The sequence below is a fragment of the Aythya ferina genome (assembly GCF_964211825.1).
Source record: "Aythya ferina genome assembly, chromosome: 2".
Lineage (NCBI taxonomy): Eukaryota > Metazoa > Chordata > Aves > Anseriformes > Anatidae > Aythya > Aythya ferina.
The window spans coordinates 68432401-68503954 of record NC_140297.1 but is presented as its reverse complement, the minus strand read 5'-3'; the positions used below and the strand labels follow the sequence as shown (position 1 = coordinate 68503954).

Sequence of the window (71554 nt, the reverse complement as noted above, 5' to 3'; positions counted from 1 at the left end):
TGGTTTCCTTTACCAATGGATGTAAATGTCCTCTGAAGAATTTGCTGAAATCTATTTGAAAACCACCTGATTAAATGAGAAAGGAGGGCCTTTAGAACGATTTAAATTGAATTCAACTAACTACCCAAAGCTTGACCTCAGTTGACAGCTGGTGTTACCCTAACCATTGACCTTCTGAGTTCCAGTCACAGTCTCTCTTTCAGCTGCCATCAGTTCCATGCAGAAAGGTGGGTGCCTTTCTAGGAAACTGTCTTGGACAAACCAGGCAGCTAACAGCTTGGTTCTCTGGAAGTCATGCTGATTTTCTCTTTTGCTTTATTTAAGAGACTTAGCTCTAATTCTTTGTGTCCTATATACTAGACTTTTCTCAGTGTGCCTGTGCTATGCAAGCAATGGTCATGCCTGAGATAGTGTGACTTGGAGCAGTGAAGTCTATGTGGAATGGTGCAGTGATGTGTCATATTTTAAACTGGTGCTGAAATACGTATGTCTATGCTTTCATATTGGTACCTTCAACAGTTCCTTGCTTCGGGTGTTGCACCAGAAGGGTACAGTTGCATTATTTTAGGAACAAGGATGGTCCAAACTAGCTCCAAGGTCTTTGCTGTGATCTCACTTTGCAGTTTAAGTGTGTTCTTCATGATCTGGATGAAATCTTCAAACTGTGGTGGTCCTTTGGGCAAGCCCATGGGCTTGTCTCCTAATTATACTTTGAGAGGAATTGTGGTAAACTTAAGCCCTGATTTCTGATTAGCTTCTCCCACTTTAATCTAGAACCACCCATGACATGCAAACAAAAGCATGGGGAAATTTTTCAATTTCCTTGTGAGTATTGGGATTCACTGGAGCTAACAGACAACTCAGGGATGAGGTTGTTCTGCTGAAGTGCTGTTGCTCTGACTGCTGGATGCATGAGGGCCTATCTCATTTTTGGGTCTCAGAATACTGCAATGAAAAGTGTATCCTCAAAATGACAGGTCTCTAAAATATTAAGTCTTTATATGTTTGCTGCTGTCCTCAGCTCACCCAGCCAGCTGGCAGAGAAAAACTGACGGAAAATTTTAGACTCCCTCTCTCTCCCTTCACTGAGGAAGGATTTATATAAGTGCATATTGGCACGTATTCATGTATGAGCACATATACAAGAGGTTGCTTGAAAATACACTTACTGTATTAGTTGGTTAAAAAAAAAAAAAAAAAAAAAAGCTCCTGGGATTGTAAATCTGTTTTTCTGTGTTTGTATGAATATTCAAAATACCAGCTATTCACTAATACAGTTAGGTGCTCATAAAGTTATTGTTTTGCATGGAACAGCACCTACCTCAAAAAGATCCAGTAACTTCTTATTTTTAAAACAAATGGTGATTGAAGCAAGGGCTATAAATTACCCAGAAAAGTAGCTAGACTTTTTTGCAGATACAAAAGGTGGTCAATAATATTGTATTATTCAATACCATGCTCCGTAGCTCTCACTAATTAGGAAAGATGTGTTATGTCACTTGCAGTACTGTGATTAGCCTGCACATTTAAAATGTTTTCAAGGAGCTTATTTCATTTTCCAAAGTGATGTTTATTAGATGCATAGGATGATTAATCTAATTGTTTCTCATGACATATGGACTCCTAAATTAGTGATATCTAGTTGAATAGAGCATGAAGTAGTGTTTGTTTTTCTGGAGGCAGGAGGGAGGAAGGGAATATAGAGCTAGGAATCCTAATGTGGAAATAAGTGGTGAATTTGGAAGAGAAAATGGAAAATGTCAGGAAATCCACGTGATACACGTGCTCAGAGCAGCATGAGGTATGACAGTGTAAAAGAGACACTGTGCAAGTACAGGACAGATGTGAAGTGGAGGCAGATGGAGCTGTGGCAATGAGAACAAAGCAAAGTATCTAATTCAATCTGAGATTAGAGAAGCATGGAGGAGGGAAAAAACAGTTAAAAGTCCACAAAGGCAGCACCAAAAATCCTGCTTTGCATGACAATTTAAAGAAGTCGAGTTGCATCAATATCAGCAGTAAGAATAAAGAAAAGATATATAAAGCTCTTGACTAGATTTCATGTAAGAAATTGAGAAAAGCTGTCTGAGGATAGAATGCCATATTCTTACTTACAGATAGAAACTTCAAAGTATGTTCCACCATAAATACCTCCTTGTTTTTAGTAATTATTTCCTATAAATTTTAATTTTAAATTGTACCTCTCATTGCTTTCTATTGATAATAAAATGGCAAGATTTTTCCTTTTTTAAAGGATGCTGGGAGAAAAAAAATCCTAGATGTATACACCTGATTTCACTGTTACTCATAGTTCTTTCTCTTGTGACAGTCTTTCTAAAGAATACACTCATCCTCATGGATCAGGATCTTTCTGTAAGTTTCAATATCTTTTCCTTGTCATACCTTCTGGCAAATTTAAAGGGAAGCAAATTGGATGTAATAGAGATCGAGTTCTTTTTATAACCTTTTAAATAATTAAGTCCCCTCTACATCTGTACTGTCCAAGAAAGCCTAATCCTCTCTCTCAATTAACAAAACTTATAATTTCCCCATGTGCCAAGTATTCCTTCAAGAACTTTTCCTTATAACAGCCTTGGCAATAGATGTGTGTACTTTTCTGAATTATATTTTTGCAGGTTACACCAGGTGAATGTCTAATTCTTACAATTTAAGATTGTACAGTGAGAGTTTTTTTTTCCTTAGAAACAATACTCCAAGAAATGTAATTTCTTATTTGTTTGTTTTGAAATCAGTAGAATTTCAATTTTAATTGCAGGCTTTATTGTAATGAAAGGTAACAAATATGTTTAGTTGCTGACCATTGAAAGGGTTATTGGATGTCAGGAACAGAAAGTCAGTCAGGTATTTTAGTAGAAGCCACAGGAGACAACCTTCAATATATTTGAATTATGTATTTCAAATATTGCTTTTTCACATAAGGCATTATTGCAACATGAATCTTTTTTTATTAAAATAAAAAAATCTAGGCTTTATAAAAGCATAACTTTTTAAGACTGAAAAAATGTGAGCCTGCTTGAATAGGTGACAGCATTTATAGCAGGGAAGGCAGATGTGATTCATGTATGAAAGCTGGCTGTGAAAACAGAGCTTTCTCCAAGGTCTTATAATAAGTGAGAGGGGCTTCTATGCAAGTCTTATAATATTAAAGGAAAACATTCAGCTGGAGAGAAGTCATTTATCAGGACATGACTCTTGTAATTCTGCTTTCCCCAAAGTACTAAGTTTCTGGTGAAAATGATCATGTTTCATTCTTTTCTAGGGGCTGCCATAGAAATAAACCAGCAGTGTGCTGCACTTTTGTACCTAGTTCTGCATCATTATAAAATTAGCTGTAGATCTATGTGATTTCTTTTTTTTTTTTTCTTTGTGAATAAGTTGAACACAGAAGTAGCACTGATGGACATTCTGCTGCTTTTATTATTTTTATTTTAGAATATGGGTGGTATTTTTGTCTTTTGTGTGTCTTAGACTTTCATCATAGGCTTAATAAAAAGCAGTCAGTTCAGCTAGATTACCATAACTCCTAAGAAATTTCTAGTGCAGTGAGAGACTGTCCTGTTCGAAGGTCCCATATATTCCCTGTATTTGGTCCTGTACTATGCAGAAAGGATTGTACTCTGCAACTTTCTTTCTGATAAATATGTACCCCAGAAGGCAATTAGCCATCGGGGAGGGCATGATCATCTTTGTAGATGGAAAGACATTAATAGGTGATAAACAATAGAGAACACTGAGGGGGAGGAAAAAAAATACGAGGGGAAGAATGTAGAAAGGAGGCACCACTTTAATTAAGGCAGCAATTTTCAGGTTGAGGGTGTGGACACTTAGGACTAAGTAACCCGTATTCAGATACTTCAGAGCTGTGAAAGGAAAAGAATTGCAAGTCAAAACAAATGGCTTTATGACTGAATGGACGGTGAATGTTCCTCCCATCTTCAGAAAAGGCAAGAAGGACTACAGGCCAATTGGCCTCACCTCTATCCCATTAAATGTTATGGATTTGTGATGGACATGCTGACTATAAACAGCTAGTATGGATTTACCAAGGGAAGATTGTACATGACCAGTCTAAATACTTACTGTGGTGCCATGACTGGCTCTAAGAACAAGATAAGAAGAGAGGATGTTGCATACCTTGACTTTTGCAAGACTTTTGATGTAGTTTCTCTTGATATATTTGAAGCCAAACTGAGAAAGTATGGACCATAAGATGGCTGAATAAAAATGGAGGATTGTCAGCCTCAAGAATAGTAGTTACTCAGAGACTAACTAGTGGCCAGTTATAAGTAACATCTTTGAATTGTTGATACTGGGATACAATTTGTTTTCAGCAACAGCCTGGATAAGGGGCTAGAAAATGCTTAAGCAAGGTCACAGGTGGCTGTGAACCAACATGACCAATGTGAAAGCAGGCAGGGCTGCCCTTAAGTGTGACCTTGACAAGCAGCAGTAATCTCACAAAGTTCACAATGTAAATATGTTTCTTCATGTAAGATTGGAATAACCACTAAAGCAGTTGGAAAAACAGCTTTCCAGAAAAGGACTAGATGGGTATTGTTATAAATTCCGAGTCAATTTAGCTTTATAAGGTTTATTTATGGGGTTAATAAAAGGCAAGTAAACAGTACTGGGTGTGCGGGGAGTCTGGGCTCCTCCAACACGCACACACGTTACATCAGATGTCTGGTTTTTATGCTCCTAGGCTAATACATATTCATTACTACTTCTAGAAAAGGCAGGGTTATTATAATTAGTTCCTGGAATCCGAACCCTCCCATTGGCGTATGTGTATCAGTCTCCAGTGGTCCCTCTGGGGGTCTCTCGTGCTGAAGGCTTGTAGTCTTCCTCTCAGGCTTTGTCCTTTGTAGTGGGTTTATGTGGCAAGGTTTTGGTAGCAGGAGGCCATAGGGGTGGCTTCTATGAGATGGATCTAGAAGCTGCCCCATGTTTGGTAAGAGCCCCACTGCTGACCAGACCGAGCCAATACGCAATGTTGTTTTGCGCCTCTGTGAGAGTATATTTAAGACAGGAAAAAAATGCTGTGATACACAACAGCTGGGAGAGTGAGAGGAGTGAGGAACAGCCTTGCAGGCGCCAAGGTCAGTGAAGAAGGAAGGGGAGAGGTGCTCCAGGCACCGGAGCAGAAGTCCCCTGCGGCCTGTGGTGAGGACCATGGTGAAGCAGGATGTCCCCCTGCAGCCCATGGAGTACCGCGGTGGAGCAGTGTTCCACGCTGCAGCCCGTGGAGGACACCATGGAGGTGCAGGTGGACCTGCACTGATGGAGGCTGTGGCCTGTGGAAGACCCCTGCCAGAGCAGATTCTGGGCCAGACTTGTAGCCCGTGGAGAGGAGCCCATGCAGGAGCAGGTGACCTGGCAGGAGCTGCTGCCTCTGGGGGATCCAGGTTGGAGCAGTTTTCTCCTGAGGGATGGACCCTATGATACGGACCCATATCTGGAACAGTTCTGGAAGACCTGCTGCCTGTGGGAAGCCCATGCCGGATCAGTTCATCAAGGACTGCATCCCGTGGGAGGGACCCCACAGCACAGGGGACAAGAGTAACCAAGAAGGAGAGGCAGAGAAGAAGCGCTATAGACTGACTATAACCCCCTGTCCTCCTCCTCGCTCAGGGGGAGGAGGTGGAAGAGGGTGGGTGGGTGGGGGGAAAGGTGCTTTTTGTTTCTTTCCTTTGTTTCTCACTTCTCTAGCTTGTTAGTACTAAGAATAAATCTTACTGTCTCCCTATGTGGAGTCTGTTTTGCCCGTCACAATAATTACTGCGTGATCTCCTTGTCCTTATCTCAACCCTTGAGCCCTTTTCATTGCATTTTCTCCCTGTTCCTCTTTGAGGAGGGGGAGTGAGAGAGCAGTTGTGGTGGAGCTCGGTTACCCACTCGAGTAAAAACTACCACATCCTTGTCCTTCTCCTGTGTATCTTGTCTGAATGTCAGAGACTTGCACAGCATCCCTTGCAAACTTTGTCTTTTAGTCGTCCTTCAGCTTCCCCTGTCTCCTTAAACTCTTGGCCAGGTATCAGAGACTTGCATAGCGTCCCAAGCAATAGCTAGCAGTTATTCTGAAACCCCTTTGTTCTCTTATTCCCGGATATCGGAGACTCAAGGTTTACTCTTCAATCCCTCTATTGACACAAATTGCTGGAACATTCCTTACAATCCCTCATCTTCTTTTTAATATTCTCAATTCATGTCTCTTCTTCAACTTTTGCCAGTAACAACTGGATTTCATCAGTCGATTCTTGGGGGGGTCCATTTCTTAAGCATCACCTTTCTTCTCTACTGAAGTCATCACAAATTGGGTGCTATTTATTATTCGGTGTATCAGTGATGTAAAAAGCAAGGTATCATACAAGGTATAAACAGTAATGTCATTAAACCACATAAAAATAAAAATAACATCCTTTTAATCCATGGTCCACCAGGCAGCCATGAAAACAAATCCCAATCCATACCCTTCCAAGTTTGTACTGGGACGTGGGCTAGTTTTCTAATTTCCTTTGATATCTGTTTAACCACTTTTCCATTATCCTCAATTTGTAAACAACAATTAGAATCGTTCAGCTTTCTGCACACTCCCCCTTCTTCTGCTAGTAAATAGTCTAAAACCATTCTATGTTGAAAGATAGCATTCCTCATCTGGGTGGATTGATCAGCCAAAAGATCCAAAGCCATCACTGTTTGATTGGTTACAATTTTGAGGACAGCTTGCAACCTAATTATTTGATTCAAATTATAAATAGGTTCTCAGGCCCCTGATACTACCTCATTTGGGTTCCAGGTAGCTGGTCCATAATGCTGTATGATTCTTTCAGGAGGCCATTCATTCTCTCCCCATTTTTGGGCACTACTCCTGGCTAAGGAAGCATCAATAGATCGTTTTACTCTATTCAGATCATCATATAATCTTATTCCTAAATGATTTCCTTGTATTTGTGACAATAAAAGAACAAGGGTCTTATATACCCCACATAGCATATTCCTGACCAGTTTTTGGGTAGCCTCTTGTAGGCATGTTTGCCACTCACCCAGTAACGTCCCTTTAGGGCCCACGTCCCGTTTGGAAAAGGACCATCCCATCCTTCTTTATTCTTTGGAGCATGAAAATACAGTGTTCTTGTTTCTGAGTCTGCCCCATTTGTACCCGTATATGCACACCTCCAAACTCCCGCATTGGATTCCCACTTACAATTACAATCAAGTTTTCCTTGGCAGCCTGCCATATTATGAGCTGACCAGAAAATTTTAAAGAACACTCATCTCCCATTTTCATCTTGCCATCTCCAGCAAGATCCTTACCACATGCTAGTGTTATTATGCTGACAGCTCAAGATCTGACCGTCAAATTGTCCCCCCGCTTGTGCTCTTGCCATGGTTTCACATCTAGATCCAAAAAATTCCCTATATGAGCATTTCAGCCAAGTCCCATTTCTCATCTGGACATGTGTGGTGTTCCATTTCCCACTACATGCAGTTTATAACTACAGTTTATAGGTCTACATTCAGGATCGGTACAATCATATCCAGGAGACAGAGTCCAATTACAAATGCTTTTTCCTACCGCTACTGTTCTTGTTCTGTTTGAACAGTATATACCCCAATCTGACAAGTGCAATTACCATGGGCTTCTTTCCAAAACTGTGTCCCATTATGAACTTCACTCAAATTACTAACCCACCACTTGGGTTTGACCGGGCCAGCTTTCCAGGGCCAACTTTCAGTTTCCCCCCAGTCCTCCACAAACCCAGCAGTTACTAAGGTTAAAGGCCTTGGCCACTTCCTCCCCCAAAATGAAAAAGTTATTCCTCCATTCTTGCCCATGGCTCAGTTGCCCCTGTAAAAACAATACCAGGAAGTATAGCATTTCTTATCCTTTGCGCCGTCCAATCTTGAGGGTGTGGGAAATGCCTTCAATCAAGGGGTTGGGCCCACTTTCAGGATCGATTTGAGCTTGTGTTACCGTTCAGTCTTTCGGGGTGATCCAGCTCCTGGAAAATGAATCACAATTTTATATGGGTTTAAAAAAAAAAAGGTTCTTATGTTATTTTCTCGGGACAACCTAACCTTAGTGTGGTAGAAGTCCAGTCAAGGCCCTCTCACTTGGCAGTCAATACACATAGGGGTTGCCTCCCTTGGTACACCATACACACCGCAATAGAGGGTCCTGCCCCGGTCTTGACTTCTCCCTTTCCTCCCTTCAGGCTTGTCTCCTTTATCTGGTGCCCTTAATTCATGCAGAGCCTTGTTGCCAGAATATTAGTCCCTCTTTAGCCTTAGTTTCAGTTCCCCAGGAGTGGACTCAACCCTCCAAGCTTCAGTAGTTATTAGTCCCTTTACTCTGGATGCGTGGGTCCAACCCCTTTCTGCTGTTCTCAGTAGTAAGTAAACAGCTGTTTCAGTAGTAAGCAAAGCAAGGTACAGTCCCTCCCATTGGGGTTTCAATGATTCTTCCCTCCATGTTTTTATTAAGGTCTTGTCTCCTGGTTGTGTCTTATGAATAGCAAACCCCAGGCGTTTTGGGCTAAAATTCCCTTTTTCCTTAATTGTTGTAGTTGTTTCCCTATCATGATAACATATTTCAGGCTTTCATAATTCTCTTTCAAAGAATAGTCCTATGGCATTCCTTGGGAATACAGAATTCCATATAACATCTCATAAGGTGAGATACCTGTTTCACTATGGGGCATAGCCCTAATATTCAGTAATGCCAATGGCAAACATCTTATCCAAGACAGTTGGGTTTCAGTCATTCATTTAGCCAATTGTTGTTTAATTGTTTGATTCATTCTCTCAACTTGTCCTGAACTTTGTGGATGCCATGGAGTATGGTATTCCCATTTAATGCCTAAGGCTGTGGTTAAGTCCCGTAACACCTTAGATGTGAAATGTGTCCCCTGGTTAGAGTCAATACTCCCTACTAACCCAAAACGTGGTATTATATTTTCCATCTAAATTTTAGCTACCATAGCAGCAGTTGCCCTTGCTACAGGGTAGACCTCTACCCAATGGGTTAGTTGATCCACTATCACCAACGAATATTTATATCGTCCTATTTTTGGTAGCTCAGTGAAATCAACCTGTACTCTTTCAAATCGCCTATATGCAATCCTCTGTCCCCCAGTAGGTGCTTGCCTCACACTTTTCTTATTTATCTTCTGACATGTTAGACACCCTTGAGTAATTTGCTGAGCAATCTCATACATCCCAATGCACCTGTAAAATTTTAAGAACTGATCACTTAATGCTCGAGTTCCCCAATGGGTTTCCAAATGCATCCGAAATAGCAGCTTCTTTGCTTGACTCTTAGGCAGCACCTCTCTGCCATCTGGCAGGATCCGCTTTTCTTCCTCCTGCTCAAAAGATTGTAATAATTTTTCCAAAGTTTTTTCAAACTGATTAGGAGACTCAGTAAACCCCTGTGGTAGTACTATCCATCATAACTGCTGCCTCCTTCCTGTTGCTGGGTCCTCCCATTCAAAAGCAAAATAATTCCTAGATTTTCTTCTAATGGACATGCCCAGAAAGTATCCTTCAGGTGTATTACACTATATCAAATATGTTGTAGGGTCAAATGATTTAATAGTGTATATGGATTTGCCACTACCAGGAATTTAGTCACGGTTCTTTGATTTACCACTCTTAGATCTTGGACCAATCGGCATGTCCCATCAGCATTTTTTTTCTTTTCTTTTTTTTTTTTTTTTTTATGGGTAATATAGGTGTATTAATGGGGAACATACATGGTTCTGAAGTCCCTCCTTGTAATAGCCAATCTATGACTGGTTTTACTCCCTTCCTTCCTTCTAATGGAGTGGGATACTGGTTTACTCTTATAGATTTCTGGGGTGCTGTTATTTCTGCCATTAGGGGTTCCATTTCTAACTTTCCCAGTTCCCTTTTGTTATACCATACCGGGGATCTATATTGCCCTCATCTTCTTTTGTTAATGTACATAACCAGATTTTCCCATTCTCCCCTACAACTTTAAGCCCATTTTGATAATCAAATCCCTCCCTAATAGGTTATATTCTGCTTCTGGAACAAGCAAGAGATCATTAAGACCCACATAGGTCTCAGATTCCAACTCAATGTTTTCTAGTGTTGACACAGGGAAGGACTCCCTTTTTGCCCCTACCACAGACATTTGCTTTTTCCCTTTTTTGAGTCCCCTTGGTATATTCTGAATAGTCAATCTTTTGGCCCCTGTATCTACCAGAAACCAAACTTCTTCTTTGTGGGGACTTTATCAAAGGCTCTGTAGATGTTTGGGTCCCCAGAAGGTATAGCCCCTGACTCCCCTAATCTTCTTTAAACATTTTCTAAGGTTGGTTATGTGGAGGAGGCAAATTATCAAGGGGTTTCCTCTCCTCCTTATCTTCTTCATCCTCCTTTTTGTAGTTAAATGAAATATACGAGTGGCAGGCGACTCTGTTAGTTCCAACCAGGCTGCAGCATACTTATTCTCTTCCAGATCCATGGCTATTCTACTAGTAACATAAATGTTCAAAGCCTTACAGACCCAGTCCTCCATGGACCTAAATATCGGCCAAGATACATGGGGTCTTAAGGGTTCTTTTGGTCATTTAACCATACAAAATTGAATCATTCTCACCTTATCCTTCTGATTAACACTTCTAAAACCATCCCAATATCTTAACATTAGCCCTAAGGGACTATCCGGTGAAATATTTGGTAATTTTCCCCCCTTTTTAAACCAGAGGCCCCTCCTCAAACCTCCCAAGTCTAAGGATCTGCTTTGTCCCTGACCCATTCCTGGAACTTTTTTTTATACAAAAAAAAAAGTTCCAAAACAAAAAAAAGTTCCAAACTCCTGGCTGTGCCTGTATCTAAAGGTGTCTTGTGAGTGTTATCCCACCCATAAATACTTAGAACGATCACTTCGGTCCTTCACTGGCTGAGTCCCTCGCGGGATGTCAGAACTGTGGTTAGAAGACCTCCACACTCATTTCAGAACTGAGTTCGGTCTCAATCACACCCTTACACACGGTCACACAACCGAATCCACCCAACCGAATGGCATACTCACGAAACGATAAATCTTCGGATCTTTGCGCGCAGAATTACGGGTTTAAACCAGAGGATAGGAGAGCTCTTTGTTCTTTACGTGCCTCTTATGTTTGTAATCCTGCTGGGCTCTGTACTGCTCCCAGCAAAGGGCCACAACGAAACAAGGGTGGGGGTGCCTCCCTTAGCCGTTCACAGCCTCGGGACCCAAGAGGATCATGTCAGGGTCACCAAATTGTTATAAATTGCGAGTCAACTTAGCTTTATAAGGTTTATTTATGGGGTTAATAAAAGGCAAGTAAACAGCGCTGGGTGCGCAGGGAGTCTGGGCTCCTCCAACACACACACACACGTTACATCAGGTGTCTGGTTTTTATGCTCCTAGGCTAATACATATTCATTACTACTTCTAGAAAAGGCAGGGTTATTATAATTAGTTCCCGGAATCTGAACCCTCCCACTGGCGTATGCGTATCAGTCTCCGGTAGTCCCTCTGGGGATCTCTCGTGCTGAAGGCTCGTAGTCTTCCTCCCAGGCTTTGTCTTTGTCCTTCTCCTTTGTCCATCTTGGCCCGATGTCACAGACCTGCGCAGCGTCCCTTGCAATAGTCGCAATAGTTAGCAGTTATTCTGAAGCCCCTTTGTTCTCTTATTCCCAGATATCAGAGACTCAACGTTTACCCTTCAAGCCCTTTATTGACATGAATTGCTGGAACATTCCTTACAGGTATGAATCCATAGTGCTCCTTTGGGAGTGACAGATAACTGAATACTGGGCTGAGTTGATGGAAGCAATTGTTTCCCTCTCTCTGGCAATGAAACTCATGAAACAGTATCTAGAAATGAAACAGTAGCTAGAAAATCATCTGTCCATTTCCTTCCAGTCCTTTCTAGCACAAAGCAGTTGTTGATGTACTGGTGCAAGTTCACTGGAGGATCACTGAGGTGATTGGGACTGGAACATACGAAGAAAGGCTGAGGGAGCTCAGTTTGTTCAGCCAGAAAGAGAAGGTAATGGAAGATCACTTTGCTCTTTGCAGCTACCTAATGTGAAATTGTAGATAAGATGGTGCCAGACTCTTCTCAGCAATGCAAGTCCAAAACACATCACATGATGCAACAAGGTTGCATATGTAAGGTCTAAAAAGATATATTAAATATCCACCATGAGACTGGTTAAGTGCTGGAGCAGGACCCAGAGAGACTGTGAAATCTGAACACTTGAAGATTTTCAAAATGTTACTAGACAAGTTTCTGAGCAGCACAATCAGACTTTTAAGCTGGCCTTGCTTTGAGCACAAGGCTGAATTAGATGCCTGTGGATGTCTATTCCAAGTTAAAATTATTCTGCACTTTTGAGTCCTCTGAATACAGTACTTTCAATAGTTACAAAAAATGGCTGCTCATTGAGTTTTGTCATGTCCATCCACTGCATGTACCTCTCTGTTCGCCAGGAAAAAATATCAGAGGCAGGTAACCACTTCAGCACTTAATATGCATGCTGAACACATTATTAGTAACTACATCATTAAATATGTAAAAAGCCTTGCTAATCACTGACCATTGTTAAAGATTCACATAACCTAAATACTTCCCCAGAATTTTAACCTTGACTATTCAATTAAAAAAAAAAAAAAAGAAAGAAAAAAAAAAAGCATCAGAACACAGAGAATGATCAAGTGCAGAAAAGTACAATTGAAAACAGGCATTCTTACTTGTTTGGAAAAGTCACCTAATCAGTGGAATCATTGTGATGTATAATCAGATACTGGGGCATGTTCAATAGCTTTTATATGCATGGAAATTTTGAATGAATGTAATTGTTTCTGGACTGATATCTTGTCCCGAAATCAAAGTGTTTATGTAATAATTTTCTTTAAACACTTTGGCTTGTGTTTCAGCTACACCATTATGTGAAGGGACAGACACATGAACTTTGAGTTCTTGCTAGCAATCAGCCTACAAAAAGGTTTGCTGAAGCCTGTAGAGAAGTTCTTCAAGAAGCAAACAAGAGATGTACATTTCATATGTGTATATAAAGTTGCTTGTGTTCAGAGCTCAGAAAATTTTCATAAGAACTAAAAGGTAATGCCTTAAAGCCATCAAACTCAGGAATATCAGGTGGGGAAGTATATGATTGAATGTTTATTCTTCATGCTGGATCACAGCAGTATTTAAGAGCCTTATAAGGGAATTTAATGGAGAACATCTTCTGTTGGAACCCATTAAGCTGTGGTTCAAATACGGTGCTCTTGGTAAATGCTGCTATTGCTAGTCAATGGCTCTGGTATTGCTTTTCTAGATAATTTTTTGTTAAAGTAGGATATACATTCATTTATGTTGTGTTGAATCCTACCTTTGGTCTAAACTCTCTGGAACCAATTCTAGTATTTTGCATAATGGTGACAGTGGCTTGGATGGGATTTTTTGATCTGCGTTAAATATAGGATTGGTAACAAAGGGACCTTTTTATTTCTGTGAAGTCCTATTTTCTATAATGGGTAGAGAAGATAATATCAATACTATCCTTCTTATTTGTTCTGTTGGGTAAGCTTTTTTTTTTTTTTTTTTTAATTGCCCTGTGTTTTTAACATTGAAGTTAGCAAAACTTTTGAGACTTTTAACAGTGGTTTCAGTGTATGTTCATTCTGTGAAGCTCTGTTGATTCTCTAGTATAAGCATTGATAGCTGTGAAATAAATAGATGCTGTGATTCTAAAGACTGAGAATTTGGAATTGGAGTTCTAGGACAAGGAGCATGTTTTTTAATGAAAAAAAAAAAAAACACATGCAAAATTGTAAGTGGCAGACAGTCACAACTGGGGATTACTCACAAGGAAAAGATTTATGCATTTAACAGGATGATTTTTTTTTTTTTTTTTTTTTCTTCAAAGTAATTATCAGGGCTTTTACAAGAGATTTTCAGATATGGAAATGGAACTGGGTATTAGTGGATGTTATAATTTGGCATTAGGTCATGTCTTTTTGCCTCTGAAAAATCACATCTCAATAAGGTTTTAACTTTGTCATATCTAGCCTTTATTATGAATTCATCTAGCAAAGGCTAACACTACTCAGTTTTGTTTAATCATAATGTTTCTCCTCAATATTGGAAGTATGAGTAGGCACAGATAGGTGCTTCAGAATTTACTTCTGCGTTGAAAAGTAAACTGTAGCCATCTCAATTTTCAGTGTGAAAGATCTGATAGTTAGGGAACATGTTATCTAAAAGAAAAGAGTTTTTGGCTATCATGGCTAGATTGTTATAGAAAAGTATCATAACATGCAATGCAGAATTTTCTTAAATGCTAAAGCAGCTTAAGAATGCCACTGGATAGTTGGTTATAGATGTTCTCCAATTAGAAGTTATTACTCTCCAGTTTTACGTTGGCTTTGGACCAAATTCCTTAGAAACATTACTCATTTGATTCTTTAAAATTCATCTAGTCTTCTCTGTAACAGGAGTGAAAGACCCCAAGGGGCCTGAACTTACTCTTGGCTGCTATTTTTACCCTATTGGAGACTTCATTTGAGTAAAGTATGGTGTCATGTACTGAGAATGAAATCTGTCAAACAGTTTGGAAAAACGTGGCTAATTTAGCAATGTTAGATGAAACAACTCCTTTTGCTTTTTCCTCTGAGAGTAATAGCCTATATTTTCAGCACAATTGGCCTTTGGCAATTGTTGGTAACTTTGGAGGGTATTTTTGGAAAAGGAAGGAAAGAAAAAAGGATTAAACCATGGGGAATTATAGGAGAAACCGAATGCTGAAGAGAACTATAGTGCTGAAGAAGAAATAACTTTACAGCACGTTCTGGGGCTATAGATTTTTATTGGTCACATCCTCCTTATAAGAGATCAAAATAGTTTTGTCAGACACAAGAATGCTTGCTTGGTCTTGCATATACATTCATAGATAATATAGATTTTAAGGTATGTATCTATACACAATCACTCAAAGAATGTATCCAAGTACACTGTAAGAATATACTCCAGCCTTCAAATGAACTGACTATGATGTTCTCCGTTCCATTTCTCTTCATATGTGCCTTTTAAAATTTGTTCAGGCAAAAATTTCTTAGTCATCTGAGCCCTGTGCACATAAAGTGGATGGGTACTTCTTCATTCACAGACACTTTTAACTGGTCACTAAGAACTGGCATATCTCAAGACGTAAATGCATGTAGACTGCTGTTTCCAATCCATGGATTTGTTATGTACATGTGTGTATATATATACATTTATGTACTTACTTGCCACAGTGGTTACTTTGAATAATGAATATGCTTAGAAAAAGAGCGGCATGCTCTGCTGAACAGTAGATGTTCTGGTAGCTGGAAAAGGATGTTTTTATTTGTACAATAAGCTACTTATTGTGAAATCTTTCCTCAATTTGCCAGTTATACAGTAGTAAAAAGTGACTGCCAGACCACTTACTAGTAGATTCAGTTATCTATACTAGGATTTTCATATAGTACACTGTCCCTAGTAAGGGAAGGATTGAACGAGACAAATTTTAGAAGTATTTCTAGAAGCCAGTTTGACAGAAGTTAATATATTGACACCAACTTTCACAATGGGGAAAAAAAAAAGCAAACACAACTTGTGTAGTTAAAGCCAGGTTTTAATCCTTTTTCAAGCTTTCCCAACAGACGTCTAAGAAACTCTTGCTACTCTTGTACCTTAAGCAGCAGACTTAAAATGATTTCTCTTTGAATAGATTCAACTGTATAAGTATGAAATAGCAAACTTGAACATTGACTTAGCTATAAATAGACAAAGACTTGAGAGACCTCCTCCATTTTATGGACTGTTTCAATGCACACTTTTCGTGATAAATTTATTTTCTGCCAGAGAATTAGTGAAAAACTTTAACAGATATCTAAAAATTTAGTTAACTATATCCCTTTAAGTGTAGTCATTTTTAATGAACAGAATCTGGAGACAGAGGAAATAGAAGAGCAAATTAAGAGAAAAGAATCTTATTTTTGTGAAGTATGCAACTAGGTTGCCTTGAATTTCTTGTGGACTTCTGGCATAATTCAGTGTTGTGTATATTTTTCTGATCTTCAAAAATATAATCTGATTTAGTAACCCTATTGAGATTTGAAAAGAATATTCATAAATAATTAAATTCTGCTCTCAGTTTTATCAGCATGAGTCCAAAATAACTCCCTTGATTTCTTACAGTATTTGTCCAACAGATCAGTTGTATGATGATTTGAAGGTACTTCATGGTGTACTGCCTGAACTTTTCAAATAACTGATTTGTAAGGTTAGATTACTTTGTTTCCATCTAAATTGTTATTAACTGTTATTAACTACACTGAAGTTCTTACAAACAGTGATTAGATTGAGCATTCAACCAGAATGGCTCTTTCCAGTTCCATACAGTAACTGTGGCTGAATTTGGAAATCAGACAGTCTGCAGATTGATGGCTTAGGAACATATCTACTAAGATACTCTCCTGCCTCTCTGCAGAAATGAGGTATGGAACTTGACTGATGCCAGGTAAACTAGGATCCTGATTAAGGAGGTATTGGGGAGGCATTGGGGAGGCAAGGACAATCCCCAGACATGGACTGTATATCTCGAAACACGACACTGGAACTCATGATAAGGAAGCGGCAGACGGACAGAGAAACAAACGTAAGGACTATAAATCTCAAAACTGGACATTGGAATTCATTATAAAGATACAACAAATGGAAGAATTAGCAACAACCAGCTCTTGCAATTAAGAAACCTGCCAATTCAGCAGATTCCTGACCAAAGGTGAAAAGTACACTGTGAGGAAGACTCGGGGTCTTCCTCCCAAAGACCCCTGCCCATGTCCCAAAGACCCCTGCCCACAATTCTTGGAAGGCTCTACGCAGGCGCAAGGTGCCAAAAGGCTAATTAGCATGAGAAGCGAGGGAAGGTGGGGATAGGTAATGCATATGTATAGGTGCTTGTAGAATATTGATAGATTGATTGTATAAATTCAAGACTGCTTTTTGCTTTGGGTATGCACGATAGGTGGAGAGATCCCCCGTGCATCCAGCGCTGCAATAAAGAATATACCACTTAAAGGAATTACGGCTTCGATCTTTGAATCAATCCTTATGAGATTACTTTCATGTTAGCATTAAGTTCTTAGCCTTTTGACGGGTAGGAAGGGTCTTTCATAAAACCACTGTGGGAGACACCTTTTCTTTTTATTTTTCTTTCATTCATTATCAGTAGCAAGATGTTCTCCCTCATTAGTTGACAGCACCTGAGTGTATCCAAGTGTGTAAGCTGTCCCTGGAGTTCCACTGACTAATTTTTCATCTTGATTTACTAGTAGCTTTTAGGCCTTTTTGCTTAAGCTTGCTTATTCTGCAAAGTTGAGTTACAGAATTAGAGCTGAAAAACTACAGGAGAAGAGCTACAAATAAATGGCTTTGTGGAGTCAGGCCCATTTGCCCTGTATGTATTATATAAACACAACTGGAAATAGACCTGCATAGCAGCCCAGTGCTTGGCTGCTCTGAGAAACACCTTTTTTTTTTTTTTTGTACATTCACTGTATATTGTCCTCAGTCTCCACTAAAATTAACAACTTAAATGACTGATTTTGGAGTCAATGTTTTATGATTTAGAGAATATCTGTTTTAGACTACAGATTAACAAGCAGCATGCCCTCAAAAAGATATGCTTTTTAGGTAAGATATGCTTTCTTAGGTTATTCTATAGCACCTGCACAACTGGCCACTTGTTTTCTCTTCAGATAAAAGGCATTTTTCCAAAGTAAACATTAAATATCTAATGATTAAGAATTTTGTAGCCTAGGAAAGCTGGAAAACTAGGTATGAACTGAATTTTTGCTGTTTGTCTTCCGTCTTTTAGTGAGACAGGACTATCGTGACTTAAACTAGGCTACTCTGTTTAGTGAATAGAGGCAGAGTTATTTTCATTAGGAAATAACGATGTTAAGTATCATTAGTGCAGAGCTGGCTTTCAGTAAGAAATCCTAGTGAGGTGAAGTGATATTTGTGTATGATCTTCACCAAAATCTGCTGACAGTCACCTACTATTGCTAGCTATTAAAATAAATTCAAAATAATGATAAATGAGTTGTAAGATTTTTGATGTGTTCTTGCCATCTGTCACAATTATTTGTAAGACGGAAATGCACTGATCCCTGATCTGGACTCAATGCTACTACCTGAGCCTGATTTTAAAACAGGATGATAGCATAGCAAACTTTCTCTTGATTAGCAGAAGAAAATTGCATTCCCCAAATAGCCATTAAACTGGGTTTATTTTTTTTCCCTCCACTTATTAGAGGCTGTCCTAGCAGTTAACTTTCCAGGGCTTTGCCTAAGGCTGAAGTAGTTTCTAACAATCCATCATTAACTTCTATGATGACCATGGGTAGGCTGTGAGTGTTGGAATTAGTCATGACATTCTGTAGACCACCTACTGTCATTCTAAAAAATGCAGTTACACCATATTTTGCACCATTGCTAAGTGACTGGGTATGACAATAAACGTGGAACTAGTTTATTTTACATATTCTTCAAGGCAATTCTACTCTGTATTTGTTCAAGCCCATGCTTAATGTCTTGAAAGTCTAATAGTAGAATCACCCATTCTTCATTATCAATGTCACATTGTCATGCACACATCACAAGTGTTCCCTTTTCTGCCTGCAGCCACATGCAAGTCACTAGAGGGGAGTCAGAATCTGCAAACAAACTTGATCAACTGGAAGCAATTATAATGCACGGGGTGAATTGTTGATCTCCTACTGAGAAGGAAATATAGATATGCAGCTTTAGCTACTCAAATTTCAACTTCATTTTTAAGCATATGCTGCTAATAACACAACTCATAGTGCATTGCTCTAGCTGCTAGTAACTTCAGTGCTGACTGTGTTATATGTTGTATCCAGGACAGGGTTAGAACCTCACAGCTAGGAATTCCCTCTCTTCTCTGGAACGAGTTCAAAACAAAACTCCAGTGCACTCCTTACAACCCCTCCATACAAAGCCCAGACACGACATAACACAACTGGTAATCTAGATGTTTGTGTTACCAACAGGTAACCCTCTCCAATGATGTAAAGCATACGATGTAATATCAAAAGTGTAGATCTAATGTTAGCCATTTGTATAGGAATCTTGTCTAAGCAGAATGTTTGTGTACAGTTGAAGAAAAGTTTTGAATTTCTGTGAACGTATGTTGATATTTCAACATTTTATTTTAGGTTGAGAATGTCCTAGAGGCAGAAAACTTGCTGCTTCTGTTTCTATATTTATTCATGATTGATAGGAAGATGATGTCTTTCTACTCTGCTAGGATGCAAAACTTGTAGTTATTGTTTGGGCCAGTCATGTATGCCAAACGGAAAATAGCAGAATGATAAAGAAATATGATAAACTGAAGGACTTGGCTTGCAACCAATACTTTTGTTTATGGATCTCAAGATAACTGGCTTTTTCTAAATGGCATAACAGTCTTGCTTTACATTAGCTTGTAATTGATAATCGCTCACATCTACTCCATCCCTTCTGCAAAACTATTACTTGGCCACTTTTCCTGTCTTCTGTATGTAGTTTGATTACTTCTTAAAACAATTGCCTTTACTGATTAGTATATTGTATTTTTTAATATCATCTGTATCTTGTCATTACTTTTGAACTGTGATCATGTTTCAAACATGCTTAAATCTCCACTATACTGCTGTTATTTACATGTTGTGAATAAGCTTCCTTACTGCATCATGGAAGTCATCAATGGCAATCTTTAGATCAAGGCTAGTATCTTGTGGAGTTCATCTTGTTGTACTTGCTAGATTAATGGCAAGCCACCAATAAGTATTCAAAGCATGGTTTTGTGTTGTATGCCATTTTTAACAGGCTCATTTAATCAATTTTTTAGCCACATAATATGGAAATGTCATGTGAGAGTGTCAAAAATCCTGCTAATGGACAGTTGATGTTTGCTGGTTCTCCCTATTTGTCCTATACTCAGACATGTTTCTATCTATATAGGTATATACATAATAAGATGGTATTACACATTTATAAAGAAATAGCATAAAACAGGGAAAGTAGCATTCCAAAGGGAATTCTGGAATTGATCTGTTTGTGGGAAAGCAGTTCTGATAGCCTATTAGAAATGCTGTTTTATTTTTTCAAGAAGTAAAGGAATGTAATTCAAGTTCACACATCCTGCTGTGTGGAGAGGGGGCAGCAATGTGATAAATAATAGCAGTGCTACTTCCATGAAAGAGATCTTTCTGTCTTGTTTTCTCTCTGTTTGGAACTCCTGATCAAATAAGGAACTCCTAATCAAATAAGAGTGCCTTATAATAATTTAATAAGTTACGGGTTAGATCTAGGAACCCTTTTCAATTAGTGGAGCAGAAGATAAGTAACCTACACAGAAAAATTTTAAAAGCTCTGCTTTTTAAGCTTGGAACAGTTTTAATGAAATATATACAATAAGTGCTTTTGAAAAGTGAGAAAAATTGAGTATGATGAGGTAACAGACTTTTCACATTTGTACCTTTAGAAATAGTACTGCTTGCACTCTGCATGTGGTGTCATGGGCTTTAAGCTGTGCTGGGTAGATGTGGTCCTATATGCACAGCTACTCAGAAATGCTCCAGGAAGGGGATGTCTAGCCATGCTTGCTATCTGCTTGTGGCTGCTAATCCATGCAGAGGCTGCTTCTTGGTTTCTCTGAGTGCTCCAAGGGACCCCCACCCAAATCACAGAATCACAGAACTGAAGGGGTTAGAAGGGACCTCGAAAGATCATCAGGTCCAACCCCCCTGCCAAAGCAGGTTCCTCAGAGCAGGCTGCCCAGGTAGGCATCCAGAAGGGCCTTACATATCTCCAGAGGAGACTCCACAACCTTCCTGGGCAGCCTGTTCCAATGCTCCACCACCCTCACTGTGAAGAAGTACTGTTGCATGTTGATGCAGAACTTCCTGTGCTCTATCTTGTGACCATTACTTCTTGTCCTGTCCCTGCAAACCACTGAAAAGAAGTTGGTCAAATCCCTCTGTCTCCCACACCTCAGGTATTTATACACATCGATGTGATCCCCTCTCAGTCTTCTTTTCTCCAGGCTGAACAGAGCCAGCTCTCTCAGCCTGTCCTCATAGGGAACATGCTCCAGGCCCAGTATCATCTTTGTGGCCCTCCACTGGACTCCTTCCAGGAGATCTCTGTCTTTTTTGTAACGGGGGGCCCAGAACTGGACACAGTACTCCAGGTGAGGCCTGACCAGGGCAGAATAGAGGGGGAGGATCACCTCCCTTGACCTGCTGGCCACGCTCCTTTTAATGTGTGCCAGGATCCCATTGGCCCTCTTGGCCATGAGGGTACACTGCTGGCTCATGGTCAACCTGCCATCCACCAGGACCCCCAGGTCCTTCTCCTCAGAGCTCCTCTCCAGCAGGTCATCCCCCAGCCTGTACTGATACATGCAGTTGTTCCTTCCCACATGCAGGACTCTACACTTGCTCTTATTAAACCTCATTTAGTTTCTTCCTGCCCATCTCACCAGCCTGTCCAGGTCTTGCTGAATGGCAGCACAGCCTTCTGGCATGTCAGCCACTCCTCCCAGCTTTGTGTCATCAGTGTACTTGCTGAGGGCAGACACTATTCCCTCATCAAGGTCGTCAATGAAGATGTTGAACAAGACTGGACGCAGCAATGACCCCTAGGGAACACTGCTAGTCACAGGTTTCCAGCCAGACTCTGAGCTCGGCCAGTCAGCCAGTTCTCAACCCACCTTACTGTCCACTCCTCTATCCCATGCTTTCTCAGCTTTGCTATCAGGCTGTCATGGGAGACAGTATCGAAAGCCTTGCTAAAGTCAAAGTAGATGACATTCACTGCTCTCCCCTCATCTACCCAGCTGGTGATGCCACCATAGAAGGCAACAAGGTTGGTTGAGCACGACTTCCCCTTGGTGAATCCATGCTGACTACTCCTCATAACCTTCTTCTGTTCCAATTGCTTGGAGATGGCATCCAGAACAAGCTGTTCCAACACCTTTCCAGGGACAGAGGTGAGACTGACTGGCTTGTAGTTTCCCAGATCCTCCTTCTTGCAGACCAGAGTGACATTGGCTATCCTCCAGTCTTCAGGCACCTCTCCTATTCTCCAGGACCTTTCAAAGATGATAGAGAGCGGTTCGGCAATCACCTCTGCCAACTCCCTTAGCACACATGGATGCATCCCATTGGGACCCCTGGATTTGTGTGTGTTGAGCCCACTCAGATGCTCCCGAACCACTCCCTTGCCAACAAGGGGGGAGATCTCCACTTCCCAGACTCTTTCTCCTCCCTCCAGAGTTGAGGAGTCCCAGGGAGGAAGTCCTTGAAGCAAAGACTGAAGCAAAGAAAGCATTCTGTATCTCTGCCTTCTCAGTGTCTCCTGTTACCAGGACACCCCCCTAGTTCAGCAAGGGACCCACATTATCCCTAGTCTTCCTTTTACTGTTTACGTACTTGAAAAAAAAAAACACACACACCCTTCTTATTATCTTTTATCTCTTTTGCAAGCCTCATCTCTAGGTGGGTTTTAGCCTTCCTTGTCATGTCCCTGCAGGCCCTGACAACACTTCTATACTCCTCCCAAGAGGTCAGGCCCTTTTCCACATTTCGTAAACCATCCTCTTCCTTTTGATCTTATCGATGAGCTCCTTGCTCATCCATGATCCACGCAGGTTTCCTGCCCCCTGTGGGAATAGAAATGTTGTTTTTGCAGAGTTACATTGTTTAGAAGGAAGGAATGTGGTACTGAGATATGCATACAGTGATAAGAAAGCTTAGCAGGTGACCTTGTAAAATGCAGACAACCAGACTCCTTAGGACAATTAGGTGAAAATCACGGTGTCAAGTCAAGTCAGATAAGTGAAGAAACATTACCACTTCAAGCAGTAAAAATGTCAGAAGAAATTTGAAATTTAACAGGCCGGCAACTGAAGGCCATGCATTGTTTTTGAAGCATCAGATAGATTGTGAACCTGGATTACCCACTCAGTGGGGAAACAGGGGAGGGTCCTGTCATCAAAAAGTATATAAACTGTGTTTTGGAACTAGTAGATGTGCTCTCTCCTGCTTGTGGAGCGCCCGCCATTGTAATCGCGAATAAATTACTACTTCACTGAGATCCTCGCCTGAGCCTAAGTTATTGGCTACAGAGTGTTTCTCACACCCCCTTCCCTGATTTCCTACTCTTAGGGATGCACTGATCCTGACATTGGAAGATGTGCTGTTTAAATGTAGCCCAGCTCTCACATACACTCTTGCCTTCTAGCAACTTAGCCCATGAGATACTCCTAAGCAGGTCCCGGAAAATGTTTAGAAATGTTTATAAACTTGCTACAAATGCATTTATTTGCCATCTGCCTGCATCCTCAAATCTGATTTTGGTCTAGGTTGCCCCTACTGATCACCTCTGTATTTGCAGAGACTTGTATCTACAGCTAGACAGGAGAGATTTCTTGATCCCTTTTGCAAGGACAAATGGGACTCTAAGTTTGTGCTCCAAGGTGACATGAGCACCAAGCCCCTGCTTCAAAGGATGTCTTGATGAATGTTGGAAAGGTGGAACTGTAACCAGAGAAATATGCCTTCTCAGAGGGATCTAAATGCAGGTAACATGTTGTACTGGGTCTGGCTGGAATGTTAACTTTCCCGGCAGCAGCCCATACAGTGCCGTACTCTGTACTTGTAGCTGGAACAGCAGTGTTATCACACCAGTGTTGTGTCTACTGCTGAGCAACAGTGGCACAGCATTGGGCCTTTCTCTAACCCTCCTAGGGGGTGGGCAAAAAGTGAGGAGAGAAACATCACTAGGGCAGCTGACCTAAACCAATCAAAGGGATATTCCATACCATGTGATGTCACACTCAGCAATAAAAGGTGGAAACAGGAAGAAGAGGGGAGGGGTGGGCTCTCGTTGGGAAAATGTGGGTCCTCCTCTCGAACACCGGCTGCATGTGTTGAGGCCTTGCTTCAAGGACGTGGTCAATCATCGCTCATTTGTGGGAAGTAGAGAGTAATTTCTTTCCTCTGCACTTCCACATAGCCTTCATTTATTTTGTTTGTTTGTTTTCCTCCCTTCTTTTTATTTTTCCTTTTCCCCTCCCTTTTCCCCTTTCCCTTTTTATTTCCCCTTAGTTAAATTGTTTAGTTCATGGTAGTCTTTATTTAATTGTTATTATTATTTCCCTTTAATTAAATTATCCTTATCTCAACCCGTGAGTTGTTCTTTGCTTTACTTCTCGCCCTCCTCATCTAAAGGAGGGGGAGTGAGAGAGCGGTTGTGGGGTTTAGCTGCCCAGCACGGTAAAACCACCACACATGTCCATGGCGATTCCTCCCTCACTGGAATTTCTGTTTGAGATGTGCTGCAGTTCTTACAGCTTTCTGTTGACTATGATATTAAAGAACATATAAAAAGAAAAATAAGGGGAAAAGTCTATAAAATTACGATGATATTTTTATGAAATATAGTGACATTATTTGCAATATATAACTATCGTTATGAAACCTATTATGCTTAGCAGATTTCATTCAAGAAATACTTAGCCAGGCCCCAAATGTTTGAGGTTTTCTAATCTAGTACTTCTGGAAGCATGAATACTACCATGCCCTTTCAAACTGAATGTCATAGCAGGGAATCTGTTCATTAATCAATATTTAGTTGTGAGAAATCATCCCAAAAGTCATTCCAAAATGACTTTTATAACAACTGTGATTGGGTTAAGAGTACTCTTGCTTCTGTGGCACTATTCAATTTTAAAAATTAAATACAAGAATTACAAAACTTACACCTTGCTAAATGCAGAATAGTATTTTGCTACTGTTCTGAAGTGCTCTGGCAAAGGCAGCAACATGAGCTGAGTTCCCTGCCATGTAGCAGTGGTACTCTCTAGGAAATGTAAATACTGCTCTATTATCTTGCTTCATGCAATGTGCAGCTGAGTAATTAGGTTTGTTTGTAAGGTACTTTTTACACAGAGCAAAATTTCCCCATTTGATATAGATGGGAATGTAATCTGATAGAAGTAATTTGGCTGTACCAGATGATAGGTGATGGTGTGTGGGGAGTGTTTACCTCAGAGTGCATTGGGAAGGCAATGGATGCTCCTGCTGTTTGTCTCCACTTACCCCATTTGTGCAGAGGAGTCGTCCATAGAGGGAGGGACGTAATGTTTAAAGGGAATGTTGGGTATTTATTCTGTTGGCCTGTGGCTCTTGGCCTATTGCCCATTGCAAATTGTGATGTTTCTGACTGGCAGACTCTCTGGTATTGAGTGTGATTTGTCTTAGTAATATAGGTAATTTTTTAAAGTAGTTTCTTTCCATACTAAAGCAAAAATCAGTTCTGAGTCATGAACGCTCCTTTCAAAATAGAATTGAGCTACAATTTCCCACTTTGCAATTTGCTATGAAGTTGCAGAAGGATTTATATTCGGTAGGAAATAGCCTTTACATGATGCTTAAAAGAGACTTTTTTTTTTTTTTTTTTTCTTCCTTTGATCCACGTCTGCAGTCCCTAGACTCATCCACAAGGGGGACATAGTTCTAAACAAATATACAGCTCATGGTTATTTTTGAATATGCACATTTCTTACCCTTCTTAATTTAAATGATTCTCTTGGAATGCCTTGGGACAACCTCAAAACTGTTCAGGCTTTCACTGAGAAAACTCTAACAGACAGAAAAATGCACTGTTTTTCTTCTGGGGAGCTTTCTTTTTTGTCCATAGATGAAGATGATGTAAGGGCTGGGGGGAAAATACTGTGCTCACCTGAGTGTCATTAATGGCTTCATATGACTCATAGATGTGCTGAAGAGATCATTTATTATCCTTTTTTTAAAGGACATTCTTTCAGCCTTAAGAATGACTTGACATTTCTCCATTTGCTTCTGACATAGCTTCTGCTATGCTTCAGCTAATTAATAGAGAGGCTGTGGTAATGAACATTCACCCCTCTCTGTCTGTTTTTTCATAGCAATTAGTATTGTGTGAAACAATTACAGCAAAATAATATATGGGTTTATTTAACAATGTGGCTTGACTTGAGTACTATAGAAATAGTGCCATTGTTTTATAGCTTTCACTTTGCATTACTAATACATGTATGTTATAGGTCTCTTACAAAAATTAGACTTGAAATTTCTAATACACTACGCCTGAATTCACTGTGGGTTCCATGATTTCTTCTGGTATTAAAAGTCAATCCAGTGTGCAAACAGACCCTCCTGAAAGTAGAAGGAAGGCAAGCTCAAAATTATATCCTCTTGTAAGACTAATTTTGAGTGGGAGTTGGACCCCTTCACTTCCCATTATCTGGCTATACTTGAATCCTGGAGAGAGGTTTTGATACTTGGTTGAGCGGAATTACCTTTACTACTGACTAAAGAAAGGAATCTCTCACTGTGGCCCATTTGTTCAGCCACCAGCATGCCTTGACTTCTCTTTTATAGCATTAATACCAAGTAACTTTGTATGCTCACTATTGAAAGTGTAATCCTGCTTATAGATATCAAATATCAGAAATCAAAAAGCAAGACATCCTTTCTCTTTTCACCTAGCTGTAGATATTATATTGATGAACATTGTTTTCCAGAAGAAATTGCTCTCAGTTTACCCAAAATAAACCCCAAACCTACTCATATGACTCAGACATCACATCCACTAGAGACCAAATTAGATTTTCATAAATAATGTCCTTCATATTTCTTAATCTCAGCATCTTATTTGAAATCATTCTTGAGTGACTTTTTTATTCTAGATATTTTAAGCTTTTTTTTTTTTTATTAATTTTATTAGCTCATTTTCTACTTAAAATCCCAAATGTTTTAAATACAGACTTTTCCATTATCCTCAGCAGGGAAATGATAGTATTTAGAGTTTCTAGCAATGTGAGATTTTATGAGATTATCCAGTCCAACACTTAAATTCTGGAAGTGCCAAGTGTCTTTATAACTGACACCACCCCGGCAAAGGTTTGTTAAACCCATTCCCAAAATCCCTAAGGGTAAATATCCACAGAGCTCTGAGTATCTTTTTTAATCCTTTGTAATCCTTGCAGTTAAAAAGCTTCTCCCAGTAGCTAACCTAAACCTTATCTGCTTGAAATTTAGCTAATCTTTTCTTGTCCTGTCTCCCCACTAGACATGGGAATGACTGGTTACCTTGCTCTCCAAAACAACTTTTTGCATTGTCATTGACTCTCTTCTGCTGTGATTCTCTTTAGTTTCCTTTTCTTTCCTTAGATGTCATTTTTCATGTAGCTCCCCTCTGCTCTTTCATTTGGCTTCATCCTTCTCAAATCAGAATGCAGTGTTGCAACTGAAGTCTCAACAGTACTGAACAGAATAAATAATTACCATCCTTATCTTGCATTGGGTGATTATGTTAATACATCTCCAAGTGGTATCTGCCTTTATGTATCATCCTAGAAATGAGTCAGTGGTCTGTGATGTAGCACTCCAAATCCTTTTCTTCACAACAGTTGCCTACATTGGTTTCTCAGTTTTACACTTGATTTTGCCTTAATAAATTCAGCACTTTGCACTTTCTTGTTGCTGACACTTGATTTTTTCTTTTTCAAAGTAATTGAAAAACGGCTTGGTGGTATCAGTATATTATGTGTAATATTTATAGTCTGTGACCTAAGTTCTTGATGAAAGTGATTAAAAGAAATGGACTTCTGCAGAATCTGAGCTGAAATCATAGAATAAGAGAATGGATTGGGTTAGAAGAGACCTTAAAGATTGCATTCTTCCAAGTCCCATGCCATGGACAGGGGCACCGGGGCTTGAACACAGCCAGTGAGGGGGCACCTGCAACCTCTGGGAAGCTTGTTTCAGTTCCTCAGCACCCTCACAGTGAAGAATTTATTCTTAATATCTAATCTAAATCTACCCTTACTTTCTTGTAGGCCCCCTTTTAGATACTGGAAGGCCACGATGCAGTCTCTCCAAAGGCGAACAGGCTTCTCCAGGCTGAACAACCCCAACCCAACTCTCTCAGCCTCTCTTCATAGAGATGCTCCAGTCCTCTGATCATCCTTGTTGTCCTCCTCCGGACCTGCTCCAACAGGTCTGTGTCCTTCTTGTGCTGGGGCCCCAGAGCTGAACGCAGCACTCCAGATGGGGCTTCATGAGAGCAGAACGGAGGGGGAGAATCACCTCTGGCCTGCTGGCAACACTTCTTTGGTTACAGTTGGTTTTCTGGGCCGCAATCACCTGTTGCCAGCTCATGGTAAGGTTTTTGTACATCAATACTCTCAAGCCTTTCTCATCAAGACTTCTCTCTATCCACCAGTTGCCCAGACTGTTCATGTTTGAGACTGCCCCCAAACCAAGTGCAGAGCTTTGTTCTTTGCCTTGTTGAACTGCATGCTGTTACAGCCCTCCAGCACATCAACTGCACCACTCAGCTCTCTCAGCTTGACACAGAACTACCGACAAATCTGTTTTAATTTTGGCCCTTTATTATCGGTAATACGTGCTTTTCAGCATAAACCATTTCAAGCTGGCAGTGAAAAATCTTCAGTTTGTCATTAGTGACACCTGGTGCAATCTTTCAAGACGGTATTTTCTATGAAGGTATCTTTTATAGCTGAAAAGAATGACTCAATCAACATTTTCATCATCAATTGGCTTGTTTTATTTCGAAAAGGTGTCACTGGCAATCTGAAGGTAATGAATGAGCCTAGATGTTCTTCAAGGGACCGACTGTATGTTTGCCACCTGTCTGGGCAAAGTGGAACTTTGGCTTATCCAAATGTTTCCTTTTCCAATGTTCTAAAGAGACTTCTAGCACTTCTGTCATCCCAGCTTGGTGCGCAGGGGTAGTTATTGCACAAAGGACATGAGGAGAGCTGTGGCAGATTGGGAAATATGCCCCTCTGACACATTGTCCTACTTTCAATAGTGGTCAATAGCAGGTGCCTTAGGAAAAGTGTGTGAACAAAGCTACATACTGTAATGGTTGCTCCTATTCACCTCTCTTCCCTAAGTGATCTACCTTCCAATGATTTATGGTCTCTAAGGGCTTTCTTAAGCAGACGTAGTATATGTGTATAGAAATCTACCCCTACTTTTGTGCAGCTGGTTTTCTTGGTTGAAATACACAGTCCTGCATTTATCTGGATTAATCCTTGCTTGTTTTGCTTCAGTCTTTGCTGGACTTACCACAACAAAAGGGAGGATACAGAAGCCTAATGTTTCCAAAGTTGACAATGTCAAAAATCATCTGTCCCTGTGAATCTTTGTTCTGTTTTTGCAGTCTCAAACTATGCCTATGGATCTGGCCCAGTTTGTTTCATCAGAGTGCAGGGACAGTGATATTGATGAGGAAAACATGAAATATTTTCCCCAAAATAAGTTAGCTGCACCAGTAATTACACTCCCTTTCATCAAAATGTATCTGAACACTGTCATTGTAAATCCAGATTCATTGTCAAATGATTTCCTTGTTATCTGTTGCTGCTTTCCTCCCACCTTCTAGCAACAGCTGTAAAGGGACTGTTTCTTATTGAATTAATTTTAGACACTCCTTTGAACTTTTTTTCCTCAGTTCTAGACCTTTTTTAATAGAATGTGTCATGTATTTAATGCTGAACTGAGCAAGCAAGTTTGGGCTAGCTGTGAAGAACTTTTTTTTTTAATGTTAGTAAAAATGTTAGAGAATAAGCAGTGAGACAGGGTAGTATAGACAGCAGGCTGTCTTTTAGCACAGGTATATGCTGTCTCTGACTAATGTAGTCTAAACTAAACCCCAACATTTCTGCAGTTATCCCTTTGGTTGAAGTGTTGTTTTTTTTTTTTTTTTTTTTTTTTTTTTTTGTTTGTTGTTGTTGTTGTTTTTTAATCCCTGCAGGTTTGTAGCTCATAAACATAACCTAGCAAAAGTTCATAATGAGGACCTGGTATAAAGCACCCCACGTTGACTTCAAAATTACTTTCAGGTTATTGAATATAATCACTTTTTTTTGCTTGTAAATTTTCTGCTGAACTAGATAATTGAACAGGCCCTCTGAGGGGTCAGAAGTGGTAGAGCCAGAGCAAAAGGATAGGAAGCAAAGCAAAGTGTGATGGGGAGAATGGGAGGGAGCTGCTGCTCCCCTACCTAGCTGTGGTAGCAATAAAACTAAAGTGGCTTTGCAATCTTGACAAGCTGCACCCTAAAATATGCTGATTTACATGTCAGTCCTCACGGTCTTTGGGAATCATGATCTTCCAGGGAATATTAAGCCACAGTGAACTTTAAGCCAATTTACTTCTGAATGAGAACGTTCCCATAGGTACGTAACATGCCTTAACTTCAGCATGCTAATTTCACGCCTTTAAACTCATAACCGCTCAGTGCTCCCCCATGTAGAACTCTCCCAGCTATGTTATTGTTTTCATTATTTAAAATTAAAAAATAAAAGGGGGATCTGCACAACCCAAATGTAGCTAGCAATTGTTTTGAAAGCCTGTAGTGCTCACCAAATCTTATCTTCCCCAGTGCCTAGGCACTAAGATGAGTCTTAAGGTAGAAGTGGCAGATCACTGTCATTGCGCTTTCTCTAGACAAATGTAGGCTTCTGCACAGCACAGGCATTCATTACAATAGTTACGTGGGTTATTTTGCCTTGATGCCACACACCCTCTTTAAGGAGAGCATTCCAAGGCAAGCTAATCTCCAGATAACATGACAACAGCACTCAAAATGCAGCGCTCACTAGAGGTGCAGATTATGTTCTTCCTCCGCTTCTCTGCAGCATGCCCGAGCGCAGGAAGGTGGAGGTGGTGACAGCAGTACTGAACCGTGTTGACAGATTTGACAGATGCAGAAGCAAGAAGCTAAAGCTCGGAGACAAAGCCGGTGTCCTGGCCATCTGGGAGGCAGCTCCTTTTCCTTGGCTTGGCGGCTGGACGCTGCTACTCCAACTGCTGGGGCACGGCCTGCTAGCTGCCAGGCTGCGTGGGCTCTTCACCTGCTATTCAGTTGCGCATATCTGCTCCCTACCATATGGCTGCATTAAAAAGAGACAGGGAGGAGGATAAGCTGTAATGCAACTGTAAAAATTCTGCTCAATACTATTCCATGGTGAGAGGGCTGCTGGCTCACCCTCCCCTTCCCCCAAGTCATTACAGTAATGGGTTTAAGTGGGTACACCTGCATTCATTCAGACCCTATCATTTCCCTACTGAGTTGTGTGAAGCCGAGAGACACATCTCTGCTAGATGCTCTGAAATCCTGTTTAATTCAGGGTGCTTAGATGAAGGCCCAGTTGTATTTTTTTTTCCCACTCTCTCTGCTGTTGGAAACAGGAGTATAGGGGTGGAATTGAGTGAGATAGGAGTTGCTTTTGATGGAGATGTTTTGGAAAAGTTGCCAAGCTTGATGGATTGATCTGGTGAGGAAATAGGGACTCTTCTCTCTTCTGGAAGTGGTTAATTCCATCACACCACAATAGGAGAGAATCACATAGTAGCACAACAACAGTAGAAAAAGGATATTTTGCAATATAATAATTGTCTGTATGGCTGAAGAAGAACAAATGCTTTCCTGGCTCCCCATGGAACTAATAAAGAAAGGCAGGTTGAGGAGCCTGGGATAATTATTTATTCATCTTAAATATTCATGAGCTACAGAATATGCTACATGCAATTTAAGAGGGACTTGACAATTGCAGCATACATCATCTTCTTTCACATGGGCTAAAAATACTTTATCTTCCTCATTTAAAATAAATGCATTAATCCTAAACATGTCTTAAGCTAAGAGCAAAGCTGTAAGCTGCAAGAGGAAGGAAAAGAAGCATTCCAAAGGCACATGTTGGGGAAATCAGTGCTGGAATAAAGGACTTTGTAAGACTATTTTAGCTGAGCTCTCTAGGAATGGTGATGATGGTAGGCAGTGGTGTTCTTGATATTAAACACTTTGCCACTGGTTTCACCAAGATCTGGGAAATTTTGTTCTGTTTAGTAGGTTGGAAAAGAGACATTTTCCAACTTTGGTGATAATAAAATCATTGCTGCAAATCCAAAGGACTGGTTAGAGTGGGCTGAATCCTCCCCATTCCCTCTCATTACTGAACTCTGGGGCCACAAATCCTGAACATGGAGCCTTCTCTCACTTTTGCACATAGGCTTCTCAGTTCCACATGTGACTCACTGATGCGTAGTCATCAGTGAATATTTTGGGAAAGTTGGATGAGAATTTTGTGTTGAGGGATTGAATTGTTAGCTACTGAATTCAGAAAAAGTTCAACCAAAGTTTTCTAGAAAATTTATTGGTGTATTTTGGGCAGCAAATTGAGGCAAGTACTTGAACGGACTTTCTGAATTTGGGATGCTGTCATCTCTGTCTGCATCTGAACATCTAAATTAGCAGCAGTATTAAAACCTCACTTAGTTTTGTACGAGGTAGACACATACTCTTCATGTGTTCAGTTCATTTTGGTGAGAGTGGCTCTACTGCAGAAGAGAGATATAATGTGTTAATTTCTGGTATCTCTGCATGTTGTGTAGTAGGCAAGTTTACAAGCATGAGTGGATTTGAGTTTATTTTTCCCCATTTGCTACTCTTTATGCAATCAGTATTTTTGAAAATGTTTCACTAATGCCTTGGGCAGGTTACTTAAATTTTGCCTGTTAATTTTGGCATTCCCTCTTATTCATTGTGATAGCTCAAGAGTGGCCAGGATTAGAGCTACCAGGCATTTGGGTTTCTTCGGATGCATTTTACTTTTCTGGCAGGAAATTTTGTCAAGGAGGTGTCTGAGTGCTTTAGCCATTAGGTGTGTACACAAAATAAATCCACTGGCTTTATGATGCATGGGATTCAATGTGCATTCACAGACTAAATGTGCAGAGGCATGTCCAGGAAACCAAGCACTGTCCAAGAACCTTTGCTGAACAGATGTGCATATGCTACTCAGCATCACAGGACATGTGCAAGCCATTCATGTTATATTGAGGAGCTCGAGCTGTCTGCTACAAGGATTCCCTGGCTCTCTGCGCATCAAGAGTCAGCATGAGCATGTTCTTGTTCTCTGAAATCATGGTCCTGTTCTGAGGACTTTGCATTACATCACATACATGTATGACTTATATTGAACTATCTACATTGGAAGCAATCAAGGAAAACAAATGTTCTCCTCCTTAGTACCTAAAACACTTGATATCCCTCTTGCATAATGTGAAGTGTTGTATGCAACAGCCGAAGTTGGAGGGTTTTAATTTATTGGAATGAGAATGTAGACATCAAACTGTGAAGGGAAAGACATTGATTTTGATCCAGTGTAGACAGCATAGGTGGACTGAATATATAGTGTATTGAACATTGCAAGGAAGGACCCCAGAGGTTGCTTACGGTGTAGCTCACTTTTCATTGGGTAAGCAGGGCTGAGGTTTGCCACTTGCCTAAAAGCCCAGTGGGACTTACTGAGCCTTTGTGGCTTAGTAGCAGCAGCAGAATCTGGAGCATGCTACAAAAGAAAAAAGTAAATAAGAGAAAGGGGAAACATGCTTTCCAATTAGATAATGGCAAATGTCATACTTGTACTTGGGGAAGGTTGGAAAGGTAACAGCTGAAGGAGTCAAATAATAGACAAATTGATGATGGTAACTAAGAAAATATAAAAGGGACCCAATCTCTCTCTTAGTGATAAAGCTGTCTGAAGTGCAGTAGATCAATTTAGTCATGGCTGTTGTTACAAAATTGCTCTTGTTTGATGTTCCACAAGCAGATCATGCAGTTTCCTAGGAAACATCTTTTTTCACTTAAAATCTAATTTTCTTACAACACTAGAACTGATGAGTCACCCTGCCTGACTTTTCCTTACTTCCCCTTACCTATTAAAATAAACTCACCAGGTGGAAATCCAAGTATTTATTAGTCTTTGTCACCTGGCTGCTCGATTAACTCTTGTTCCTCAATGTTATCAGCATGCTTGATTTGACAAGCCAAAATTAATAGGATGAAAGATGATCAAAATTTGAAAGGAATTGTGTGCATTGATGGGACATGTTTCCAAAACTGGGAAGAATTCCCTTAATTTTTCTCTTATGTCCCATTATGAAACGCTGTAACATTGTATTGCCAGTAACATCACACCACATTATTATTATTATTTACTATTTTATTATTGTTTTGTTAATTAGCTTATTATTGTTTTGTTTTTAGCTTATTCACTTGATTTACAGATGACTTTAGAGATACCAATGACAATTACTGCGAGAAAATAAATGCATGTTGTTATGTATTGCAAACCACAACCAAAATGGAAAAGCCTCAGTTCAGAGTTGCGATGTAGAACTTGAGGTTTGTGTGACAAGTGGCACTCATGCTGAACAGAAAAGTGCTGGAGCAGAGGTCAGCAGAGATTGGTGGCTGGAATTTTCAGTGACCAGTGAAATCAACAGAGCCTCCTGACAAAAAGGAAAATACTATAATTTACAGTTACCTGTTGTTTGTGCTTTATATAAAATAATGGTAGTCTGCAGTTGCTTAATGAGCCCCTGTGGCTACATTATTAATAAAAGGTTGGTCCAGCAGAATACAGCTTCCATGAAAATTCTCCATGGGCTGCATTTCTTATTTTTTTCCACACGCAGTTGTGCCAGAATCAGTATTCCTGCCACTTCTCAGTGCCTCTGCTGCCTCAGTTGTCAGTGTACCATTGATGTGCCAAACTAGTGACTAACACTTGAAACTTTCAGCTGCTAACAAACAGCTTTCTGTTTAAAAGGGCAATATCTCTGTACTGGTAAGAGCATGACTCAGTGTGACTCTACCAGCCCTGTAGGAAGATGGGTAAAATAATTCCCTAACCTAACTTTGAAGTAGTGTAGCTTTTTTTTTTTTTCTTCTTCTTCTTCTTTTTTTTTTTTTTTCTTTTTAAGATTTGGATGTATTTACTTATCATTTGATTATGTACTTGTATCTTACTGTATATCTGTTTGTACTCTGCTAGCACATGGCTTGTTCAGCTGCAGCTGGTGAGTGGGTGGCCTTACCATGTAAAGCTATGCATAAAGCTTAAAAAGCTTGGGAGGCTTGTCACTTGCATTGGCTTGCACTGGTTTTGGTTTCTGCTTCCTGAATACTAAAATTTAGATGGAAAGGAATAACCACAGATTTTAAACAGCAAAGTTTCAAATTAAGGTTTGAAAGCAGTTTCTCTAAATATCATTAGATTATGAAGTCTATTGAAATGGCACCTACATATCCGTGATCTGTAGACCCTTTAGAGCTGTTTGCAAATAATGAGACTTTTTCTTAATGAAGAGCTTTGCAGCTTCATTTCAGATGATTAATTCAATTAAAATAGGCCTTTCAAGCTGAATTTCAAGCTATTTATGATAGCTTTGAGGGTTGAAGGGACTAGGAGACTCAACTTCAGCAAAGCAGGCTACAGAACTTCAGCTGACATAAGCAGTAGCAGGGTTCAAGCCACAAATTTATTGTTCAGTTGCTGTGTTTGTTCTTGAAAAGACATAAGCAGTAAGCGGTATAGGCGGAAAGGTTGGAAGTGACCTAGGCTTTGCTGTTTGTTGCTCCAGTAGAGCAACTTCTACTGAGGTAGAAGTGAGATTCCAAGGCTTTTGTTCCCATCTACCCCTCTTGTCACTCATTTCACTCATCTAATGATTGTGGTATGTCACTGCGCTGGCTTCTGGTTCAGGTGTATGGCACTGTGGAGGCTAGGTATGTTTGGGAACCATGTAAAATACCAGTCCGATTTCTTTTATCCTGGTCAGTGACTCTTCATGTTCTAACAGTGAAGTGAGTTGAATCAGGGGGTTTGTTTATCACTAGAAATGTGCTAAATGGCTCTGCAGAATTTTCCTAAGCAGAGAATAAAGGCTTTTTACTGACCTGTGGGTCACCAGAGTGACCACAGTCAAAACCACTGATCCACTGCAGAATCGGAGTCCCCAGATCACAATCCACTGTCAAGGAAAAGAGCACAGAAAAGAGGATAATTTATGAAGCTTGTGGAAAACTCAGCACTTCCTGGGTTTCTGGTTCATACAAATCTTCTCCTTGTTTTGATTTACATGGGTCATCCTTGTGTGTTAAGATGAAAATGAAATTGTTGATTTTCTCCTCATTCCTCAGAGAAAATCATTCTTTTCGTGTGTTATCAAAATGTTTCAAGAGCTTGAGATTTGATATTGTAAGACATGCAGAAGTCTTCAGCTTCTGCAAGTTCAAGAATATTCAAATGTTGACTGATACCACACACCATGAATACGTGGGTGTAATTTTTGTGTATAGAACATATAAATCCTGTTAAGCCAATGCAGTCAATTGATGAAAATTCTCAGCCACTCATGCCTGTCTTTTTGCTTGCTCTGTTGTCAGGAAATCATTTAACCTAACACTAACGTAGCTCTTGCTGTCTGTGTATAATCTTTACCTCCTTCACATTGGTGTAGTGAGAAGTAATCTGTCCAGAGATGCTCTGAGATCCTCAAAGTAAAGGCAGACTTTGCTCCTATGTATTCAGTATTGCTCCTAGAGAAAAATGGAACTATGCTCAGTGTGCTAATGATATAATTATAGGGTCTTTCTTCCAGGAGTATAAGGGAGATATTAGTTATCATAATGTGCATGAACTTGGACTTCAATGCAATATTTATAAAGAAGATACAAATGGATTATTTCTACTAGATAGGGTAGGTCTTGGTGAAAATAACACGGAAAAAAACACTCAACAAATGTAACCTTTATGCTTATGAAAGTTCTATTTTTCTGAGAAAGGAACTCCTTTTTTTTTTTTTTTTTGAAGGTCTCTTGCTGTGTGGCTGTTTAAGTATTTGAAAGGTGGTTATTGAAATTGGATCTCTAGTTAATTAGGGGTAACCACAAATCCCATGCTGTTGTTTCTACTTCATGATTATATCAGCAGAATCCTACAATCAGTGAGATGCTGTAGGAATGCCATGGAGAATTCTTATCTACCATTTTGGATAGCAGAAAGACTTGAGATTTGTGAAAAACTTTGTCAACTAATTTGTCATCTGTGGCGAGGACTTTTCTTAACCGTTGCACTCAGACCACCTTGTCTCCTTTCTAATACATTGCTTGCATATGGAGTTTAAATTTTACTTTATCATATTTCCCACAAAATATTACATAAATATGGTCCCAGTTGAGAGAGAGCTATTTTTTCACCTTTTTAATTAGCCCTGTAAAGCTCTTTGAAAGGGTTTACAAACTTGGATTATGCAGTGTCCCGGTTGCATAAAGTCTATTGCTTGTTTTTATTCATATGTATTCTTAAGAATACTTTGTGCATATGAGAATAGGTATTGATTTCTTGGCAGACCATGTTAAGCAAACAAAAACCCAAAGGAAATAAGTTTTCAAGCCTTTGTGACAGGTTTTGTTCCTTTTGCTGTGTTTAGAGATGAATGATTTGAGATGAAATGTAGGAACCTCAAAGAACTATTGAGATGTCATAAGTTTGTGCCAAGGTGAAGAAATTCGCGTATCTTTCTAGTTTTTTCCTGGAAGCAAATATTCTGGATCTGAATGACTGAGAAATTTTCCATTTTAAAATGGGTATGTTTCAAACTTCCTGCTTTTGTGATACTGTAACAATATATGTCAGAATTACTCTTCAAAATTTTGCTCTTGGCTTCACATTTCTTCCAGCCTTAGCAGGTGTAAGGTATCATGGGACACGATTTCACAGGAACAATATATGGACAACCTACACAGATAACTCTATCATAAGAGTACATTAAGGTTGGTGCATCAAAATAACTTTTAGAATTGGAAAATACCAAAATTAGGATGTCCTACCTTCTGAGGAATGACTTTAACCTCAGTGATGCTGTTTTAGTGGCATCCTTCTGTCTTGTTTTTACGCTTTTTATGAAAGTAAATGAATCCTCTTCCTTCACTTTCTATCCTCTGATGTTGCCCTGACAGCCACAAAGGCTCTTAATAGAGATTGCTCTTTAGGCTGACCACACCGTGGCCTGGTACTAGAATAAAGTGTGGTTGTATGGTTGGACAAGATGATCTTGAAGGTCTTTTCCAACCTTAATGATTTTATGAAAGGAGCACAGCATCAGATCATCATTCCTGGCATGGATACCTGGAGAAGGTGAAGCAGTCTCCATGGGTTGGAGATCTGCCAGTGGCTGAGTGGTGTGCCTCAGAGGTTTGTTTTCTATCCAAGCCCAGGAGGAAAATGCACATTTCTGGACACTTGACCTTCTGCTCATTTTCTCCTTATTGTGTATCTGCCATCTCCTGTGCTTCCAGGCTGTCCAAGTCCTTTTTATGTCTATGCCTAGTAGTATGCAGAGCACCCATTTTCAGCTCTTCTGTAGAAATTTTTCACTGCTTGGTTCCTTTCTCCCTAGTCCTGTCTTGTTCTCACAGGTACAGAGATTTCCCTTCTGACACCCATGAGTTTCCTGTTGCCTTCACCAGGTCCTCACTGCTGGTTCCTTCTACTCTTGTAGGAAGTGTCCCTTCTTTGGCAGTTCCTCTCATCCATTGAATCATGCTTCTGGTTCCCATTTCTCTTGTCAGCCTCTTTCCCAATAGCTTATTCCATTACCTTTCCTAGGGAGGCCTCTCTGGTATGATCATCAGTTCTGCAAGATAAATATTTACTCATTTATGAGTTTACATGTGTGGGTCAGATTTTACTGAATTTGGAGGTGATGAATATGAGAGACAAAACTTGAATTATTATCTAAACCATTCTGTTTCTACTAATGAGCTGATGTTGATTTTTGCTAGTTTTTTTCTTCCCCCAAAGTATTCCTCCACCTGTATCATTCAGAGATCTAAATTTTATGTGGAGGCTGCTCTTTGCGCCACCACTTGTCATTTGTTTTATTTCCCAGCCCAGATGGGATGTCTGGCAAATGACCTTTCCCTAAGGGTCTTTTCATTCCTGCTGAAGAAGCCAGAACTGGAATTAGAAGCAGCCTAACTGTCAGGGCAATGCCAAGCCCAAGTTAAGTGACCTATTAGGTAATGTGGCTTAACTGCTAGTATTTTTTCTCTTTATGGAATTGCAGCGAATGGATGGTCCATGTAGTACAGATCCTTGCTCTGCTGCGGGATGCTGCCAGGAGCAAACCATAAGAATTCCTTATGGGTGCTTCCCAAGTGTCTAGCTGTTGGGTGAATGCAGTAACATATCTGAATGTCTGGTATTAACAAGGAATTTATAGCAGAGGTAAATCGCCAACAAAACTTCCTGAATCTCAAGTGCTGACTGTGGTGCAGAAGCAAATACAGACAAAATTTTCAGGGCCGCCTTACTTCCCTCCTGCCACATGAAGCCTTATCATATGCAGCATGACAATGCCTATCTTTCCTCTGAACCTCCTTCCAGGCACTGTGACTTTAGTCATGCTTTTCCTTGGGGAGACCTTGTAAGCTTGACACCTTAGTTATAGGCAGAGCATATGGAAATGAACTGCAACACAATAAGTGGTATGAAAATGGTTTTAAATTCTGACATTATCACAGGTTAACATTGTGGGGGGAGCTTTCCCTTAATTACACCCCAAAGGGAAAAAACTGCTGATACTAACGAGGCTGAGGCCATCTACTAAACCCAATGCTTTTTTTGTTGTTGTTGTTGTTGTTGTTGTTGTTGTTCTAAAGTTTGGATATTTATTGTTCACAGGAACACTTCTTCACTTCTTAAAAAATTTAGGGTGGGGAGGAGGAGTGGGGGAAATAAAAAGCCCATGGGGACTTAGTTTGTTGCCTCAGGGGTATCAGTGGGAGATGTGGATAAGCATTGCTGTGAGAGGATGGGCTCCCAGCTGGCAAAAGCAGTCAGAGATCTGATTCCAGGCAGATTGATAGGCATTCAGGTGAAGCCAGACAGCAATCATTTGGATGCTCATCTATACTCTCGCACTTTGAAAAGACTAATTTTTGAAACCTCAACTGCATAGGACATTACATACCAGCTCTACAGGTTTCAAAGCATTACATTCACTTTGAACGTCTTCACGAGACCTTAAGTCAGCATGTTCTAGCCTTTATTTTGACCTCTGTTTCATGTCTCTTCACATATGAGGAAAATTTTTCCTGAATTTTCTGTGCTGTGCTGTTTACACCTTCCATTCCTCTATAATGCCACACAGTTTTTCTCCCTCTCCTCCAAATAGCAGTGCAATGCATTTTAACAAAGGTGTGTGTACTTTCCAGGGGAGTGCTATTCTATGGTCATTAGCGCTCAGTCCAACAGGTGACAGATGAGATTCCAGGAGTGACATTATCTTGGTGTTGTTCCTAATTTTGCATCTGACTGGATATATATTTTTAGGTAAATCTCTTCCATTGTTTTCCTTTCTATTGTTTGCTTCTCTTCCATGTATATTTCAGTATGAAGGACTCTTACCATAAGAACCACAAGGGACACATGAACTTGTCTGGTGGCTTAGTGTTGATTGGTCTGATGGTAAAGGACAACTGAGCAAAGCAAACTGAAATAAACAAGATTCATACGATGAACTCGGCTTTTCACAAGTTAATCTTTCACTTCAGATTCCTTTTTATCCCCCTGGAATTCAGATGTTTCTGCAGGTCTTTTAAAGCAATGTAACACTTAGCAAGCCCTTGCATGCAGGACAGAACTCATCTCCTGTCCCTGTAGGCTTTGCATATACGCCTGTTCTTGTTTTTAGCTTTGAATAGTGATTCTATGTAGATAAATTAGTTTTGTTCATGATTAGAAAAATTACAGCCTAACCCAAGTATGTGAAGACTCAGGCAAAGTAAAATTCTAAGAGACTTTGAAGACCTCCTGCAAAAGGGAAGGGGTGCAATGAAAGTAAGGATGACAGCTTTGCCTCTGCAAGAAAAGAGGCTGTAATTTATACAGCCTAAGTCACCAACTGCAAGATGCAGTCTTATGGAAGATGAAGGCATACATTTTTCTTCTGTGTTGTTAGGCTGTTTCTCAAAATCCTTCCTTTTGGGTTTACCCTGAGGTAAGAGATACAGACCAGGTCCTTTGTATCAAGGTCTGTCAGGAAAAATGTGGTGGTGGTGTAAGTAGCCCTGGACTTACTGATCCTGTCACTTTCACTAGCTAGCGCTCCTGTGCTGGGCTAAACAGCATTTCTGGAAGTAGAGATAGGAAAGCTAAATTTAATTGCTTCCTTTTATTTTCATAAAACTCAATAATTTTCAGTGAGTGCCTTTCTGCAAGCACTCAAGACTCTTTTTAATTATTTAGCAAAACATTTAAGTGTGTGCTTTGATCCACCCTATTCAGAAAAGCACTTAAGCACCTGCTTACGTGCCACTTAAAAAGGTTGAAAGAGATGCTTAAGTGTGTGCTGAATGGAGGAGCATTTCTAAGACAGGACCTTAAGAGGGAGGTGCTTGATTATAGCGATCAGAGATACAGATGCAGGTAACAAAAAGTGTCCAACCCTCTCTGCATTGTAAAGGCCTGAGAGCAGGGGAGATTACACAGCAAAGTAAATGCTTTCTCCTCACTCCCCTTTGGGCAGATTTCACGAAGTCTTCAGCTGGTTTTGCCTGCAGATTGATTTTTTTATGTGAACATGTATAATTTCAATGTCACCAGCCTGGCGTCCCTGACACTGCAATCTTTTTCAGAAGCAATAAGCCATACAGTCTGATGCAGAAACAAGTCTCCATGGAGCTAATCGGCTTTGGTTTTTTGCTCTGTGCACTTGCTATTACTTCTTGCTATTACTTTTTTTTTTTTTTTTTTTTTTTTTTTCCTTTGCAATGATATTCAAGCACTGGGTTAACTCTAACAGAACTATTTATTGACAAACTAATGTCATGAAGTTGCCTTAACAGCTATACTGTGGGAGTAACTTAAATCTTACTGTGGCAGAAGGACAAAAGATAAGCTCAGTGGCTGGAATAATTTTTGGAATAACCATATTATTCACAGTTTCTGTGTTTAAACAGTAAATGATTTTAGGAATTCTGTCCGGGGGGCACATCTCTGCCTTCATGCTATGCTCATCTCCTCAGCTCAGGGCCATGGAACACAATGTGCATTTTTATCCAGCCACTAAGCTGGTTGGAGCAAGTCACAGTAAGCCATGGTAAGGTGATACTAAACTTGCCTGTGCACATTTTGAACATGTGTAGTGCATCATATACGTTCCAGAGGGAGCTGTGGCGGATTTGGTGAGGTGGCACATATTTTAAAGCATACTGGAGTGTTTATTCAAAATTGATGAAGAATTAATAAAGAGATTTACTGTCGCCAGCTTTGTTCACAGTACGAACAAAATTCCTCCAAATCTGAAGATGGGAGAGGGAGAAAATACAGGTTGCCAGGCCTACAAAGGAGACCTGGCAGCCTATCAGTAGGATGACTCCACCAGCTGAGACACTGCTCCAGAGTCCCCAGAACACCTGTGTATATGGAGCCACCTGTCCTGGGAGTGAAAAATATATCCTGAGTTCAAGGACTGCTAAGCCAGCAACACTTCTACAAGGGATCAGAGGAGTAAGACAGCTCTCCTCAATTTAATTTTTTTGCCAAAAGATTACTTAAAAACATCCAAACACCAACAACAAAAACAAACAAACAAACAAAAAAACACTACACAGAAAGTCATTTTGTTATTTTTACAGTACTGTGACTATTAGAATACACATAACCAGAGTCATGCATAATATCCACACCTAACTGCTTGCGAAAAACATATGTATATAATGTTGGACTGGGTGACAGTGATAGGTAGAGATATGCTCAATTATATGCTGCTTTGCATCCAGCTCAGAGTAGTAAGGGGTGAGGTGCCATATGGAGGTAATCAGGGACAAGCAAATCTTGTGGATGGACCTGGGAAGACTTTTTCCACTTTCACTATTCATTGTGGGCAGCAAACACTTCCCTGCACTTGAACTAATGCCACAGGTGTAGCATGCAGCATGAGCAAGGCCAGGATCAAGGATCCAAACCTGAACATCAAAGAAACATACTGGGTAAAATTCTCACATGATCTTTTGAAATTGGCAATTTGCCATGGATGTGAAAATGATCTGTATTGGTCTAAGTAATCAAACTTTGGGGAAAATTCCTGTCAAACCTGATTACCAACTGATTCATGAGATGATGAATTCAACCATTTGTCTTAAGGAAATTTTGTGAGACTGGTGCACCAATTTATGCAGCCCAACATCTTCTGTCTAGCTGTGGCACATGCTGGTGCTGCAGTGGAAAGCATCAGAAACCAGGGCAGGGGGATTTTCAGTGCAATTAGTAGGAGGCTCAAACATAATAGCCTGTAAAAATGATGCAAACCAAAGATGAGTGAGTCTCCTCTTAAAGGCACTCAAGTTATCAGCACATCAGGTGCCAAGGACTCAATTTAGAAGTTTAATTTCTTGTTGATTGGATTTGTCAAATAGTCCCATTAATTTAGCAAACTCGTGTATTCAGATGGCATAGATCCCCTGTCCTGATGATCTTCTTAGATGTTTGTTTCAACACTCCCCAGGTGATGATAAATTTTCTGTGTTCCCTTACCTCTGGACTAGTCTTGTTATCCTTCAAATTACATTGTGCTGCCATCTTTATGTTTAGCCCTCCAGTATATTAATAAAGAACTATCATATCACATTTCAATATTTGTTTTGCTAAATTTGACAATCAGCTAATGTAACTTCATAACAGATGTTGTGTTTGTCTGTTCCCACAGCCAGGCATTTGGCATTTTCTTTATTGGCATCAGTGGAAACCTACTTTTACAACCATTGCTGGCTGTAGCTGATATCCCCAAAGAAATCACTACAATTTCATGCAGTGTTATCAATGCCTCTGTTCTTAAAAAATATCTTGCCTTATAAAAATATTCTGAAACCACAGTAAGCTTTTAACAGCTGTACTAGTGTAGCAAATGGTGGGCATTCACCAATTACCAGAGCAGCCAGATCTCTTCCCTTAAAGCCTCCAGCTGAGGAGTCCAGTCCCAGAGTTGTATCTTGCAGTATTTACGTTTGAAGTACGTTTAAAAGTGCATTTATCCATCCTTGAGCGGATAAATTTGTACCTTGAGCTGTCCGGGTCTACCCCTTCACTACCCTTTACTCTTTTAATTGTCTTCTGTATTGGAAGTGAAAGGGTTTGTGATCTTGCTCCATGTTCTACTGATGCTTCACAGCATCTAGTGATGCTCCCACACCTCTGGCTGCGAGACATGAAAGCTAAAATGAGAGATACAGGAATGGAAAATGTACATTTTATTGTTAAATGCTTTATTTATTGAAAAATACCACTCTGAGCTAACTGAAACTGGCTATGAACTCACTCATACTTTGCCATTCCATATCCAAAATACACCCTGAAAAATAATTTCAAGAGCTGGAATGGTTCATTCTTTAAAACTTAAAATTCTGTTTTGAAATGTAATTTCTATGTTCTAAAAAGAGTAATGCTTCCCTAGCTCAGAAAAAAAGTGGGAGGATTTGAAAGTTTTGATGCAGCCTTAAATGTTTGTTTTACAATGTTCTCGTTTTCACAAGAAAACCACACATTTTTCCTTTTGGGTAACCTGAAACCAAGCCCCACCAGCAAGTGGAAAACAATGGTATTTGTACAGCTTTAGTTGATATTAAACCACTCATATTTCTTGTCATGATAGCTGCGCAGAAGGTTCATAGGAACCTTGCTCCTTGTGCCATGTGTTTCTTTTTGTAACTTATACTTCTCTGAGTTAACTAGAAATAAATTCAACTCCTCCTTTGAAATTTCCTGGTTAGAAATTTGCCATGGAAACCCTAAATTTTGTCAGAGACTATGGGACTACTGAATGTCAAATGTCCACTTCAATGCCTTGTTGTTTTCTGTGAACTTCAGCCAGGGCTAAGGCTCCTTTCCAGGGGAGTGGCACTGAAGATGTCACAGGACAGCCAGCTCCAGGACCCCCTGCCTGAATATTATTACATCAAGCATTACACTTGGTCAGAAAGTCTGAGTTGTAAGCCATGACCAGCTTCAAGATTGTTTATTTTCCATTTGTTTCTTCACTGTTGAGTTGTGAAATGTAGAATGTTCCTATAGTGATAAATTCAGAAACTAAGCAACTTGATAATCATAAAGAATAAAGATTGCATGGTAAATATTTATTTTTCTGGAACAAAGCAAATCTGTTTTCAGTTTCTGTCTGTAACACTGCTTCCAGTGAGACTTTGGTCAATTCCACAGGTCATCCTGAGGTTAGTTCCAGTCAGCTGTAATGTCAAGAGAACAGCGTTTCTCTTCTTCCACCTGTTGTGTAATTTATTACAAACTGTTTGAGATAGTAACTGTTGTTTGTTTGTTTGTTTTTCAATCCTTTTTTATAGTGTTTAGCCAAAAATTTGTGGGAATAATGATTTTTTTTGTCATTCTTAAAAACCAAAATGAATAAATAAAGATTGGGGTGTGTGTTGAAAATAAACTTTTCCCTCCAATATATTATAATGCATTATAATGCATTATATCGCCATTTGCCGAGGCGATCGGCTCCGGCGCAGACACGTTCTGCAGCGGAGCGGGGGATCGGGCCAGGCAGGGCTAATTTTTCCGGCATCGAGCCTACTTGAGGGAGCCGCCAGGGCCCGGCAGCCCTCGTCAGGGGGGCTGACGAGGCGTAGGCGGAGCCAGCAGCACCTCCTCCCCAGCCGTTCAAAAGCTGCCCCTAGGGAGCGCGGCGACCAGGGCGGGCAAACAGGGCGTGGCGCATCAGAAGGGAGTGGTGCAGCAGTTCGCGCAGGCAGGGCGAGCAGGAAGGGCAGAGCGCTCCCCCTGCCCACACGAACACCTCCTTAACGACAGCCGTTAGCTAGGCGATAATGGTCTCCACCAGGCACAGTGCGCTCTCCAGGAAGTCAGTACAAACCCAGACCGACTACCCGTTAAAAAATGCAGCCGTTCAGGTCACCGGATGCAGGGAGTGTCTGAGCCTGTTGCTGCCATCGGCGGGAGGCAGAGAAACTGCGTGCATGAGGTGCGAGCAGGTGGATGACCTGGTCCGCATGGTGGCAGAGCTCAAGGAGGAGGTGGAGAGGTTGAGGGCCATCAGGGAGTGTGAGCGAGAGATAGACTGTAGGAGTAACTCCCTGCAGGGCCTCAAGGAGAGGTACCGAGGTGAGACACCCCAAATGGGGGTGGACCCCCTGCCCTGTCGCTGTTGGGCAGAGGGAGCGGACCTAGGAGTTGAGGAGGAATGGAAACAGGTTCCTGCTTGACACTGCAGGCGATGCTCTCCCCTTCCGGCCCCACCTTCCCAGGTGCCCTTGTGCAACAGGTTTGAGGCCCTGGAGCTTGAGAGACCGGTGGGTGAGGAAGAGGTAGCAAGTGTTCCCAGGAGGATGCCTGGGGCGAGGAGGTCAACTCCGCGCCTCAGGACTGCCTCCACCAAGAAAGACAGGAGGGTTATTGTTGTGGGAGACTCTCTTCTTAGGGGAACAGAGGGCCCTATTTGTCGGCCTGACCCTACCCGTAGGGAAGTCTGCTGCCTCTCTGGGGCCAAGGTCAGGGACGTTGCCAGGAAGCTTCCCAACCTGGTACGCCCCTCTGACTATTACCCTCTTTTGATAGTCCAGGCAGGTAGTGACGACATTGAAGAGAGAAGCCTGAAGGCTATCAAATGAGACTTCAGGGGGCTGGGACGGTTAGTGGATGGAGCGGGACTGCAGGTGGTGTTTTCGTCCATCCCTACGGTGGCAGGGAGGGGTTCAGAGAGGACACGGAAAGCCCACCTGTTAAACACGTGGCTCCGGGGCTGGTGCCAACGCAGAAATCTTGGGTTTTTCGATCGTGGGGCACTTTACTCAGCACCTGGCCTGATGGCCGCAGACGGGTCCCTATCTTTTAGGGGAAAAAGGATCCTGGGCCAGGAGCTGGCAGGGCTCATTGAGAGGGCTTTAAACTAGGTAAGAAGGGGGATGGGGCTGAAGCAAGGATTGTTGGAGGTGTGCCAGGGGGAATAATGGCAAGGCCGGGGGATAAGGCAATGGCCCAGCTGAAGTGCATCTACACCAATGCACGCAGCATGGGTAACAAACAGGAGGAGCTGGAAGCCATCGTGCAGCAGGCAAGCTACGACTTAGTTGCCATCACGGAGACGTGGTGGGACCAGTCTCATGACTGGAGTGCTGCAGTGCCTGGCTATAAGCTCTTCAGAAGGGACAGGCAGCACAGAAGGGGTGGTGGTGTGGCTCTCTATATTAGAGAGTCTTTCGAGGTTGTAGAACACGAGGCTGGGAATGACAAGGTCGAGTCCCTTTGGGTTAGGATCAGCAGGGACAACAAGGCTAGTGTCCTGGTCGGGTCTGCTATAGACCGCTGAACCAGGATGAGGAGACGGATGAGGAATTCTACAGGCAGCTGACAGAAGTTGCGAAATCGTCAGCTCTTGTACTCGTGGGGGACTTCAACTTCCCTGACATATCCTGGAAGCACAACACAGCCCAGAGAAAGCAGTCTAGGAGGTTTCTGGAGAGCGTGGAAGATAGCTTCCTGACGCAGCTGGTTAGTGAACCTACCAGGGGTGGTGCCCCGCTAGACCTTCTCTTCACAAACAGAGAAGGACTGGTGGAGGATGTGATTGTCAGGAGCTGTCTTGGGCAGAGTGACCACGAAATGGTGGAGTTCACTATTCTTGGCGAGGCCAGGAAGGGGACCAGTAAAACCACTGTATTGGACTTCCGGAGGGCCGACTTTAAGCTGCTCAGGACACTAGTTGGTGGAGTCCCTTGGGAGGCGGTTCTGAAGGGCAGAGGGGTCCAGGAAGGCTGGGCGCTCTTCAAGAGGGAAATCTTAATGGCGCAGGAACAGTCTGTCCCCACGTGCCCAAAGACGAGCTGGCGGGGAAGAAGACCAGCCTGGCTCAACAGAGAATTGTGGCTTGAGCTTAGGAGAAAAAAGAGGGTTTATAATCTTTGGAAAAGTGGGCAGGCCACTAGGGAAGACTATAAGGGTGTTGCGAGGCTGTGCAGGGACAAAATTAGGAAGGCCAAAGCTCATCTGGAGCTCAATCTGGCTACTGCCGTTAAAGATAACAAAAAACGTTTCTATAAATACATCAACACAAAAAGGAGGACTAAGGAGAATCTCCATCCTTTACTGGATGCGGGGGGAAACTTAGTTACAAGAGATGAGGAAAAGGCGGAGGTGCTCAATGCCTTCTTTGCCTCAGTCTTTAGCGGCAATACCGGTTGTTCTCTGGATACTCAGTACCCTGAGCTGGTGGAAGGGGATGGGGAGCAGGATGTGGCCCTCACTATCCATGAAGAACTGGTTGGTGACCTGCTACGGCACTTGGATGTGCACAAGTCGATGGGGCCGGATGGGATCCACCCAAGGGTACTGAGAGAACTGGCAGAGGAGCTGGCCAAGCCACTATCCATCATTTATCAACAGTCCTGGCTATCAGGGGAGGTCCCAATCGACTGGCGGCTAGCAAACGTGACGCCCATCTACAAGAAGGGCCGGAGGGCAGACCCGGGAAACTACAGGCCTGTCAGTTTGACCTCAGTGCCAGGAAAGCTCATGGAGCAGATCCTCCTGAGAGCCATCATGCAGCACTTGCAGGGGAAGCAGGCGATCAGGCCCAGTCAGCATGGCTTTATGAAAGGCAGGTCATGCCTGATGAACCTGATCTCCTTCTATGACAGAGTGACGCGCTGGGTGGATGAGGGAAAGGCTGTGGATGTGGTCTACCTTGAATTCAGCAAGGCTTTTGACACCATCTCCCACAGCATTCTCCTCAAGAAACTGGCTGCTCTTGGCTTGGACTGGCACACGCTTCGTTGGGTTAGAAACTGGCTGTATAGCTGGGCCAAAAGAGTCGTGGTAAATGGAGTCAAATCCAGTTGGAGGCCAGTCACTAGTGGCGTTCCCCAGGGCTCGGTGCTGGGGCCAGTCCTCCTTAATATCTTTCTTGATGATCTGGATGTGGAGATCGAGTGCACCCTCAGTAAGTTTGCAGATGATACCAAGTTAGGTGCGTGTGTTGATCTGCTTGAGGGTAGGAAGGCTCTGCAGGAGGATCTGGATAGGCTGCACCGATGGGCTGAGGTCAACTGCATGAAGTTCAACAAGGCCAAGTGCCGGGTCCTGCACCTGGGGCACAATAACCCCAAGCAGAGCTACAGGCTGGGAGATGAGTGGTTGGAGAGCTGCCAGGCAGAGAAGGACCTGGGAGTGATGGTTGATAGTCAGCTGAATAGGAGCCATCAGTGTGCTCAGGTGGCCAAGAAGGCCAACAGCATCCTGGCTTGCATAAGAAACAGTGTGGCCAGCAGGGCTAGGGAGGTGATCGTCCCTCTGTATTCGGCTCTGGTGAGGCCACACCTTGAGTACTGTGTTCAGTTTTGGGCCCCTCGCTACAAGAAGGACATGGAGGTGCTCGAGAGAGTCCAGAGAAGGGCGACGAAGCTGGGGAGGGGCCTGGAGAATAAGTCCTACGAGGAGCGGCTGAGGGAGCTGGGATTGTTCAGCCTGGAGAAAAGGAAGGTCAGGGGCGACCTTATTGCTCTCTACAGGTACCTTAAAGGAGGCTGTAACAAGGTGGAGGTTGGTCTGTTCTCCCATGTGCCTGGTGACAGGACGAGGGGGAATGGGCTTAAGTTGCGCCAGGGGAGTTTTAGGTTAGATGTTAGGAAGAACTTCTTTACCAAAAGGGTTGTTAGACATTGGAACAGGCTGCCCAGGGAAGTGGTGGAGTCACCATCCCTGGAAGTCTTTAAAAGACATTTAGGTCTAGAGCTTAGGGATACGGTTTATTGGGATCTGTTAGCGTTAGGTCAGAGGTTGGACTCGATGATCTTGAGGTCTCTTCCAACCTAGAAATTCTGTGATTCTGTGATTAAAAACAAGTGACTCATGTTGACATGAGTTGTAAGAAGTATACAAATACATAAATATTTTAGGTATATATAAACATTTCTAAATCTGAAAATTAAGTTCAAATTAATATTGATCAAAAGAAAGCTCTCTAGGGAAATATTTTTTTTTTTCTAATATGAATGCCTGAATCATTAACGTGCCTCTTCTCCTAGAACATTTTTCAAGATAGGGGCACTTTTCGCTCCCAAATTTGATGCAACTTTTTCCAGCATAGGTGGCCCATGGAATATTGAAAGGAACACAAGATGCTCTGTAGCAGTGTGAGATACTCATGTTACCACCTCTTAACCCGAGCCCTTCTCTGTACAAACATAATCAGGACTTGGAGTGCTTCCTGCTGAGGTGGTCTGGGAGTTCAGGACCCATTTCTGAAGCCTTTTGGAAAATTGCCTTTAACTTTGCTAGTGATTTCCTGTGTGTATACCTACATATGTCATGGCATGGCTTGAGCACTGAAGTAATAAGCAGCTATTGACTTCCACCCCAATGTCTGCTTCACTGAGCAAGTGTTTGTCAAGGGATCAATGCAACGTTAGGAAGCACCTGACTCCCAGCTAGGGCAGCGCTGCCTGTGGGGGTGACTTCTTACTGCTAGCTGCAGGTATTTTGGTGTAGAGGGGATGTCTGGGGAAAGGAAATGGAATATATGATGGCTAGAAGTCAGGAGGTCTGTCTTTTAATTATTTACATGTAAGTCATTAAAAACAAACAAACAAACATCAATTTTACCATTTTATTTAATTATGATGGATTTTGTGCATGCTTAGTTTAGGATGCATTGACTTTTAACCCATTAATATATCCCTTTAAATAATAAATGCAACAAGCTCATTGCAATATTAACACAAAAGCTAAAGTCAAGGGATGCAAAAGCTAGTATTGTAGTAATAACATTCTCTTTGCCAGGATACACAAGTCAGCATGGCCCGAGTTCAGCCAAAGATGTGACCAAAATACTCAGAGTGAATGTAAACTCCAATTAAAAGTCAAGGAACCACAGTTCCAGCTGCTCTGAATCAGTATAATTCCACCCAAAAAATGCCAGCATTGTGACAGCTTATATATTTTGGCCCCCCAGGCTTGGCTCAGTTAAAATCTGTAATTAAAATATGGATGTGGACACTTTGAGAGAACAGCCCTGCAGCATTCTTGGCAAGTGGATGGACAGATAATACCCTGATACAGAAATATTTCTTGGACATATGCTTAAATCCTGTTACTGACAAATTAATAGTGCATTTACATCCACAGGAAACAATGCCATTCTGAGCCCTCACATTCTCTTCTGAACATGGACTGAAGTTTTGTTTAGCTTATATTTTTCAATGTTTTGAGGGAGATGCATTTCAAAACATGAATTTTCTCTGTTGTTCTTGAGGAGGCTATTATTTTTGCATGCTTATTTCTTGCTCTAAGATGGAGTTTCATGGCCCTGTATGACTCCTCCAGTGCATCTGTTAATGGCTGCTGACATACCACAGCCTCACACACATATATGCTAATGAAGTTGTTCAGGGTTTATGTGCACACACATGCAAGAGAGCAGTACCTGGCTTCTGATGTGTAAAAAAATAAATAAATAAAAAATTCTGCTTTTTCTTTCTTTTCCTTTCTCCCTCTGCTGTACTAGTGTTGGGCTCAAGTGTGCCCACACAGTGGCTGCAGCAGGAATTCTGCAGCGTGCTATGAGATCTAGTTTGGGTCCCCATTGCAAAGGGGTGAAGTTTTTGAGAAGACCAGGAAATGCAACCGGTGATTCTTCATCTTTGGCTGAAATATCCGGTGACTCTGCCGTGATGTATGAGCAGAAAGGAAGAACTTAGCTCCTGTCAGCAGCTTGGAGCAAATCCTGCTGGAGCCTTATTTTTCAAAATGCGCACATATTTTTGGTGCTTTGTTGATGGTTGGGTTTTTCTAAATCTATTTAAAGCCTTATTGTCTTTTGTGTCTACTTGAGCCTCTTATAAGTACAATAGGTGGGTCTGTGGCACAGGAGCCATGTATATTTTTGATCCTTCCACTTTCCAAAACACTAAGGAGGAAGGAAGAATAGTGGTGTGTGAACAATGATTTTTCTAGACTCAAAGCCATAAACCTGTGCTATCAGACAGATGCTGATGACACTTCCTTCCTATCAACAGTTATTGGACCAAGAACTCTATTAATACTCTGTACTAGTAGACAAAAGTTTGTTGTTGTTGTTGTTTTGTTTGTTTGCTTGTTTGTTGTGTTTTTTTTTTTTTGTTAGTTGAAGTAGTTAGTTTGTTTTTTGTATGTTGAAGAGGCTTAATCTATGTTATGTTGAGCCCTAAGCAGATTAATTCGCTTGTGGAAATCAACAGAATGATTTGCTGTGTGGCCTTGTTTCTCTTCTTTCTGCCTCACCTCCTCACTGCTGTCCTCCAGAAACCTGCATTACTTCTGAAAGTTCCTCTGCTGGTAAATTCTGTTGCTACAGGGGTATGGATTCATTTGGGAACATGCACGCAGGTTCCAAAATCATTTTCAGACCAGAAATGATGATGCTGGATGCAGTTTCCTATTCACTTTGTGAATAAGGGAAATAACAAATAGATTCAGAAATTTGAGATGCCAAGCAAAACTGCCTGAAAGCAAAAAGAAACAAACAAGCAGCAAACATGAAATAGGAATTTGGTCTAGTTCTTGAAGAAGAAATCACAACGCAGCTATGTCTTGTAGCTAACTGTTTATGAACTATTTTGCTATTATGACCCCTCTTCCCTCTCCCCCCAGGGGATGCCACTGTATTTACTTTTTCATTTTTTTACTTTAAACGTGGTAGTCCTTTTTCCTTACACCCCATGAAAGCAAAAAGGATGTCATCTTGGTTGCAAATCCTCTATATTAGAGCCAGCTAAATTCTCACTTGAAATTTTAGCTCTAAGAGTAACTGTTGTCTTACCCATAAGCTGAGAAATATCCTCCAGGTTTTGTTAAACAGTTGAAAGAGAAGCTGGGCCCTGTGGTAGGTCCTTGCCACTTACCACAGGCCACATCCATCTTTGCACTGCACATCCTCTGACCAAGCGCGTCCAGGTGTTTCAACTTAACACACACAGGGCTGGTTTATAGAATAAATATCAGAAGTAAAGCTGATGAATGGAGTAAATTTTTAATATAAACTGGTATTGTTACTGCATATTTTCAGGTAAAGGCATATCCAGTGTTATATATGGAGTGGTAATTCGTGTTGAGAAAATGGTTGATATTAATAAAGAAGAGGGAGATTTGGGAGTGTGGCCATGGGGGTTGGCCACAAAAGGTATACTTATACCTTTTATAAGTATAGATATTACAAGATTCAGATTGAGCTGAGACTTCATTTATAACACCAGGAAAGTTAATGGGGATGTTATATCCCCATTAGTTGGCCTTTTCAAGGCCAACAGGGCCTGGGTCAAAAGGCACATTCAGGTCAGCAGGGGGTGGAACAGCAAAGGCCTTCGATGGCTGTAGCAGCAGAGGAGCCCATGGCGTAGCAGTCGGATCAGTAAAGGAGCCCACAGCTCCCTCACTGTCTGGCAAACCACACATTTCTGACTGTGGTCCCACAGGGCTCTTTAAGGCCTCAGAGATTGCTCGCCAGGTGCCGAGCAATCCCACTGTAACCTTGTCATTTCTAGTTGCAGAGTCCCACACCTTGACATCAATTTGGTTCCATGTTTCAGGCTCATAAACTGTCCAATTGTTAATAAGGAGAATAAGCTGTAAGGTTGCCAGGACAGTTTTTGTTTCTAAGGGCGTATGATTCCCCATAATGCACAACTGCTTACCAGCGAGAGGCAGTTGTGTGTGCGGCTCTGCTTCTCTCAGCTTGAGCTTCTTTCCAGCTCCAGTGCACCTGTTTCCAGTGACTTTCAGTACAAGCTTCTCTGAGCAGTTTGCTGAGTTTGGCTGAACCTATCTTCATGAGGCGACCAATGTGCCTGTTCCCGTCCTGGTTTCCATTCTGCCAGCCTGTTCCTTTTCATTCCTTCTTTCTGCTTCTTTACTGATGACATAACTTTATCACATTGTGTTGCCTTCTTTTTCTTTTTATCTTGAGGGCAGGCTCCCCTCTCATACTCTTCTCTGCACAGCAGTTCTTTTCAAAACAACTTTTCATTGGCCAAACAACTTTGAATATAACAACAACAGCAAACCCCCAGAAACTTCCATGCCTTAATGGCTGGAGAACAAGCAACCCCAGACTGCATGGAGTCTCCTGAATCACCCTTCTTTGTTCCCTCTAAACTCCTTTATATTCCTGATGGCCTCATCGTTAAGAGCCTAATGTTATCTCAACCCCGGGACCTTTCCAACCCCCATGGCCACACTCCCAAATCTCCCCCTTCTTTATTAATATCAACCATTTTCTCGACACGAATTACCACACAATATATAATAGGGATAAAGCGAAAATGAGTCTGCAAGTCAAATTAAGTGCAAATTGGATTTCTTTGTAGTCTGCGTAGGGTATATCTGTGCACTTTGTATTTGGCTTTGTTTAGGTTCTTTGAAACTTTGTCATAAAAGTCACAGATACTCTTAATTTTAATGCTACAAAGGGACCGAATATCCAGTAGAGGGAGCAAAGGCTTATTAACAATAAACCCATTGGCAAGAACTGTGCGACCTTACAGGATGATTAGGAAGGAAGCAAACATGCTCTGTGGTGCTTCTGTCTCCCTGAGGAAAGGTAGAAAAGGTGAGAGATGGAGTGTTTGCAAAGCTAGGAAAGGGAAAGACTTGTGTGTTATTTTCAGACTTGTTCAAAAATTTTGAAGACCCAGCCCCATAAAAAAAAAAAAAAAAAAAAAAAAAAGCCAATGGCGGGGGGGTGGAAGAAGAAAAAAATATATACAAAATTTAAGAATGAGGAACAGGTTCATTATTTTATTATTTTAATGCCTGTAATGACTTTCATCTAATGCTCTCAGAGCTTTGTGAAATGTATCTTGGCTTCTTTGTAATCAGCTTTCTGAAAACAAAAGAGTACATAGCTTTTAATCCCTGAGCAGTTTGCAGTAAATGTAAAAGGATAGCAAACTAAGTATTTGCAAAGTATTTGCACTTGATGGGGGAATTCCAGTTGGGGCCTGTTAAGCTTTATATTGAGGATGAAAAGCAGTGAGGAAGCTTTTAGTTTTTTTTTTTTCTTTTTTTTTTTTTTTCTGTCCCTCACTGAACACCCCCTGCAGTTAGCTTGGTTTGGAACACCTGAAAGCTAAGAAGAGAACACCTGAAAGCTAAAACTCTGTAAAGAAATAGAAGTCTCTCTATCTGTGCACATGCAGACAGACTCCTAGGCATCCTAGGAGTCATGAAATCAGATAAACTGGGCCTTCAATAACCTCTCCAGTTTCCTTGTGCATCCAGTTCAACTTCTAGTGTGTACCATCCTGTGTGTCTGTGTTTTTGGCCATGAACACATTTGTATCACAGAGGGTTGTATAATAACAATTTGCTGTTAATTACTATCTAAAATTGCCAGTCATTGTAATTTCAGCATGATCTTGTTTATAGGTCACAATCAGTCATGGTGGCCAATCCTGAATACTTCGGAGGAAAAATAAATGAAAGGGGAGGGGGAGGGGAGGAGGGGATAGAATATGCATGTGTTTTGGGGGCCTCTTCTCATCTACCTTTTTCTTATTCCCCTTCTCCTCTTCTACCTGCCATTCTGCTGGTTTGCATGTAGATTATGGTCCTGTAAATTGAGGTAACAGTTTCAGAGCTGGCTAGCCCCTGCCCTAAGCCTACCTCATCATCTCTGGGACAGCTGAAGATTTTTGTTGGTGAGAGGCTGGACCACAGGCATTAAAGAGTACATTTGGTATGCTTTCAAAGGGCTAGGCACACTCATCCCCATCCCAGAGAGCTGGGGAGGGGGGAACAGGCAGAAATATAGCAAGAAAGAAGAAGGCTTGCTGACGCGAATCAGGGTTTAATAAGCTGACCACCTGCTCTTGAAATCCTCATCTGCAAGATATTTGAGCCTATGAATTCAGACATGACAGTTACAGGCTTTCAGCTAATCTTGCTGTCTGCAGCACAGTTACAAAGAATGTGACCTCAGGAATAGAAAAGATACCTCCTGGATATCCTGGCAGAGCATGTTAATAAACATTTTAACAGCAGCAGTGCCTGCTCAGCAGGCTGTAAGTTAGGAAGCATATAAAATCACTTTTTAGCTCTAATATTTATATACATAAATTTCAGGTTTGGGTTCACTGAATCCTCAAGTTTTCACTGGTTATATGCAGCGTAAGGGAAGAGAAGGAGGTGTGTAAAACAACATGATCTGAAGAATTGTACCTGTGTTTCTGGGAAGGACAGCAAGCATAAGACAGGCATTCTGCAGAGGAAAAAAATGAGCCACCATGGAGTCCCTTCCACTGCTCTGTTTTGACCTTCCTTATCTGTCTTCCTCCAAGTCTGTCAAAAGTGAATCCTTTCATCCAAATTAACAGTGTGGCACAGGGCTCCCCTCTGCCCTGTTATCAACAGTGCTGGTGGTGCCCTCATTCTTACACAACATACTCTCAACTCAAATATCTTAAGAGAAGCTCCAGCTTATATACTTGGTTGTATTTATTGAACCAATGGAACAATGCACCAACAAAGCCTTGCTAAAGAACTCACAGAGTGCCTTGTCCCAATAGGAGAGGTGTTGCTTCATGTTGTGGAGTGTAGTACATTCCCTACTGCTTTATTGGTAAAACTATTGGTATGGGAAGTCTGATTCTGCTCATCCCACCTGCAGAAAACATGACATCTAAGGCCAGAAGAAAAGTAAAGTCCTTGTAAGGAAGACTGGAATACAGCATTCAGAGCAAGACTTGTATTTTTCCCCACATTGTGCATCAGAAAGTTACATTTCCTCAGGCACAATTTTCCTTGTTCAGGAACATAAGTCCTTATTATTTCCTTATTTCTTAAACTTTACAAATCAAACTGGCAACACTACAATTTTCTGATTGAATAGGAATGTTGGCTATGTGATTTCTCTCCAGGGGCTGATGGTCTTGAATCATTCTTGCATTTTGAATGTTGCAGTGTCAATGAGCTTTCTTAATCCATGATTTCTGATTCTCTTTTGCATTTGCATCTTCCCCTCTGCTTGTGTTGCTCTCAGTTCAAGGGTACACAAATACAGGTGTACCACTAATGTGTAACTTATTTTCTTCTAAGTGAAGAACATAATCTGAGACTAAAGCAGGATAGAGATCAGAAAGGTGAACAGAGGGGAACAGGTCAGACAGAGGGGAAAGAAGTTCACTTTACAGCTATCCTACAAACACCTTCTGTGACTTGGAATACCCTACTTAGATCAATATCCTTCATACCATTTATGTGCCTACATGGTGGTTTTCATGGCCTCACAGACTGCTCTGTGATTTGATGTTATACAGAACCCCCTCACTCCATTTTAAGATGTGTTTAGTTATATTGTCTTCATTACTATTTAAAAATCTTGTAGCTCTGGGGGTTGGACACATTTCTCTAATCCACAACCCAACCCTACTTTAGTAAGTTTTGTACTTATTAGTTTTAGTACCAACATAGTTCTTTTGATTAATTCTTTTCATTCCCTCCTGTCCTTTCTCACTTCTTGGTATAGTTCATAGACAGGAATCATATCTCCTTTAGCCCTCACTAGTATGAGTGGTCAAGGAATTATACAGTATTTTAGGCAAAGTTTCATTATTTCCCTATGTAATGATGTCTACCACTCCAAATTTCTGTTGGAAACCTCTGTCATGGTCACATTTTATATATTCCATTAAAGCAGCGCAAACTGTATTTGTATTACTTTTGTATTAGAAATGATCACTGGACATACTTGTATGGCTACTGCGAGTGAACTTGTGGTGCCAAATGGTCACTCTACACATGTCCAGCCTTTGAATTAAATAATTTAGGGAGCCCATCACTGACAGGTTTTGTTTCCTGACAAAAATCATTGACATGATTTTCCTACCAGGTACCCTGAGTGAAGGGTTCCAGGTGTGGAGAGGTTATGTAAATAAAAGCCATTCATACCACACACCAGGGAGCTAAATTAAAAATAGCATTTTTGCATGCTGCATTATTGCAGACACAACATATTTCTTTAATGCATCATTTAAGATTCTGTAGGATGAGGTAGCACTACATAAATGTTGATATGCAGTTGGAGAGTTTGCTGTGCTTATGAGTGATGAGCCTATATACAAAATTATGCAAATGAATGTCAATGAGGTCTTTAACACTCAGATCATACCTCTTAAATACCATTGTCTTGCGCATGTCACTCATTCTGTCCCACTGAAACACTTTGGTACCAAGTCTCAGTTTGTTTGTTTTTTTGTTATAGGATTGTGGAAGACTAGGCTCTACATCTGAGGATGGTATAGAAGGGATGACATCTTGTGTTGAGGGAGAAAAATGTTCATTCTAGTCAAAAAGGAAGGTTGCATTTTTTTTTATTATTATTATTATTTCTTTGTTTATTTATTCATTCATTTCAAACTGAGGCTGTTTCACGTTACTCAAAGGCATTGAGTGCTAAAGTCCAAGCTGCTTGTTAACCAAATCTAGAAGAGGTCTTTTAAACAGCCTTTAAACTTTAAGACTCTTGAGACTGATGGACCTGCAAAATATGTGCAGACAAGCATGGAGAAAACCTAAGTCAAGCCTTCCTATTCTCATTTTTCATTGCTATTATGCACCCTAACTTATAGCACAGCAGCCCCCTGGGATAAGCTTCTCAGCTTCTGCATTTTCTTTTAGCTCAGCTCACGTCAGTGAAATGGTGGTGATTTATACTTAGCTGAGGATGTGGCTTCCCGAGTTCAGATGGGCTATTGCAGAATATTGGGCCCAAAGGTGTTTTCTACAGGATTTTACTTAAGCTAATGCCTAAAGCAAGACTGCGGCTAATTAAGGAAGGATTTCTTTGTCTAAGCCCTTTTCCTTAAGAAACACTGTAAGCAGCGTGCATCTTGTATTTGACAGAAATGTAAAAAAAATGACAGGGGAGTGTTTATCGATCTCACTTACTGTATATAGCAGAGCAGACACATTGGCAATACTAGTCTATGAGTTTGGCTGATGCAATCCTGAGAGCAGAAAACGTTTTAATAGCAATAAAGCATAACCTGAGCTTTATTGCAGATGCCAAGTTTATTGAAGTGTGACACAAAGAAGGTTATTGGGGTGTTACGGTATATCCACAATGTATAAAATAAAGCCTAAAACAAAGTAAAGATATTTTTCAGTTTCCTTCGTTTGTCAGATCACCCGGAAAAAATCCTCTTTTCCAAGAAAGGGATACTAAAAGCACTGATGGTTTCTTCTAACAATAATGTTTAAATTCAGGACCTCCACTTGGATTAAATATGTTTAAAATGTTGGCTGGTTATTTAAGTTTTGGTGGTGGTGGTGGATTTTGTTTTGTTTTCTTTTAGAAAGGAAAGCATACTTTGTGTGCGTGTGTGTGTGTGTGTGTGTGTGTGTGTGTGTGTTTGCTTTCATTGGGATGCAGAAAACCTCCTGAGTCTGGAAGCAGGGGACTAGACTTTTAGTTTGATCCAGAGCCTTGAGTGGAGCTAGCCATGAAATATGGGTCTGGATTGTGATCGCAAATTTCACATTTAGATCCAGTGCTTTCCTGTTCTTTTCCTCTTATTAAAGTGTATAAAATAAGTATGTTATAGTTCATCAAGCCCTGGCAGTGAAATGCAAAGAATAAGCAGTATTTTTGCACTGTCTTTTAGCACATTAGGATGATTGTCCTGCATATTGTCTTTGGAACAATTAAGAAGAATATTCTGGAAATTAGTTAACTTATCTGGAATGTAAAATGATCTTTTATTCAATTTGAGAGGAAGAAATGAGGTGTTGTGCAAGTAACCTCAAAATACATCTCTGAACTGTTGATCCCATGGCGTGCTGTGATTGCATGAGGTTGTTTAATTGGATGTGCTGATCGGAGTTCACTGTTTACATGTACACAGCTATTTTGGAGAGAGAGCTTGTTAATGAAAGTAGAAGAAAAACTTTAAAGAAAAAGCATATTTGGCATTTAACAAGCAAGAGATTTGCTCTCCTTATTAAAGTCATTATAACTGAGCTCAGGAATTACACATGCACTAGGGAATTACTTGAATTAAGTTAATGAAGTTGTACTTTATTAGGTGTGAGGGGCTTGATTATTCCATTAGTAGTGTGATACGCTGGTGCCCAAGTTCAGGTCTGTGGGTTGGAACAGGAAGTTTATGAGGATGGTGATGTGCACCTCAACACTCAGGTGAAGAGGTAAGGTTTTGTTTCTTTGGCTTCTTTTTGAGACAGGACAAAAGAAATTGGTGCTGCACAGGCCTAACTAGTAATCAATATTACTATCAATCAATTACAATCAGGAAATTACAAATTACAATTACAAATCAGGAAACTTATAGGAGAGCCCTTCAACTAATTGGTAGAAACTCTACATGCCCCTCAACTTCCACTGAATACGTCAAGCCTTGGGAATATGTAGCAGGGTTTGGGAGTGGGGCTTCAGGAAGCTGTGGTTATTGTGTCTTCTTTTCAGTGCAACTGGTTTGTTTGTTATCTCATTAGCTACTCAATTTTTGCAGTAAGACGCGTAAATGAGTTCATCTCATTTTAAATGCAGAACACAACTGGCATTGGTAATAAGCTGCTTTGAACCATGTAATACATCTGAAAGGTGAAATGTTAGAGTTCCAGCTACCAGCAACGTAAATACCTTGTTTCTTCAAACACTTGATGAATACTCAGGTTACTGGGGCATATTTTTATGACCTGGGGAATGCTCCTAAGATGTCACCAATTTGGTTTTAAACTGATTTAATCAGTGACAGAGATGAATAAGCTTTGGACCCTGCTAAGCATTAGCATCACACAATAATGGAGTTCCCTGAATGATAGAACTAGTAATCTCTAAACCATCTTCATCAAAAAATTTTGAGAACAGCCTTCTTTAATGGCGTTTTCCCTTTGAAAGGGAATAGTAAAGGGGTCCAAAGACAGCGAAGTAGGGGTGTTAAGATTGGAGTGGATTTTTTTTTTCTTTGAATCACAGAGAACGTGAACTGAAGCTGATGGGCAGTGATGAAGGTTGGATAATGGGTCCCACTCCTGAGTGCTCCACAGTAAAACCCTTACCTTAAACCAGTGTTTTGCCTGTCTTTTGTCACTAAACCTGCAACCCACTGGCAGTTGAGTGTGGGTAGAGCCCTGCTCCTGATTGCAGCTGGCACTGAACTGTACTATCACACGCCTCCTGCTGGCTTTCTATTGCACTTCTGCTCCCTGCACTTTAACCTGCTGAATGCAGGTTAGAGAGGGCCTTTCCAATCATGTTCGCAAGATTGGCAAAATGGAAGGAGATATTACTGTCATTGCTATTAATGTATTTTAATATAGTTTTTCCCCAGTGAAGTCGCTCCCCATTCTTCAATATGAAACAATCATATACTAAAACATTTTGTTTAGTGAAGATAATGGGTGCAGAGTTGTTCCTGTGCTCCTTTCTGAATGGCAAAATGGTTTAGCCTGACATATGGAGGAGTCAGCCAAGAAGTTAGCTTATTGGGTAGATAGTCTTTTCTAGAATACACCCTTCTTGTCAATTCACATCTGTAGGTCAGCAAAGAGTTAATAATCAATTGCTACTTAATGGACCTATAATCATCTTATTAAATCCACACTGAACGTGTAGCTAAGTACATGTATACTCAGAATATTTTAATTTAAAATATAACCATAAAATCTGCAAAGTGGAATTAGTGTGGTGCTTTTGAGATTACATTAGCAGCAAAACGGGGTGGATATTAATTGTTAATTAAACCATACAGACAACATACACTGGAATCTTAACAACATAGAAGTTGTATCTATTTATTTAACATCTTGTAGTTGCAAGACTCTCTGCCCACCAACATCTCCCTTCCCTCCTTTTAATTGCCAAGGGAAATTTTTGGACTGATTTTATTTTTCTGCAAGGCTGGTGAGACACTGAAGTGAAACTTCCAGTTGTCTCTGGAATAGGTTTGACATCATTACGCTCCATGGAGTGATAGAAACATAGTGAAAGTATTTCACTATGAGTTTGTTTATTAAACCATTTTATGGGAATTTTCTTCTACCATCTAACCAGTCTCTGAGGAAAGATGTTGATTTGATTTCCTCTAATGAAAGTGTCCCCCTTCTTACGACAGTTCATGAAGTCCCATATGGTTTTGCTCCTCGGTTAGGTCAAATGCTGAAAAGAGCTTGGTGTCATCTTTCTTCTCTTCCTCCTTTTTCATGTTTATGCTTGCAGTATGTAAGACTGAAAGCACCAGTTCTGTGGGATATCTTGCTTAAGGGGAACTTGCTTTGAGGGAGGATTTTTGGAAGTCTCTTCAGAAGAGGCCTATGTGCTTCAAAAGGAATTTCCAGTGCTTTGCTGCAGCCATCAGAAGAGAAGGGGTGTCACCCAGTACCTGCTTCCCCTCCTAACTTCTTCACAGTTTTCCCCACTGGTTTGTGTTTACTAGTCCAGGAGCTTGTTTCTTCCAGGAGCTCTGTTTTTTCTTACACCATTTGTTTTTTTGGTCCTGTTCCTTACTGCTTTGCACTGTAATCTTGTGGTTTGGGCAACCTCTACAACCCAACTCAGCTGCCTTTGGCTTTTAAAGTAACAAAATTTCACCTATCTATGATCACCTTAGTGTTAATGCATTTCCCTCTTAAGCTTGTTTCAATATGTGGCAAGCACTCAGAAAGAAATGAGTGCAGGATACCTGTCTCCTTTTAGAAGATATATCCCATCATTTGAGTTAAAGACTGCAGGAGTCCTCCACACCTGCCTTCCTGGTTGTTGTCTCTGCTGCTGTTGTGGGATGAGCGTCCCCATGCACTGCAGCTCTCTTTCATCTGAAAGGAAGGGCCTTGTCACGTCAAACCTTTACCAACATCATAAACTATGGTAGAGATAAGGTCACTTCCCTAACTAATGCTACCCCGTCCTTAGTGTCTCCCCCTGGCTCCCCAGCCCTGACACTTGTGTAGTCCTACTTCCTTGCTGGTAGTTTCTGCTTTGATCTTTTCTCCTCATATATATGCTTCACTCAGTGGCTTTATGAGGTTTTGTCCCTGCTCCTGCATCTTACCTGTCATGCATCTCTCCTTGTCTCCCAAATCCTTCTTAAATAAACGGTTCCTTGCCTATTTCTTGTACAGGTATCCCTGGCAAGCAGACAAGGAGTGTGCCAAATAACAACATTTGCAGAAAGGTTTTTTGATGTTGTTGTTATCCTAGATACTAAACCCACGCTTTCTTGCTCTCATCTGTTGTGGCAGAGAGATTAATTTAAACCCTGTGCATCATTCAGCATTGTTGCCACTTCTCTGTAAAGGGCCATGCACCTCATAGGCACTAGTAGAGTATGGTACAATAACAATGGATGCAAGGCTGTGTTTTGTCTGTTGAACAGGCCTCTTTATCCCCAGCTATACAAACCACGTGATTATTCCTCATTTTTGGAAAAATCCAGCTAAATGACATTTCTAAGCAAATTCAGTGTACAGCATGAAGTATTCTTTCCCAAACACCCTTGAGACTACAGTCCACTTTGATTCATTTGTTGCTTTATTTTAATCACATTGATCCAGTTTTCTCCCTTTTTCTTCTGTGAAGAAAGGACATTGCATATCTGAAGGCCATAGCCTGGAAACCTGAAAGTCAGGTCCCTGACCCCTGTAAAGTCGACAGGACCTCATAAATTATTTTGTAATCCTTTCCATTCACCCTCTGTGTACTAACACATGTGTGTACATGTCACAAGTAAGGATTTGCAGAACGGAGCACTCACTTTGTTTATAATTGAAAACCATTGTTGGAGAAACAATGAGTCAATAACCTTTCCGAGTCTGGCCTAATGTCTCTCTCCAGAGACCATGGTGAGCACAGTGGTAAATTGATTTTAAAGAGAGTACAGAATTTCTAACTCTTTTTGCAAGACTGACTACTGTTTCAGGCTTCTACTTAATAGCTTCAGATAATGCAGGGCTCCAAGCATTGATGTGAAGTGTATGTGTGTGTATAACAGGGGCAGATTGCATTATCTTCTCTCCTTCAGATTTTTCCCTTCTTGAAAAGAAAAAAATAAAATCAAGATGAGTGAATGGACCATTTAAATGAAGAAATATGGGGTACTAATTTGATTCTGTATTGTACACAATAGTGATATGTGCAGTTTGGAGGCAGTTACCTCTTTGCATCTCTTGGGGGAATGTATCTCTTCCCATTTTCACCTAGGCTGGCAGAAAAGGAAACTGAAGAACCATAGAATGAACCAAGAAGCTCTTAACTGAGTCATGTGGGTGGGTGGAGAGTTTTCCTTCACCTACATATGCAGAACAAAGGAAAACTTTACAAGGACTAGCTGAGTCATTTCTGAGAGCAACATTGGTCAGTGCAGTTCAAAATCACAAGTAGAAAAATGTTAACAGCATTTCTTGGGGGTGTTTTAGGTTGTTGTTTGTTTATTTTTAAGTGCATTTTACTTTTATAATGCCTCTTTTTAATTGTAGGGTCATTTTCCTTCTTTCCTTGCTGAAGTTGGAAGTTGCAGTTACTGTAGCATGCAGTGTAAGTCAGTTAATGTTCTGAAAGCGTAAAGGGACTTCCTCTCTCCTGGTAGTCATGCAATAGTCATGATTGCTGAAGAGAGAGAGAACCTATGTAAGAAGGTTATTTGTACTTTTTTGTACAAGGTTCTTTGTACTTTTTTTTAGACTAGACTGAGAAAAACAAACAAACAAACAAACAAAAACCACAGATGTACTAACAGACATGCTTCCAGGTTTAGAAAATGATCTGGTTACCTAGAAGCGATCCTTAATTGAGGTGCAAGTTACATTTACAGCTGGGTGGGCTGGAATTCACTGAGAACAAACAAAAAAACTCCAACTTTAATCAAAAGAATAGCAAGTGGGGGCAACAGTGTAAAAGCAGGAGAAAACCAGAAGAAGCTTAAAAACTTGTCCAGTTTATCCACCTCTGTCAGTTGGTCCATTAAAATAGTTCACCTCTGTTTACGAACCTGGCTTCTTTGAATAATTACAGAGAAGATGGGTCAGTTGTCAGCTGGCATTAAAAGCGTTTTAGTTCCATTACTTTGTGAGGTTAAGGCAGCTCATACCAGCTGAAGATTAGACCACCACATATATTAAATGTGCCATACATCAGGCTGCACTTGCTTTTCCCATGTGACAACTTCAGTTCAAGCAGAATGAGTGACAAAACAAGGAAGGAGAGGACATCCGTCACATTCAGTGGTCACCATTAAAGTGAGGAAAACACAACCTGCCAGGCATGAAGGAGGAGGAAATGGATTCAACCTTGACAGGGGCCGCAGGAGTTGGTGATGGCATCTCTTTGCAATATGTGACTACTAGAGGTTGTTGTTAATAACTTGCAAATCAGCCAATGACTGTTTTCTCTAGTATGCAAGGACAATCTGAAAAATACCGATACACACTTTTCTCTCATTTGGGAGTTGTTTATAAAGCAAGATGATTAGCTTTTCATAAATTTATTTATTTATTCTGTCTGGAGAGATACATGGGCTGTCTGTATTTAAACTCCTGTGAATACTTGCACCATATTCCATAATGCCTTTTTAGCTCCTGGTCTAAACCATGATTTGGAAGATCATACAACATTTTTATTTTTTTTTCTGATAGCCTGTCTTTTGTAACAATTTTATCCATTTTGAGAAAGTGTTCTGCAACAGATAGACTCTAATAGTTCAATGAGTCCATTCAGAAGTACCTTCCACTTTGCAAGGGTAATTATCTTTATTAGTTCTGTACCTTGATAGTGTTTCAGCAGAGCATTTAGGAGTGTCTGGTTCTATTAAGGATAAACTAGCTCACAGAGGAAATAATTTGGAACTGTGTACAAATAACGATGTTTTAAGAGGTTTAAGTGAGTGTTCTGCTAGGTGGTTTTGCCCCTTATTACCAAAAAATTACAAGACAATATAATTTATTTGTTTATTTGTTTATTTATTTATTTATTTATTTTTGCCCTGGTGTCTTTGGAATGGAAGCCTTACCCTTGTAAATAAATGTGAAAAATCTTAAAGCTTCTACATGCAAAAAAAAAATGATCTTTAAGTTAACAGGCTTCTAGCAATTTTTAATCAGCCCAGTTCAAAAGTGTCATTTTGTTGGTGTACTGCAGTTTTGTTAGTGAGGGTATGCTACCTACACAAGGATCCTTTTTTTCTGAAGTGCCTCTTTCCAAGAGCTGAACTGCAGAGACCAGGCTGGAAATAAGCATAGCTGGTATTTGCATGGTTTAGCAATCTAGTGGAAGATACTTCTCACTCATCCTATGTTGATATGCACTGGTCATGTACTGTGTGTCAAAGCTGTGATCTTCAACAAGCTACACCCACAGGTACCGAGGAGGATGAATTTCAAAATGATCTGCCTCACCTAAGCTGCGGGAGTAGCTATGTGAGAAAACCAAGGGTAAGTGCTGAGACCAGGGAAAAGATTTTGCTAGTGGTAAACAGGAAAATGAAACTCTAGAGGAAGGCTCCGATGGTGCAAAGTGGGTCCTGCTTGATTTCCCTAGACTGCTCAATTTCATTGCATGCCCTCAGCACTTACATTCAAAACTTTGCATGTATTAATCATGCTAGAACTGCTGTCCTCAGCTCTCAGTAAGTTTGGCTTTCCTCTCTCCACAGACTCTTTAGCATCTTCAACTTGCTTTCTCTCATTTTCTCACCGCTTGATATTTGTTCTGTGGTTAAAGGGGACTGATACGTAAAATAAACTCTCTGTACTGGAGGAAAGGACAATATAAGTTATTGTAAGCTAGAGAGTGCTTCCTTTTGCTTAAACTGCTGCTTTTGCTACTTCTCTTCTTCCAGTGTTACTTATTGTTCTGCTTTGGGGCATGCATTAATAAGGAAGTCAGAGAGATGTGCACACCTAACACAAGTTAGTGTCAAAAACCTGCAGTGGCACCAAAGGCACCCCTCTGGGCACATGGCATCAAACTGGGGGAGCTGCCAAGGTGTTGGTGGGCAGGGTTGGCATTCAATGGGACCTTGACAGGCTGCAGAAATGTGTTGAGAAATGGGCTTATGGGGAACCTTGTGACGTTTAGCAAAGGCAAATTCTGAGTCCTGCAAATGGGTTGAAATTACTCCCTGCAGTAACCCAGGCTGGGGGCCTACCAGCTGGCTGAAGAGCAGCTCCACTGGAAATGACCTCTGTGGGTCCTGGTGGACCAGAAGCAGAATCTGAGCCATCAGTTTCTCTATATGGTATTTGTGGGGCCATCTGGAACACCGTGCCTGGTTTCAGGCTTCTCTGGTACTAAAAAAGACACTGGCAAACTGGTTTTCTAGATAACTGTATTTAGGCAGCTGGATCATGCCCAAAGACACAGTGTTGTGTCTGTGTGTGCTAAAAACTAGTGCATTAATAACTGTTAAAGAAGCTTTTAAAGCTTGATTCTTGCTGTCATGCTATAGGCGCCTTACTTTCCTGCACATTAAGACAAGTGACTACTTCTAAGAGAGATGAGGATGCAAAATATAAAACTAAAAAGTGAATTTGGATATAATATCAGGGGAAGATCAGAAGCAAAACTCCATATGGAAGCTAGAAGGCTTAAGAGTTTTTGCATAGGAGTAGTGCTAACTGGCAGTCAAGCTGGGTGAAATGGGGGGAGGGACAAAAAGGTGGGTATTTTTGGCCACTCTGTAAAGAGTCACAGCTGGCAGCAGCTCTTGCTGTCATTGTGGGAAAGGAAAAGGCAGAAGACAAGCAGCTGGAAGACTAAAGTTTGGCTAGATTTACAATAGTTTATGCTGTTCTGCACTGTGCTCTGTGCTCTTGTTAATAGATTTGTGCTGAGCACTTTTGTCTCTTCATAGTAAGCTAGTTTCTGAGGATGTTTCTTGGGGGAAAAAAAAAAAAAAGCAAACACAAACAAACACAAAACACAGAAACATTTGCATAACTCTGTGATTTTATGTCCATTTCTAGCTTCCCCTTGCTTGGCTAGGCTGTGTTCTTGTGTCCTCTTTCAGCTGTAGCTGTGCCATGTGAAGACACTATTCCCTCCAGCCTCCAGTGTTTAACCTCTACTCACTGCTAAGTCTGGTGTAATTTGATTCAGTCAGAATGACCTGGACTGGAAAAGGCTGTTATACAATGGATTGGTATGTCTGACAAAATTTTCACTTCTCTAACACAGGGCAGTGATAATGCAAGGAGGTCTAAGATACTACCTCCCTTCAGCTGAGCGCAGCTAGGACAGGACACAGCAAAAATAATGCCAACATCATTCTTATCTTGCCACTTTTTGCCCATTATCCACTTCCTCAAAAAACTCAACCTATTCTTCATTTCATACGTCTGTTTTGCTAGTAGAAAAGTTTCTGCTCTGAGGTTCTTGTTGCTGCACCCTTGCAAGGTTTGTGGAAAAGTGCCCTATCCTGCTATAGGCAAAAATGTCTGCACTAAACTGGATGATTTGAATATTTAAGGTAACTCACTCTAAGGCTGAATTTGCCTAAAGTAGGCTAAGTATCTTTAAAGGAGACACAGACCAAGTTGTTTCAGAAGACGTAAAGGACTCCTACAGTAGTTAGGAGAAGGTAACGTCCAGCTGGAGCAAGTATAACTCTGACAAGCCAACTTGAGTGTTAGAGGGGACACCTGCATGTGAACTAATTAACAGTGCAAACTGAAGCAACATGGCTCAAGTTTAAAATGGGAGAGTGCACGTTAACTTTTACTAGTGTGACTTTTTCCATTTAACCAGTGTAATGTCATGAAGGACCTATTCACGTGCTAATGGAACTGCTCCATCTCACTCTAAATAACACTTTCTTTACAAAGCAATATTGATATTTTATTTGTCTGATGGCAGTTCTATTTTACGCTCATTTAGAATATCCATTTCACTTTTCTTTTTTTCTTCCACTTTTGCTGTATGTGAGCATTTAAACTTGAGCTTAACTTTAGGTATGTGAGCATTAATAATAAATTTTAGCAGGTTTACCATTGTGTATATTTAAGATCAACTACTTTTATTGTTCTGCTACAATTGTTGATTCAGTGAAACTTGTGTTTTGAGCTTGTCTTTTCTGGGAAATTAGTCTAGGCTAATTGATGTAAATCAGATTAATTAAACCATATAAAAGTCATGCAAGGACTTTCTTATTTTGAATAAAAGACACCTTAAATCAGTTTCATTTGACTCACTTCCAAATCAGAGAAACTATTCTCATCTAAAAATCATCTCTATTCATGTGAGGAACTGTTAAGCACCAGTAATTCAGTATACCCCCTGTGTAGAGAGTCTGTAGACTTTATTTCACTACTGTTTTGTGGTGTCCTCCCCCTTTGTGTATGTGTAGGTATGAATTTCCTGGCCATCACCTTTCAGTATCTGAATGTCTGGAGTACTACTGGTGAGGAACATCGGCTTGTCTAGAACTGGATGGGGATCATCCTCTATGACATTTTTGTGGTTGAACTGCTACATCATTTAACTACCATTTTATATCCTTATGATATAGAGCTGAAGCTTTCTTGTTGATACCAGCTTTGGACACTGAAAGCAAGGAAGAAAATATTGCAAGAATTTAACCCTGCATCAAAGCCAAACACAATTGTCTGGCAATTGCTGAGTGTGCTCCTTTAGTCTGCTGCCACCAAACATGGTAGAATCCTCATGTTCTCATAGTGCTTTCCAGTGCATAATATCATGAAGAAAAACTCATCCCTCCCACGTAGGACTGAATGTAGAAGGTAGATAATACAAGCAGGACTGAAATGGGTAGTTTGCTGGAAATCAAATTTGGTGGGAAAATGTCAGGAACACTTTTTTTAAATATGTGCAGGATGGTAATTGGAAGAGTAAGAGTTTGCGAAATCTTCATCCCTGGTATTTTCTGAACATACTAGAAAATGTATCTTGGGAATGGCATAAGTATTGTTGATTATGCCGCTATGGTATAATCCCATTTTTCTATGATTCATCAGCATTATTTTATTAGAATGTTTTTTTGTTGTTGTTGTTGTTTTGTTTTGTTTTCTTCCAAACAGGGCTCAATTTACTTGCCCACCTCTATATTTACAATGGTGACAGCAGAAATTAGTACAGAAATAATGGTTCACTTATGATTTTCAAACAGAATAAATCGTAAATTTCAATCTAAACCATAGGAATTGTGGAAGTCTATCCTAAATTCTTCATCAGTTCTATGTGACAAGTTGAAAATAGTTGGACTAAGAGCAGAATAAATATCCCAAGATTAAGTACAATAATCCAGAGGTTAAGTACAAAACTTTTTCTGTTATCAGTTATGTTGACTCAGACAGTGATATTGGTGCAGTAGAATCACAGAATCACAGAATTTCTAGGTTGGAAGAGACCTCAAGATCATCGAGTCCAACCTCTGACCTAACGCTAACAGTCCCCACTAAACCATATCCCTAAGCTCTACATCTAAACGTCTTTTGAAGACTTCCAGGGATGGTGACTCCACCACTTCCCTGGGCAGCCTGTTCCAATGTCTAACAACCCTTTTGGTAAAGAAGTTCTTCCTAACATCTAACCTAAAACTCCCCTGGCTCAACTTAAGCCCATTCCCCCTCGTCCTGTCACCAGGCACGTGGGAGAATAGACCAACCCCTACCTCGCTACAGCCTCCTTTAAGGTATCTGTAGAGAGCAATAAGGTCACCCCTGAGCCTCCTTTTCTCCAGGCTGAACAAGCCCAGCTCCCTCAGCCGCTCCTCATAGGACTTGTTCTCCAGGCCCCTCCCCAGCTTCGTCGCCCTTCTCTGGACTCACTCAAGCACCTCGATGTCCTTCTTGTAGCGAGGGGCCCAAAACTGAACACAGTACTCGAGGTGTGGCCTCACCAGAGCCGAGTACAGGGGGACGATCACCTCCCTAGCCCTGCTCTTGGCCACCTGAGCACACTGATGGCTCCTATTCAGCCGACTATCAACCATCACTCCCAGGTCCTTCTCTGCCTGGCAGCTCTCCAACCACTCATCTCCCAGCCTGTAGCTCTGCTTGGGGTTATTGTGCCCCAGGTGCAGGACCCGGCACTTGGCCTTATTGAACTTCATACAGTTGACCTCAGCCCATCAGCGCAGCCTATCCAGATCCTCCTGCAGAGCCTTCCTACCCTCAAGCAGATCGACACACGCACTTAATTTGGTGTCATCTGCAAACTTACTGAGGGTGCACTCAATGCCCTCGTCCAGATCATCGATGAAGATATTAAAGAGGACCGGCCCCAGCACTGAGCCCTGGGGAACGCCACTAGTGACTGGCCTCCAACTGGATTTGACTCCATTTACCACGACTCTTTGGGCCTGGCTAAAGCTGTAGTGCTACAAATAAATGAATAGAACAGGATTTAGTAATGTTCTTCACATCTCAGAGACTGGGCTCATGAGCAATTTGTACACAATAAAGAGGGCAACTTGCTGACTTAAGGCAGGACCAAATTATGCTTTTGAGTCTTCAGGAGCAATTAGATTTT

At 41.0% G+C, this 71554-nt stretch overlaps 1 long non-coding RNA gene across 2 annotated transcripts; it reads left to right on the top strand.

Moving 5' to 3' along the window:
* Positions 1 to 23995: 23995 nt before the first annotated feature.
* LOC311432996 lies at positions 23996 to 34631 on the top strand. Of its 2 annotated transcripts, none has more exons than XR_014690474.1 (3): positions 23996 to 24096; positions 28009 to 28331; positions 34254 to 34631. It is a non-coding gene; the product is annotated as an uncharacterized lncRNA (long non-coding RNA). The 2 variants fall into 2 exon arrangements; XR_014690475.1 differs by having other exon boundaries at positions 23996 to 24103.
* The last annotated feature ends 36923 nt before the right edge of the window (positions 34632 to 71554 follow it).